General features: G+C 42.3%; 1 protein-coding gene across 1 annotated transcript; it reads left to right on the forward strand.

Annotated features, from left to right (window-relative positions):
• The first annotated feature begins 16636 nt into the window (after window positions 1-16636).
• Window positions 16637-19207, forward strand: LOC140120538 (uncharacterized). The gene is made up of 3 exons (XM_072139544.1): window positions 16637-16881; window positions 17414-17567; window positions 18505-19207. Exons 1-3 carry the CDS (start codon window positions 16701-16703, stop codon window positions 19142-19144), a joined length of 975 nt encoding a protein of 324 aa, XP_071995645.1. The 5' UTR covers window positions 16637-16700; the 3' UTR covers window positions 19145-19207.
• Window positions 19208-72089: the final 52882 nt, after the last annotated feature.

Here is a 72089-nt window from a genome sequence, read left to right on the forward strand (position 1 = left end):
ATAGATCCCATAGCATGATATTGTGTAATAACTAACACCTTACTATAAGATGGAAAAAATGGAATACATTAAAGTTTATCTGGAATTGTGCTGAACAAAATTATCACTATGATTGGACCAATTAATGGAATCATTTTTACCTCTGTATGTGGAATGGTCACAATTAGAGATGAGCGAGCACTAAAATGCTCGGGTACTCGTTATTCGAGACTAACTTTTCCCGATGCTCGAGTGCTCGTCTCGAATAACGAGCCCCATTGAAGTCAATGGGAGACTCGAGCATTTTTCAAGGGGACCAAGGCTCTGCACAGGGAAGCTTGGCCAAACACCTGGGAACCTCAGAAAAGGATGGAAACACCACGGAAATGGACAGGAAACAGCAGGGGCAGCATGCATGGATGCCTCTGAGGCTGCTTAATCGCACCATTATGCCAAAATTATGGGCAACAGCATGGCCATGACAGAGTGACAGAATGAAGCTAGATAGCATGTAAAACATCCAATAATTGACCCTGACACTATAGGGGACGGCATGCAGAGGCAGCGGCAGCAGCGGCAGGCTAGAGAGTGGCATGGCGACATACCCTAAATGGACTCAGGCTTCAAACCAATGGGTGGCAGAGAGGAACCAAAGGAGGTGAGCAAGAAGCGCTCAAATAATATCGGTACATGATAAAAGTTTGCCAGTATATTTTGTGGATTACACAGCAGGGTGGTGACAAAGTTAACATGGAAGCCATGAAAACAACCCAAAATTCTGCCTGACACAGCTCGTTTGATAAGGGGACCATGTATGGAGGCAGTGAACTAGTAGTAGATTAAAGGTGCTGCAGTTAAAACTATGTTAGTTGGATCTTGGCATGGAGCTGGCGCTCCGCTGCCAGGCGAGCTTTCGCCAATCCAAGCCCCTGTCTCTAGGCTACTCCCCAAACAGCACTTCTAAGAACCTTTTGTATAAGATCAAGTGTAGTAGCGTTCTTATAAGTTTAGGATATGGCGGGTGAGGGGAATGTAAACAGATGCGCAAGAAGCGCTGAAATAATATTGGTAAATGATAAAAGTTTGCCAGTATATTTTGTGGATTACACAGCAGGGTGGCGACAAAGTTAACAAGTTTGATGTGGAATGCCCTGTAATAGCTCTTGGGCGGTGTGCCTTTTATCGCCTAGGCTCAGCAGTTTGAGCACCGCCTGCTGTCGCTTAGCGACGGCACTGCTGCTGTGCCTAGAGCTACCGACTGATGGCGCCATGGCCACGGATGGTAATTCGGAGGAGGAGGAGGTGGAGGAGGGGTGGGAGGAGGAGGAGGTACACTAGGCCTTTGAGACCTGGACCGAGGTAGGCCCCGCAATTCTCTGCGTCGGCAGTATATGACCAGCCCCAGGGTCAGACTCGGTCCCAGCCTGCACCAAGTTAAGTGTAGTAGCGTTCTTATAAGTTTGGGATATGGCGGGTGAGGGGAATGTAAACAGATGCGCAAGAAGCGCATGATGCGCATGGAGCTGGCGCTCCGCTGCCAGGCGAGCTTTCGCCAATCCAAGCCCCTGTCTCTAGGCTACTCCCCAAACAGCACTTCTAAGAACCTTTTGTATAAGATCAAGTGTAGTAGCGTTCTTATAAGTTTAGGATATGGCGGGTGAGGGGAATGTAAACAGATGCGCAAGAAGCGCTGAAATAATATTGGTAAATGATAAAAGTTTGCCAGTATATTTTGTGGATAACACAGCAGGGTGGCGACAAAGTTAACAACTTTGAAAACTTTGGAATCCATGAAAACAACCCAAATTTCTGCCTGACACACCTCGTTTGATAAGGGGACGATGTATGGAGGCAGCTATATGGACGACTTTTGGAGGTAGCAATGGAGACAACGTGTGGAGGCTGCTATGGAGACAATTTAATTTGGATAGTGCTTGTATGTGGCAGTCCAAAAAAGTTTTCAAACCAGAGGAGCAGGCAGGTGGCCCTCCAGAAAAATGAAATAGATTGAGTGCCTGTATGTGGCAGTCCAAAAAAGTTTTCAAACCAGAGGAGCAGGTAGGTGGCCCTCCAGAAAAATGAAATAGATTGAGTGCCTGTATGTGGCAGTCCAAAAAAGTTTTCAAACCAGAGGAGCAGGTAGGTGGCCCTCCAGAAAAATGGAATAGATTGAGTGCCTGTATGTGGCAGTCCAAAAAAGTTTTCAAACCAGAGGAGCAGGTAGGTGGCCCTCCAGAAAAATGGAATAGATTGAGTGCCTGTATGTGGCACTCCCAAAAATTGTTTAAAACAGAGGACCGGGTCGGTGGCCCTCCAGAAAAATTAAATGCATAAAGTACTATAGCTAGAGCCAGTGGGCCCTGTCAAAAAATAGCCAGTTTCCTCTGTGTTACTGTACAAAGAGGAGGAGAAGGAGGAAAATGAGGAGGAGGAGGAGTGGATAAATTATTCAGGTTGAGCTTCCTTCACCTGGTGGAGATTGGAAATTATGAGAAATCCAGGCTTTATTCATCTTAATAAGCGTCAGCCTGTCAGCGCTGTCAGTCGACAGGCGTGTACGCTTATCGGGGATGATGCCACCAGCTGCACTGAAAACCCGCTCGGACAAGACGCTAGCGGCAGGGCAGGCAAGAACCTCCAAGGCGTACAGCGCCAGTTCGTGCCACATGTCCAGCTTTGAAACCCAGTAGTTGTAGGGAGCTGTGTGATCATTTAGGATGATGGTATGGTCAGCTACGTACTCCCTTACCATCTTTCTGTAAAGATCAGCCCTACTCTGCCGAGACTGGGGACAGGTGACAGTGTCTTGCTGGGGTGACATAAACCTGGCAAAAGCCTTGTAAAGCGTACCCTTGCCAGTGCTGGACAAGCTGCCTGCTCGCCTACTATCCCTCGCTACTTGTCCCGCAGAACTACGCACTCTGCCGCTAGCGCTGTCAGAAGGGAAATACTGTTTCAGCTTGTGCACCAGGGCCTGCTGGTATTCATGCATTCTCACACTCCTTTCCTCTCCAGGGATGAGAGTGGAAAGATTTTGCTTGTACCGTGGGTCCAGGAGAGTGAACACCCAGTAATCGGTGCTGGAATAAATTCTTTGAACGCGAGGGTCACGGGATAGGCAGCCTAGCATGAAATCTGCCATATGCGCCAGAGTACCAACGCGTAAGAATTCACTCCCCTCACTGGCCTGACTGTCCATTTCCTCCTCCAACTCCTCCAACTCCTCTTCTTCTGCCCATACACGCTCAACAGTGTAGGACTCAACAATGGTCCCCTCTTGTGTCTCGCCAACATTCTCCTCCTCTTCCTCCTCATCCTCCTCCACCTCCACCTCCTCCAATATGCGCTGAGAAACAGACCTAAGGGTGCTTTGGCTATCAACAAGGGAATCTTCTTCCCCTGTCTCTTGTGACGAGCGCAAAGCTTCCGACTTCATGCTGATCAGAGAGTTTTTCAACAGGCCAAGCAGCGGGATGGTGAGGCTGATGATGGCGGCATCGCCACTGACCATCTGTGTTGACTCCTCAAAGTTACTCAGCACCTGACAGATATCAGACATCCACGTCCACTCCTCATTGTAGACTTGAGGAAGCTGACTGACCTGACTACCAGTTCTGGTGGAAGTTGACATCTGGCAGTCTACAATCGCACGGCGCTGCTGGTAAACTCTGGATAACATGGTCAGTGTTGAATTCCACCTCGTGGGCATGTCGCACAACAGTCGGTGAGCGGGCAGTTGGAGGCGGCGCTGCGCTGCCCTGAGAGTGGCAGCATCTGTGCTGGACTTCCTGAAATGCGCACAGATGCGGCGCACCTTCGTGAGCAAATCAGACAGATTGGGGTATGTCTTGAGGAAACGCTGAACTATCAGATTTAACACATGGGCCAGGCATGGCACATGTGTCAGTCTGCTGAGTTGCAGAGCCGCCACCAGGTTACGGCCGTTGTCACACACAACCATGCCTGGCTTCAGGTTCAGCGGTGCCAGCCACAGATCAGTCTGCGCCGTGATGCCCTGTAATAGTTCTTGGGCGGTGTGCCTTTTATCGCCTAGGCTCAGCAGTTTGAGCACCGCCTGCTGTCGCTTAGTGACGGCACTGCTGCTGTGCCTAGAGCTACCGACTGATGGCGCCATGCCCACGGATGGTAGTTCGGAGGAGGAGGTGGAGGAGGCATAGTAGGCCTGAAACACCTGGACCGAGGTAGGCCCCGCAATCCTCGGCGTCGGCAGTATATGACCAGCCGCAGGGTCAGACTCGGTCCCAGCCTCCACCAAGTTAACCCAATGTGCCGTCAGCGATATATAGTGGCCCTGCCCGGCAGCACTCGTCCACGTGTCCGTGGTCAGGTGGACCTTGTCAGAAACGGCGTTGGTCAGGGCACGGATGATGTTGTCTGACACGTGCTGGTGCAGGGCTGGGACGGCACATCGGGAAAAGTAGTGGCGGCTGGGGACCGAATACCGAGGGGCGGCCGCCGCCATGAGGTTGCGAAAGGCCTCGGTCTCTACTAGCCTATAGGGCAGCATCTCCAGGCTAAGCAATCTGGAGATGTGGACATTAAGGGTTTGGGTGTGCGGGTGGGTTGCACTATATTTGCGTTTCCGCTCCAGTGTCTGGGGTATGGAGAGCTGAACGCTGGTGGATGCTGTGGAGGATCGTGGAGGCGACGATGGGGTTTTTGTGGCAGGATCCTGGGCAGGGGGCTGACTCTCAGCTGACACAGGGGAAGGAGCAGTGGTGTGCACGGCCGGAGGTGAACGGGCTTGTTGCCACTGAGTGGGGTGTTTAGCATTCATATGCCTGCGCATACTGGTGGTAGTTAAGCTAGTAGTGGTGGAACCCCTGCTGATCCTGGTTTGGCAAATGTTGCACACCACAGTCCATCGGTCATCCGGTGTTTCCTTAAAGAACCTCCAGACTTCTGAAAATCTAGCCCTCGCCGCAGGAGCCCTCGCCACGGGAGCTTCACTCGTTGACACATTTGGCGCTGATGCACCAGGTCTGGCCCTGCCTCTCCATCTGGCCCCACCACTGCCTCTTCCAACCTGTTCTGGTCGAGGACTCTCCTCCGTCTCAGAAGCACTGTGTTCACCCGGCCTATCAACCCAGCTTGGGTCTGTCACCTCATCATCCTCCGATCCCTCAGTCTGCTCCCCCCTCGGACTTCCTGCCCTGACAACAACTTCCCCACTGTCTGACAACCGTGTCTCCTCATCGTCGGACACCTCTTTACACACTTCTTCCACTACGTCAAGAAGGTCATCATCACCCACAGACTGTGACTGGTGGAAAACCTGGGCATCGGAAAATTGCTCAGCAGCAACCGGACAAGTGGTTTGTGACTGTGGGATGGGTCCAGAAAACAGTTCCTCAGAGTATGTCGGTTCAAATGCCAAATTTTCCTGGGAGGGGGCAGACTGGGGGGGAGGAGGCTGAGGTGCAGGAGCTGGAGGAGTGCCGATTTCGGTGACATGGGTGGACTGCGTGGAAGACTGACTGGTGGACAAATTGCTCGAAGCATTGTCGGCAATCCACGACATCACCTGTTCGCACTGTTCTGGCCTCAACAGTGCTCTACCACGAGTCCCAGTAACTTCAGACATGAACCTAGGGAGTGTAGCTCTGCGGCGTTCCCCTGCTCCCTCATAAGCAGGTGGTGTCTCACCCCGCCCAGGACCACGGCCTCTGACCCCTGCAGTAGTTGGACGCCCACGTCCCCGCCCTCGTCCTCTACCCCTAGCCCTCGGGTTAAACATTTTGAAAATAAAAGTTATAACTTTAATTTTTTTTTAACTTTTTTTTGTGTTTTTTTGTGTTTTTTAGTTTTTTTTTGTTTTTTTTAGTTTTTAAAACCAAACGATGCTATCCTATTGCTATGGCTATTTTCTAGCCAAGTATGAAAGCACACTGCTATGCCAGATGAGATGACGCTGAGTTATTAAAAAAATAAACGTAAAATAAAAAAGGAAATGGCAGACTGTGCCTAATTGAAATCCAACCCCTAATAAATTTTCCCACTTCGGTCTTTGCGATGGATATGTGCGTCACTAAGCGCAAAACACAGCGGTCGCAAGTCTCACTACAAATTGCTCACAATTTGCTAGTAGATGCACTGCAGCAAGGACAGCCACCAGCAGATCAACCAGAAATCAAATATATATATAACGCTACTGTAGGCGTAAGTAAGCCGTTTGGATTCTCCTATGGCTATTTTCTAGCCAAGTATGAAAGCACACTGCTATGCCAGATGAGATGACGCTGAGTTATTAAAAAAATAAACGTAAAATAAAAAAGGAAATGGCAGACTGTGCCTAATTGAAATCCAACCCCTAATAAATTTTCCCACTTCGGTCTTTGCGATGGATATGTGCGTCACTAAGCGCAAAACACAGCGGTCGCAACTCTCACTACAAATTGCTCACAATTTGCTAGTAGATGCACTGCAGCAAGGACAGCCACCAGCAGATCAACCAGAAATCAAATATATATAACGCTACTGTAGGCGTAAGTAAGCCGTTTGGATTCTCCTATGGCTATTTTCTAGCCAAGTATGAAAGCACACTGCTATGCCAGATGAGATGACGCTGAGTTATGAAAAAATAAACGTAAAATAAAAAAGGAAATGGCAGACTGTGCCTAATTGAAATCCAACCCCTAATAAATTTTCCCACTTCGGTCTTTGCGATGGATATGTGCGTCACTAAGCGCAAAACACAGCGGTCGCAAGTCTCACTACAAATTGCTCACAATTTGCTAGTAGATGCACTGCAGCAAGGACAGCCACCAGCAGATCAACCAGAAATCAAATATATATAACGCCACTGTAGGCGTAAGTAAGCCGTTTGGATTCTCCTATGGCTATTTTCTAGCCAAGTATGAAAGCACACTGCTATGCCAGATGAGATGACGCTGAGTTATTAAAAAAATAAACGTAAAATAAAAAAGGAAATGGCAGACTGTGCCTAATTGAAATCCAACCCCTAATAAATTTTCCCACTTCGGTCTTTGCGATGGATATGTGCGTCACTAAGCGCAAAACACAGCGGTCGCAACTCTCACTACAAATTGCTCACAATTTGCTAGTAGATGCACTGCTGCAAGGACAGCCACCAGCAGATCAACCAGAAATCAAATATATATAACGCTACTGTAGGCGTAAGTAAGCCGTTTTGATTCTCCTATGGCTATTTTCTAGCCAAGTATGAAAGCACACTGATGAGATGACGCTGAGTTATGAAAAAATAAACGTAAAATAAAAAGAAACTGGCAGACTGTGCCTAATTGAAATCAAACCCCTAATAAATTGTCCCACTTTGGTGTTTGAGGTGGATATGTGTGTCACTAAGAGCTAAACACAACGGTAGCAAGTCCCCCTGCAAATTCGTCACAATATGGTACTAGCTGCCAGCAAGCCCAGCCACAAGCAAACAAAAAAAAAAAAAAGTATAACGCTATTGTAGCCCTAAGAAGGGCTGTTGGGTTCTTGTTGAATCACTCCTGCCTAACACTATTCTAATAGAACACCCTAACGCTTTCCCTGACCAGCAGCAGCTCTCTCCCTAGCGGCATCCAGACACAGAATGATCCGAGCAGCGCGGGCAGCGGCTAGTCTATCCCAGGGTCACCTGATCTGGCCAGCCAACCACTGCTATCGACGTGTAAGGGTACCACGTCATGCTGGGTGGAGTGCAGAGTCTCCTGGCTTGTGATTGGCTCTGTTTCTGGCCGCCAAAAAGCAAAACGGCGGGAGCTGCCATTTTCTCGAGCGGGCGAAGTATTCGTCCGAGCAACGAGCAGTTTCGAGTACGCTAATGCTCGAACGAGCATCAAGCTCGGACGAGTATGTTCGCTCATCTCTAGTCACAATGTATTTTAAAGCCCACTCTGCAGCAAGTTATACAACAGAAGGAGCTGATCAGATTGATATATAAATGTGTGTGGGAAAATATTCAGGAAAAGATTTTATACCCTTATAGGGGGACACTTCTCAAAGATGCAATCTTCATCCATTGTATGGGCACTCTAGCTATGAAGTACACATATAACCACAAGGGAGGTGATTATTATCGATATATATACATTTTTGAATATTCTTTTTAAAATGATCTGAAACAACATAACCCCCATAACCAATGAAAACTTTGTTCTATGCTAAAAAAAACATCCACAATGTCAGCTGATAGAACTACATTGGCAGGTGGTGTTTGAGCTTTTAAAGAAAGCTGCATGTATGGCAGAAGCTCATAAATCCGTCTACTGCCAAATGTTCGTACTCTTGGAATAGATTTTACAACAAGCAAATCATTACTGGTGTAATTGATATTTCCTATAAGAATTTATTGAGTCTAGCAGACACAGCAATAATGCACATTTACCCATTCATCTCAACTAGTTAACATTAGCCCAGTTAGACATGACTTATGTTAAAGGAAATCTTCCACTCCTATAGTTTCATATTCACTATTAATGCTGCTGGGTAGCCCTATGTTTATTATATGATGTGGTGCTGTACTTTTATTAAAAATCAATATATTTATATAAATCAAGCACAAGTGCTCCCTCTCCCCCGCCTCCCTGCTCTTTTACCACCCCTCCCCTCCCATAGCCTACTAAAATCTTGCATCAGCACTTCTGCTTCGAGATTGGGGAAGGGGAACGCAGAGCGATCAGGGAGGAGGAAGATAAGTGCTCTGGGGGTATGTAATCGCTGGAGCCCAGACGGCCTTTGGTGGCGCCCCCCAGAGTACTTGTGCTTGATTTAAATATCAATGTTCATTTTTACTAAAAGTACCATACTAAATACTCTAGCCAGCAGCGTTAATGGTGAATACAGGTATAAACCAGAGCTAGATTTCCTTTAATGTTTCATTTGGTCCTCCTACATATGAAACAAAGAAAAAAAGCAACACATACAGAATAGGTAAAACATTCTATATATGCACTCTAGAACTAGATGGGTATACAATGGAGTAGAATCCATCAACCAGCAAACTACCAAATAATAATCTTACTATTCAGAAGTTTATTATTTTCTTGCAAGGAAAAACATGCTTATATTTTCCCTTTGCAAAAACATATTGAAGGCAATTTCCTGACAATAGGCAGGAATTTATCTGGAACAACTCTGCACAACAACCATGGAGTTTTATTTACAGTATTGAAATGTATTGTTACTGTAAATGGATTTGTGATATAGAACAATTTTGCAGTACTTCATAGCTTGAGTTTATAAACATCTGCCGTTGGTATGAAGAGTTTGGAGAAAAAACATTATCAGTTCTTCCTACAAATCTCAGAGAAAAACAAAGGGAAAACAAACATATTTCTTGATAAGGAAATGGAACATGATAGAAAAAGCATTTTCTTCGTTTTCAAAAATCTTGCCCACAGCAAAAACAAAGTCTGCCTTTGAAAACAATTTGTCAGATGCAATCCTGGCTGAGTGTATCTAAGATACCAATGTCCTTGGAGGCTGAGCAACTCAACAATTCAAATTCCAGCTCAGTATTACATTTACATTTGTTGTTAGATGGAATAAGTGATATGATAAAGGATTCCAAATTGTGAACGTCTGTTAGATGATGTTTTTCAGGATCACCAGACCAGGCAATTTTCATGACCAGGCTTTATAAGAAAGCATACCATGACTAGCCTTACAGTTATGTTATGTCCCACATAGAATTTAGTTTTCCAAGTACCATTACAGAATCTTGATTTGCTGATTCATAGATTCGGTACAAATCTGCCAATTTTTATATCCTCAGTTCACCCCTTGAGGCGTGTAATTTTTATGATGGGCTCACATTGCAAGAAATCCACTTTATAGGACCTTTTCAATGCTCTACAAAACCGGCCAAAAGCAAAACCATTAAACCCCTTCTGGTCTAAACCATTTCAGGGCCTTTGACCAGGCCTAATTTTTAAAATTTCACCCTTGGGTACCACTTGTCTTAAGGGTAACATTGTTGGATGTTATAAATCTAGTCGCTTTATAGCATGCCCCACCTTACAAGTGGGGAAATGGTTCACATCACAGGTCACCGGGAAGAAGTACATTATTAGATCATTCTTTAACTGCAAGTTAAAAGGGCCAAAGTGAGGCGATTTCCTTTAGTTGTTATGCTTGATATCCACCTACTTCCCAGTTATCCACTACTGCATACATGGTCAGGGCCGCATCTGCCATGAGGCGGGATGAAAATTTCGCCTCAGGCGGCAGATGCGGAGCCCTGAGGCAGGCGGCGAAACAGCTGTAGGTGATTTGGGCACTCGCCCGAATCACCCACAAGCAGTGCGGACCTGCCGCTGCCTCGATTCCTCACAGTAGCGCTGATGGAGGACGCTGGCGGCATGACATCATCAAACGCCGCCTGTGTCCTCCATCAGCGCTACTGTGAGGAATCGAGGCAGCGGCAGGTCCGCACATGAACAGCAGCACTGCTGGCAGGAGGAGGGGGAAGGCTGGCTCCCGGTGGGCTGATGAAGGAGAAGGGTCAGACGGGGAAGCCTGTGCAGAGGCTTCACTGGCTGGTGGAGCAGCAGTCAGCTGGAGAGTTATCACTTTGCTGCTGCTCCACCACAGCCAGAAAGTATCCTCCGCTGAGCTCTCTGCTCCTGCTGTAGAAGCTCCGATGAGCAAGCTCCGCCCACCAGCTCAGAGCTCCTGAACTGCATCAGCAGCTATGTGTGCTGCTGTGTGTAAGCTACAGGTATGTTGCTGGGTGTATGCTGGGTGTATGCTGGGTGTATGCTAGGTGTATGTTGGGTGTATGTTGGGTGTATGCTGTGCATGTTGTTGTGCATGTTGCTGTGCATGTTGCTGTGCGTGTTGCTGGGCATGTTGCTGGGCATGTTGCTGTGCATGTTGCTGTGCACGTTGCTGTGTGTAAGCTACAGGTATGCTGCATGTTGCTGTGTGTATGCTGCTGCCTGCTGTGTATGCTGTTTTGTATGTATGCTGTATATAGTGCTGTGTATATGCTGCTGTGTGTATGTTGCATGCATGTTGCTGTGTGTATGATGCTGTGCATGTTGCTCTGTGTATGATGCTGTGCATGTTGCTGTGTGTATGATGCTGTGTATGCTGTTGCCTACTGTATGTGATGCTGCATGTATATGCTGTGTGTATATGATGCTGTGTATGCTGCTTCCTCATGTTTGTGATGCTGTGTATGCTGCTGCCTGCTGTATGTGATGCTGTGTATGCTGCATGTATATGCTGTGTATGCTGCTGTCTGCTGTGTGTATGACGCGGAGTGTATGCTGCGGCCTGCTGTATATGATGCTGCATGTATATGCTGTGTGTATGATGCTGTATCTGATGCTGTGTATGCTGCTGTCTGCTGTGTGTATGCTGCATGTATATTCAGTGTGTGTATGATGCGGTGTGTATGCTGCTGCCTGCGGTATGTGATGCTGTGTATGGTCCTCCTGCTTACTTATTTTTGACCCCCTCAGTTACTCTTTTGACCCCTCCATCTACCACCTGCTGATGTACCAGCAAGATCCTCTGAAGAAAAATGGGTAAGTCATGATTCATTATAGGAGTAGTGGTTTATTATATACATATGGCTGATGTATGTATAGATTAAACATGTGTATTAATGTGGAATGTTAATGTAGTAAGTTGTATGTACATATATATATATATATATATGTACAGATAGAATGTTTCGCGTATTTATGTACTTTTAGTGTAAATACTATTTAATTTCTATTACTATTTAAATTAATTTAGTTTTGTATTGTTTTATTGCAAGATACCGGGTTCTGGTTACCGATCACATTCCATAGAAACGTATACGTGATACGCCAAGACCCACCTCTGTACACTAGTGCTATGTTAGTAAACACAGCGCTAGTGTTAAGTTGCGTATGTACATTCAGTGGGCGGTATATAGAAGGAGATCAGGGCTGGGATTTTTTATTTTTTTTTAAAGAGGGGGAGGGGGCAGCATTTCAGTTTTCGCCTCAGGCAGCAAAAAAGCTAGAATCGGCCCTGTACATGGTCCACCATCCTTTGTTTGGTACATTATGGACAATTTAATCCATATATATATTTTTTTTATTCCTTTATCTTTCTTATACTTCTTTCTTAAACATTATTGCCCAAGACCCACCTCTTTTTATTCTTTTTTTTGGGGTCTGGGTTTACACGTAGTAGGGGTATTCTCGTCTGGGCATTCACATTCAGATTCATTAATCTGCAATATATATATATATATATATATATATATATATATATATATATATATATACATTTCTTCAATTAGACGTTATTAAAAAATTTTTTACCTGTGTGAAGAATATTTCTCATAAATGTAGTCATGTTGTCCCTTAGAAACGAGATAGCTTCCTCTGATATGGCCACCTCTGCTGGAGGGATTGCACAAAGACACAAAGGGTGTTTATATATGAAATGTCCTGGAGTTACTCTATATACTACAGCCGTTCTGTGGTAATGAATGGTGAAGCCACAAAGTGAGGCAGGATTCAATAGTGCATGTCTGGCCACCGCTGCCAAAATGTGAGGTGGTCGTATTTGAGGAAGCCATCTTGTTTCTAAGGGACCATATGACTACATTTATGAGAAATTATCTTCACACAGGAACATTTTTTTAAATAACATCCAATTGAAGAAATGTTTGCACGTGGCAAACAAATTAAATTAAATGTAAATGCCCATATGGGAATACCCCTTTAAGCATGAAATTATTTATTCATCTCCTCTATATGAGCATGAGGTATCCTATGCTGAAGAGTACACTACTGCCTTGAATAGATGTCTGCAGTCTCTCTTTCTTTAACTGTATCTCTGTGCTCACCCTTATTGGCCATATACTAATGGGCTTCGGGATTCATCTCTGTCACTATTAGGACAGGTTTCCTTCACTTCATTACTACTAAAGTACCCACTTGCCCCAGTTGGATAGGGTTTACAAGACCCCCCATTAACCTCCAATGGTGTAATTATACAGATGAGGATTTTTAATCCCCTGTATAATAAAAGAGTTACCATGACTACCATTGCAGAGCAGAGTTCTGCCCACCCCACCCTAATGGCATGACACTGTCCTCCATAAGTGACGCCATGGGGATCTCCGAAATAAGAGCTAGGCTGCATCTTGCAATTTCAACATGCTGGTACATAAATGTGGGGCATTGCAGTATGCATGTACTTGAGTAAAACTGTTGGAAATAACACAGTCTCATAGTAGAGCTAGGGCAACTGCCTGTCTCTATTTGTTGCAGGGTCAGACAGTAGTTGTTGTCCTTAAGGAGAGATTGCCAATTAAGGCCACCTTAAAGGCATGTGGAGACTTTAAGCCATTGATGCTCCACTAGGGAATTCTGGGAAGAATGCAAATATGTTTTCCAAGGTGTTAAATGGAAAACAATGCCTCCTTTTGCTACCTTAACACCTAGTATGACCTACAAGAAGTCTATAAACATGTTGTGGGATTAAGCCAAATTGGTATATCTATTCCAGAAGGAACAGGCTTCCAGCTGTAGACAGCACTGTTTCCACCTGGTTGGGTCTCCTCAGTACAGTGTAGGGAACTGGTTTGGCTGTGTGAGAGGCTTTGACTAGGGTCAGACTAGGGTGTTCTCCTTAAGGAGAGATTGCCAATTAGGCCCACCTTAAAGGCTTGTGGAGACTTAAAGCCATAGATTCTCCACTAGGGAATTCTGGGAGGAATGAAAATATGTTTTCCAAGGTGTTAAATGGAAAACAATACCTCCTTTTGCTACCTTGAAAGGCAGCCAGCAATAGCCGTGTATGAGGTTTTGGCAACCTGATCCCCTTATATCCTCTGAAGACAGCATCACATCTTTTTGACAGTAGAAACCTTTTGGAATAAGGATGAGGGTTTCTTTTGTAGCACTCACCTTTTTAGTGTCATGGGTCAGTTTGGGAGAGTCCTTGTAACATTAGGGACACTAAATGGGTGTTATCGCGTAATAGAGTGCCCAGCTTCATTGTGAGCATAGGGTGTATAATCTGGAAGGGTACCCACCTCTGCTTCCTTTTGTGTGGACCATGTGATAAGACACACCTATGTGTGTCTTGTTCAGATATAAAAACGGGCTGTCGGAAAGGTGCAAAAAAGCCATGTTGTTAGAACCACATCTGTTTATATTATTTAAATGCAGCCCTTAATGACCGCTGTAACAGCTTTTTACGGTGGTCTTTAAGAGTAATTTTTATATTATACCAGATTTCTATGAAGGCGCAAGAGAAGAAGTTTGCAGGACATTGCCCAACACCAGCAGTAACAGTGAGATTGGAAAACTTCTGTCCCCAAGTTTTTTACCAGTTAGATACCCTGGTCAAACATGGACTGCCACACTGCAACAAGAGATCCTCTGAATGATTGGTTTCTGGTCACCAATCTACATGGTCATGCCAGAGGCCTTATAGATTATATGTTTGTGACTGACATTATGATACACTACACTAAGTCAGTATATTATGTAAGAGATCAGTTGATTGTAAGTACATAATGTAAAACAAAACACATTTTTTTTAGGAAAAGAAAAACAATAGAGTCTGTAAAAAGTAAGGAAAAAAACACAAAAACACTCTGGCTAGAAAACTGTAATAGCATTTATCTTGTATGACAAATTTAAAAGAAAAACAATGCCCAAATTGAAATTTTGAAATCATCCATCACACATAAAATTATATTTAAGTGATCAATCAGGTTAATGAACCACAAGGTTGTACAATTGAAGACTACAGTTCTTTACAAAAAAATAAGCCCTCACACAACTAGATTCATAAAGAAATTCAAAAGGTATGACTCTTAATACAATAATGCAAAAAGGTCTTTTTGTCCTCCAAAATAATTACATTTTACATAAATGCATTTGGTATTGTAATATTCCTATTGAACCTCACAAAAAAGTTTCTATGTTATTCCTATGAGAAATGCAGAAAATTTTAATTAGGAAGAAAACATCATTTTTTAATATAGGTTCACCAATAGGGTATATTTAACCCCAAATTAAAAACTACAATTTGTCCACCAATAAAACAAGACCTGATACAGGCGGTCCCCTACTTAAGGACACTCAACTTACATATGACCCCTAGTTAAAGACGGAACTCTCTGCCCACTGTGACTTCTGGTGAAGCTTTCTGGAAGCTTTACTATAGTCCCAGGCTGCAATGATAAGCTGTAAGGTGCCTGTAATGAAACTTTATTGATAATCATTGGTCCAATTACAGCAAAAAATGTTTAAACTCCAATTGTCATTGTCAATTCAACGTAAGAACAAACTTATGGAACCTATCTTGTATGTAACCCAGTGACTGCCTGTACAGTTATAGTGACAGTAAAATACATATGTTTAAGCTTGCAGAAGACAATAAAAAAGTCAAAGACAAATAGCCTATGCATTAAGGTAGAAAACAATTGGAGTAGTAAGGGGTTAACCAGTCCTTTTGCTACAATCTTCTATGATACAAGTATGTCTATACACATTTAATCCATATATTCAGATCAATCTAGTTATCACTAATTTTAAATTGTACATCACTATTTTGTGCACACGAATTGGTCACTTAATGGTTCAAACATATTCAGCACTTAAATTGTTGAGACTGGGAAGCTGTTTGCACTATGACTCACACATATTATTGTAAAGTTCAGTGAAATAATGCAAAGGATGAGAATCAATATTGCCATGGAAACTAAGCCATAAAATGCTTAAAAATAATCGAGTAAATAAAATGATAGAGCACGGTATGTGTCTAGTGCCATCTATTTGATGCTAAGCAGTATTTTCACACTGTGATCCAGCATTTAATATACTCCAACCATTCACATAAATCATTAAAACATGGAACATGAGTGTTCCTTTACATGCCCCTTTTATATGATATTAATTCTATAAAATGACATTCTACGTAGGTCACTGGGTAAATATAAAGGCATCAAGATTGATTCTTATGAGTGAATCCCTTTAACAAAGGTGTAGTAGGATTGGGATTACGAAGTGAAGAAAGTGTTTAACCCTTAAGAATGATTTAGCATCTTCAGAAATGTCTTTTTCTTAACTTTTTAATTAATGCCAAAGCCAAAACTTTATTTTTATTTTCCTGTTGAAACGAGTCGAGTTGTAGGTTTTATTGAGATGATTTAACATAATATAATTTATTGATTGACATTTATTAATTTGAGGTGGTTATGGAAAACTTTTTACTACACTGTGTTGTGTAAATAGGTGTAAAATCAGTGTAGGGTACATTCACACGGCACGGAGGGGGACAGTGATCTGGTCGCATGATTTGCGACCAGATCACGGTCCCCCATAGACTCCTATTGTTCCCGGTCGCGATGCGGTGAGCATGCGGTGTCTCACCGCATCGCGACCTGACCGGGCGGCCGCATCGCAAAATATAGAACATGTCCTATATTTGGCCAGATTCGCGATGCGGCCGCCCCTATAGAAATGAATGGGCAAGTAAAAAATCTGTGCTGCTCACGTTTGCAGAACAGATGCGGAGCTGTTGCTGTGGAGACTGCTGTGCTGTGGAGACCCGGTCACGTGACTTCAGCAGACAGTGACCTCAGCGGTGCCCTCGGCTGTCTGCAGACTGTCTGAAGTGTGTCATCTGAAACAGTGAGTTTTTGAGCAGTGTGCAAAGTGTGTGCAAAGTGTGTGCAAAGTGTGTGCAAAGTGTGTGCAAAGTGTGTGGATCCTGCAGTGAAAATGGCACACATTGCAATGGAACGATTAATTTCGCTGGTGGAAGAGCGTCCTCTGATCTGGGACAAGCGGGTGGAAGAATATGCGGACCGTGGAGCAAAGTACAGAACCTGGCAGGAGATCACCTCGCTCATGGTCCCTGATGAGTGGAAAAATGCGAATCCAAGGCGGCGTGAAGAACTTGGTAAGTAACCTCTCTACACCCTTCTCAAAATGTACCTTTTCATACTTCGGTGTATGGAGCTGTGTGAGGTGTCATTTTTTGCAAAATAAGCTAAGTTTTTGTGATATAAAATGTTGTAAAAGTTGCATTTTAGACATTTGGTTGCGATTTTCTGTTATTGGGTTCACCGCCAGTAATAATAGTTTTTATACCTAGATAGATCGGGCATTTTGGGATGTGGCGATATCTATCGTGATTTTTACATTTTCAGTTGTAAGGAAAGTGTGGTGATTTGAATTTTTAGGGTTGTTTTATAGTTTATATTTTTTAAATTTTTATTATTATTATAACCTGGATTGTCTGTTGACTCCGAGCATATAAAGCAATACTACTGTGGTATTTTTACACAATATTCATTATAATGAATGGTTAATAACTGCGGTTGCTGCTTGCAGGTATTAGAGGCGAGTGTTTGCTGCAGGGTGGGAAGGCAATAATAATAATAATTAATGCATTGCTATTTTGCTTAAATTTTTTTTTTTTTTTTTTACAGTTGAAAGCATTAACAAGCGGTGGTGCTCTGCCCGGGACCAATACCGTCGAGAGAAAAATGCTAAGGCCAAAAGTGGTTCCGGCAGTTTGGGGAAGAGACCCTACATGTACAGCCGAAGTTTGGGCTTCCTCGACAGTGTCATGGAAGTGGGCACGTAAGTATTTTATTTTAAATTTTCAAGATCAATGCATGTTGTTATGTGGGGTCAAAGTGAATTACCTTTCTACCCCGCATAACTGCATGTATGCAGAACAGCAATGCATACCTTTATGCGGGTAGAAGTGAACGCCTTTCTACCCGCATAACTGCATGTATGCAGAACAGCAATGCATACCTTTATGCGGGTAGAAGTGAACGCCTTTCTACCCGCATAACTGTATGTATGCAGAACAACAATGCATACCTTTATGCGGGTAGAAGTGAACGCCTTTCTACCCGCATAACTGCATGTATGCAGAACAACAATGCATACCTTTATGCGGGTAGAAGTGAACGCCTTTCTACCCACATAACTGCATGTATGCAGAACAGCAATGCATACCTTTATGCGGGTAGAAGTGAACGGCTTTCTACCCGCATAACTGCATGTATGCAGAACAGCAATGCATACCTTTATGCGGGTAGAAGTGAACGCCTTTCTACCCGCATAACTGCATGTATGCAGAAAAACAATGCATACCTTTATGCGGGTAGAAGTGAACGCCTTTCTACCCGCATAACTGCATGTATGCAGAACAACAATGCATACCTTTATGCGGGTAGAAGTGAACGCCTTTCTACCCGCATAACTGCATGTATGCAGAACAGCAATGCATACCTTTATGCGGGTAGAAGTGAACGCCTTTCTACCCGCATAACTGCACGTATGCAGAACAGCAATCCATTGCATGAATGTTTTATCATTCAAGTCTATGGGAGAGTGAAAATCTTCATTAAATGTGCATCAACGTCCGGTTTTTATGCAGAAGTAATGCAAAAATTGGATGCATAATTTCATATTGATTTTCAGCATTAATATCCAGAATGTATGCAAATGGGCAAAATCCAGTTTTTAATACCCAAAAATAATGCAGAAATTTTATTAAACATAGGACTACCGACAATCTGGAGGAAAGCCTTGAAACCAGGAGCAGTGAGGACCCAACCTCTCAAACTGTGGATCAAGTTCCAAGAACGGAGGAACAAGTGCCAACTGTGCCGGCTGACACAGATCAACCAGCTGCCGAAACGATATTTCGTATTCCAACAAGGCGGAACAGACGGAGGAGGGATCCTGAATCCGATCTTCGCAACATGTGTTCTCAAGAAATTTTTGAGCAGTTGAGGCAGAGAAGGGAGGAGACCCCAGATGATGTGTTCTGCCGGGCACTGGTTGCAGATCTACAATCAGTACCGCCTGAGATGAAAATGAGCTGCAAGTCGGCTCTACTTGGCGTTGTACAGGTCTGCAATAATGTGGGTTGCAACATTCAGGATATGTGCCAAAACATAGAGCACCATCGCCAGCGAGTTGCAGGGTTTCAACCACCGGCTCCGCTTCCTGCATCTGTTCGGCCATCTATGCCTGCTCCACCAGCTCCAGCTGCTCCAGCTGCTCCACCTGCTCCTCATGCACACCATTATGCTTGGCCAAGCACATATGGCTACGAGAGTGGCCATTACACAAATGTGCCAAGCCACAGCCAGGGATCCTCCTCTGGTCCATTTACAAGAGATTTGATGGATATTTAAAGTTTATGTTCGCAGTTAATTTAAAATACAGAGTTTTAAAGTTGTATTTTCAGGAAAGTTTTTTGCATGTTAAAATTTATATTTTTCTAATACAGTTTTAAAGTTGTTTTTTCTTGAAAGTTTTTGGCATGTTAAAATTTATATTTTTCTAATACAGAGTTTTAAAAGTTGCAAAGTTGTCAGTGTCGTCATTTGTTTTGAATAATTGAGTAAAAAGCACTTAAAATTACTGTGAATGTGTGTGTATATGTGTGTGGGTGTGTGTGTGTATATATATATATGTGTGTGTGTGTGCTTCCCCCTTGGCAACGAGCATGTCCCCCCTAGGCAACGAGCATGTCTCCCCTAGGCAACGAGCATGTCTCCCCTAGGCAACGAGCATGTCCCCCCTAGGCAACGAGCATGTCCCTCCTAGGCAACGAGCATGTCCCCCCTAGGCAACGAGCATGTCCCCCCTAGGCAACGAGCATGTCCCCCCTTGGCAACGAGCATGTCCCCCCTTGGCAACGAGCATGTCCCCCCTTGGCAACGAGCATGTCCCCCCTAGGCAACGAGCATGTCCCCCCTAGGCAACGAGCATGTCCCCCCTTGGCAACGAGCATGTCCCCCCTAGGCAACGAGCATGTCCCCCCTAGGCAACGAGCATGTCCCCCCTAGGCAACGAGCATGTCCCCCCTTGGCAACGAGCATGTCCCCCCTTGGCAACGAGCATGTCCCCCCTTGGCAACGAGCATGTCCCCCCTAGGCAACGAGCATGTCCCCCCTAGGCAACGAGCATGTCCCCCCTTGGCAACGAGCATGTCCCCCCTAGGCAACGAGCATGTCCCCCCTAGGCAACGAGCATGTCCCCCCTAGGCAACGAGCATGTCCCCCCTTGGCAACGAGCATGGTCCCCACTCCCCTTGGCAACGACCATGTCCGCCTCCCCCCATGGCAACAATCCCTTTTTGTGTGTGTGTGTTTGTATTTTTTGTCTTCCAGGACCGTGCATGCTGTGGACTACTATTTTTTTTTCATTTTTTGGCCAATAAATGAAAATAAATGATAGGGTGGACCCCACATAATTAAAAAAAATAACAATTCTGACCCAAAAAATTATGTAGGGTTCCCCCTATTAATAGAGTAGACCCCACATCTTCTTTTTTTACCAAATTTTCGGACAAAAAATGAAAAAAAAAATTGACGTGAGTTCCTCCCCTATTGTCCAAATCAGCCAGCTACAAAAAAGCAACAGCAGCCTGCCATTACTGAGCTGGGATAGCCCACTGTTAGGGGGCTATTCCAGCTCAACAATAACAGCCTGCGGCCGCCCCACTACCTGACCATCTATAGACGGTCAGGTACTGGTTTGTACCTGGCTCTTCCCGGCACCCCTGGTGGCGGTGGGTACCGGGGTAATGGTATGGGCGTTAGTGTGAATTTGCCAAAATAAAAAGATGGCAAATACTAAGGCCAACCCTTAATAATGAGCACCGTCAAGTAGACAGCACCACTATTATGGCTGATTATAGAGTCTCGCGAAGAAATAAAAAACACTTTTAATTACAAAAAGAAGGTTTTATTGAAAGAAAATGCGGACACACCCTCGTTGACCAATTTATTTAAAAAAAAAATTTCCAGTCATCGACGGAATCCTACGAATCCGAAGTAGTCCACAGCATGCACGGTCCTGGAAGACAAAAAATACAAACACACACACACAAAAAGGGATTGTTGCCATGGGGGGAGGCGGACATGCTCGTTGCCAAGGGGAGTGGGGACCATGCTCGTTGCCAAGGGGGGACATGCTCGTTGCCTAGGGGGGACATGCTCGTTGCCTAGGGGGGACATGCTCGTTGCCTAGGGGGGACATGCTCGTTGCCTAGGGGGGACATGCTCGTTGCCTAGGGGGGACATGCTCGTTGCCTAGGGGGGACATGCTTGTTGCCTAGGGGGGACATGCTCGTTGCCTAGGGGGGACATGCTCGTTGTCTAGGGGAGACATGCTCGTTGTATAGGGGGGACATGCTCGTTGCCTAGGGGGAATGGGGACATGCCCGTTGCCAAGTGGGAGGGTTTAACGAGGTTTGGGTATAGAACCCGGACTCGCACAGATTTTTAAAATTCTGGATCAACCAAACCAAAATTTAAAGGGTCCACTCATCACCATTTTTGACATAATGCATAATAGTGGAACATGCTCACTATATTCAAATTATGGTAAAGATAAGTGATTGCTAGGTCACAAAAGGAAAAATGGATAAATGAGAGAATTAAAGAGATGGTCATGAGATGGTTTTATGAATTAATACAGGCAAGTTTGTACTTTAGTGGAATTTGTATGTAAGTCAAAACTGTATCTTTTAACATTGAAACTCCAGACAATTTTTTTTTTTTTTTGCCTCAGTGACATTTGGAATTTTTTGGACCAAGAATTAGAAATAAAACCTTATTACAGACACTTTACAGCTGATCATTGTAATTTGGGACTATAGTAAAGCATCCAGAGAGCTTCACCAGAGGTCACAGTGGCCAGTGAGGTCTGTCTTTAACTAGGGGTCATCTGTAAGTCGGGAGTCCTTAAGTAGTAGACCACCTGTATTGCACAGCTTTTATTCATTAGTTTAGGAAGTTAATGGTGTAGCGGAACATCTTTATTCCTCACATAATGCTGCTCTATTTTGGCCTATTATTTTCATTACCATATCATTTATTGTTTTACAGTTATTTTTTATGGACAAATAAACTAATATAACTAATGTATTATCTTGTTTGTGTTATTTGTATTTTTTATTCTTGAGGTGACTGCCTTACTTTTATTATTGTAAATAATTATATATACCGTATTTTCCGGGCCATTAGGCGCACCGAAATATAAGGCGCAACAGTCCGATGCGCCTTATATATGTAATAATTCCATATATAAGGCGCATCGGACTATAAGGCGCAGGGTCGGGGGCGTGGCGGAGGTCCGGGGGCGGAGCGGAGACCCGACGGGACGCGACGCCGAGAAGAGACGCGGCGACGCGGGGAAGGTGAGTGGGGAAGGTGAGGGGGGGGGTGGAGGAGGGCAGCGGACCATACTTACATAGGTCCCCGCTACCGGAGACAGCAGATCTCCAGCGGGAACTGCAGACCACGCGGCAGAAGTTGTTCGTGCCGCGTGGTCTGCAGTTCCCGCTGGAGATCTGCTGTCTCCGGTAGCGGGGACCTATGTAAGTAGGGTCCGCTGCCCTAATATAGGGCGCACCGGACTATAAGGCGCACTTTGGATTTCCAAGGAAATCCAAGGCTTTTAAGTGCGCCTTATAGTCCGGAAAATACGGTAATTGAAATAATTGATTTTTACTACTTCTCATTATTGGATGAAAAGCTGTGTTAAAGGGTGCTGACCATTTGACAGTGAGATTATAATAACGTTTTATTACCTCTCCTCAATAAAGACATATTTTATGGCGACATTCATTTGTTGCAAGTGGGTAAAGAGGACCCAAAATAAATGTATTACATAAGATTGGTCCAGCTTTTTTAGTACTCCTACTATTTGGGGCTATGTACCTATACACATTAAGATTATCCATTAAGTGCTGACAGTCCCTAATTGTGCAAAGACACACCTATTTGACAAAGGAATGGGTAAAACCTATTTACCAATATTGGAGATTGGAGAGTTTTAAGAAAATATGCTGTTCCATTATTGCGGTTTCATAGAGAATACAACTATTTACTGATACAGGCGGTAGACGTGACAGGACCCCTATAAATAAATAAATCTTCATTTATATAGTGGCTTCATATTCCACAGAGCTTTAATACGTACAAGCTACTAGTAAATTATAGTAAAGTCTTGTTTGTATGGCTGTACTCGTGGTCTCCATTAAGATCTGTTATTTTGTTGGCCAACAACTGGATGTAATCCAATGAGGGGGAAGAAGACAAACAAAGGGAATGGGAAAAAAAAGGAACAACTACCCACAAATATGTACCATAATTTGTTTAGTAGCCACAATTATAACCTTAGAGTAAGCTAGAATATCACATAAAGACCTGTGACACATACATTATATGCAAACGCTCTTCTACAGAGTAACATGTAATTATTAATTTTTAACTAAAAAAATAAAAGCTTATTGAAAATATTGCATAGATAACAAGAAATTAGAGTTAAAATTCAAGTCCTCCAATGAACACTTGCGCTCTTTTTCCACTCCACATGAGAACTTGGGACACACCAATAATCTAACTTTAATCCAAAATTGAGGGTATTGAAACAACTGTAAAATAAGTAAACAGTATGAAAGCAAGTTACAGGTTGCATGGCTACACCAAAGGTACAGATAAAATGTGAGGTTTTTTATGGAGTGGTAAGATTGATTTATTGTACATTATAAGCTACAGTTTATGTTAACCTTTAATTACTTTAAGGGTATTTCAAGTTTCAGCAAATAAATGTTATTGTTTGTATCCATGACTTCTCCTGTGCATCCCCCGTACTTGGGAACTCTCTTCCGAAATATGCCAGACTGTCCCCAGCCTTCCTCTTCTTCAAACATAACCTGAAAACCCACCTTTTCAGGATCATCTACAGCACACAATAACTGCACTTACCTTGTCTCATCTTCCCTCCCATATAGATTGTGAGCCCTATCCATGAATCCATTATCGCTTGTACAGCACCATGGAATTAATGGTGCTCTATAAATAAATATTAATGAAAAGTTATACAATTTTAAAATGTTATTTTTGTATCAATCCTGAATGGATTTATAGATCTCTGCTTGCTTTTATTTTATAGAAAGCTTCTATGTTTACTTAGAATGTCCATTGATATGTGATGTCACACAGGTGCATGGCTCATTATAACACAGAAAGTAATCAGAGCCCTGTGATATAATGTGTGACATCACATGACCAGAGACAGATTTCTATGCTTTGGAAATAAACAATAAAGCTTCCTAGATAATGACAGCAAGCAGAGACATAGCAAAAGTATATAAAAAAATTGTATTACTTTTTATTATGCAAACAACATTAATTTCCTGAAACTTGAAAACTTTTTTAAGCTTTACGGCCTATTGGTTGATTGCATTGCACTAATTGGCATCCACATTAAGGATGTTTTCAAAGAACAGTATAATCTGCAAAATAAATTATTCTGGTCATCCTGACATGTGGATTTAAGGTGTCATTCATTTGGCTTACTCTGAACTAAATTTGATTGTGATGTCTATCTCTTTATACAATTTTTTGTACCAGATATAGCTTAGCATATGGTCACATGTAAATATTTTATTTACCTTATTCCATTTTTACATACTTTCAGAGTAGATATCTCTAAGGAAATGCACAATGCCATGCACTGCAACCTGTGCTATACTAAACATATATGACAGTAATGCAGGCACCATAAGGTGCTGAGGTTACAACACATTGGTTGCCAGACCTAAGGTATTAACTTATACTATGAATTTTCATATTGGGGACTGAATGAGTATGTGCTGAGTAGGAGGAATGCAATATTTTTTCCCAGTTGTACTTCTTTAAGGCCCTACGGTCCTTTCTAGCGCATAAGAAAACAGCAGAGTAACAATTGAACAGTGCACTGTGCAGAGATGACTTGGCATCAGATTCTACGATAAACACCATCAGTAGTGAATTCAAAACAATAATACTCACATGTTTCATGGTAATGTCACAGTGAAAGGATAGTCTAACCAAATGAGTAACCCGGTGTCTTTAAATTGATGCTGATGAAATCTGGCTCATGTACAGCCAGTACACGATGAAACACAAGATTAATTAATGTATTTAAAGGGGTATTCCAGGAATCAGCATAATTCATATACAAAGGGTTCCTTAAAATATAAGCTAATATGTAATTAGTTGTTATTAAAATTTTGCTGTGCTGTGGACATACATTATAATGAAGAATTAAAATGCTACTGGTCCTTTAATTAGTCCGTTGATTTCCTCCCCGCGGAGCAGACACAGGACAGAAGATGGCCGCTGGTCACATGTCCACATCACATGTCCTACACCTACTTGGGCAGATCATGTGATCACCACTATGTTTGGCTGTAGTCGGTTGGCTGCAGCGCATCCAGTATGGCCAGTGTTGTGGTGAGAATCATCTCCACAAAGATGCCAAAAAATAATTATAAAACTATTAGGAGTTGACTGTATCATGTACAAAATTATTATTTTGTAATGTTTATCATAAAAATTCACTCTATGGACGTGTTATATATTTACACCCTTAAAGTTTCTGTAATCGTGCAGCTCTGCTATAGACAATACATTGCAATGAGCCAGTGCATTGTAACAGTAAGGTACATGTCAGCACATGAGTCAGAAGGCAGCACATAATTTTTCTCTGTGTCATAGTTAGGTTTGCCTGAGAGTAGGAGACAAGAAAGAAATTTGCAATAATTCTGTAACTGTTAAAATGGAGTCCAGCCATTATGATTCCTTGTGAATTTTGCATGAGACTGTGGTCCCCACACGGCCAGCTGCAGCTTCAAAGCATCCCATTGACCTAGATTCAGCAGCAGATTAGTGTCTGCTCTGGTCTGTGCTGCCATCCTTACATTGGGAACCTGATTTTGTCTCCTATGACTGAACTTGCACACTGTTCTGACCCACATTACCATCCGGGGTTGAAAGAGAAGAGCACACATATGATTTACAAATATTCCCAGATTATAGCTGCTGCCTCTGTATTTCTTACATAATTATTTGTGATTACAGGAGAAACATTGAACTTTTGTCTGTTTTTTACCTTAGCTTCTATGTACCAGCCAATACTTTTTCCTTGGGAACATTCCCAATATTACAATGTAGCAAATAACACCTTAGTATCTGCAGTCAGAAGTTTACACAACCATGATCTTTTTATATAGTGGTAACTTCCTGTAGATATGGAGACATTTGACATGTCAGATTGAGTCGACTCTTACCATGACATATATCTTAGTTTATCCAGCTATGTTTATTGTGTTAACTTAATATGTATGTTTATGTTTACATAAAAATGTACATGAATTTATGAAACTTTGTAAAGTATTATCACAGGGACAATTACACTGTTCTTTCTTTTTATACTCCCTGCAGGTCCAGTGTAAATGTTTAGCAGTTTAAAATATTTTGTAGAGTTTTTGAACGCCAGAACACCCTTTACCACAATCAATTGTCATATAACAATTATGCACATGCTGTAGAAAAGCACTGACTGAAACACAGTAGTGTACATATCCACATACATTCTAATTAGCACAGGAACACAATTTACAGACACGGAAAGTTTCCACCTCCTGTCAAAGGACTACTAACCACATTGACATTTCAATAAAGCTTCACAAGTCAATCAATAAGCAGCAGACATGCTATAAGGTATGGAGGAGAAAGACAAGAACAGTGAATAGAAGGCATAGCCATTGCTCTTACAAGAGTGCTTCCTAAAGTCTACTCAGACACATATGGTAGGGGCCCATAAAAGATTTTACATTGGGGCAGTTATGTCACAAGTCTTCTTAAAGTTGAGCATAGTATTTTAGGGAAATTCACAATTATTCACAAATTAGAGGGAGAGGGAGGTGACATCATGTGACATCTTGTCCCCGCGCTCCGGCCTGCTTTTAATAAGACTTTTCTTGCAGGCGATCGGGGTGTGGCAACATTAAAAAAGAACACCACTGGGATCGGGATGAAGAGAAGTGTAGGGGAGTATGCATAGTTTGTTTTGTGTTATCCTTACTGGTAGTTGTCCTTTAAGTCTCATGCGTGTGGCTCTGAGTCTTCTGAGGCTTTTTGTAAGAAAGGATTGCTTGAACCTTCTCATACCTAAATTATATCTGATTTCCTTTTACTTATTGATTGACTTATATGAATAAACCTTCAAAGAGGTGGTGCTAATGATACCATTTTCTTTTCTTCATCTAGAAAATCTCATTTGCATTTTCACATCTCCACTGTCCTGTTGAAAAACTTTTTTCAATTATTGTCAACTGAAGCAAGGTAACACAATCATCCAGTTATGACCCTCATCATCCACTTGCATTTCCTTTTCCAGACTTTTGAAGCAAAGAATGGCCCATAAAGCTTCACATACCTGCAAAGCCTGGTCATGAAGACAAATCTCCTCTCCTGACCAAACATATTTTCAATAAACAGAAGAATGCTGATCTATAGATAAAGCTAGCAATGCAAAAAACTAACACTACAGTGGAATTAGAATTTATCCGTGTATAAATGAATGGTGATTTGCTTTATGATCATTTAATGAAAATAAAAGGGGGCATTTATCACGGCTTGTATGCCAATTTTAAGGCGTAAAGGCTATGAAAAATGTGCAATTCCTCCCGTGCAACTTTAAATCTCCTTATACAATCTCAACACCAAGTTTTGGGGAGGGGGCATAGAGCAACAGGTAGTGAGCCAGGCCATGACAGGGATGCTATGGTCTGGCACAATTTCTATAGCTTACACATCCTGCATGACTGGCATATGATGTGCCCAGCTGAGATAAATCCCCCACAGTGAGTAAAGTTCTTGACTAAAGTTCTTGAGGTTATACTCTAGGTATCTTAAAATTGGCTGCAACATGGATTCTCACAGCCATGCAAATGGATTGCAACAATGTGTGTGCCTGATTCCTAAGCTCTGGGGGTTTGTCAGCTAAAAGTAGAGCTATGGGGCTCAGTCCTTTGTGTGAAGCACCGCTATGAGATCAGCAAAGCAATTTTTTTCCAGAAAGTCTGGATCCTAGGATATGTCCACCAAATATGTAATGTTGATCGCCCATTGTCACAGCCTCTCAAACAGAGGGGCGAAGAGGACAAAGGTCTTTAGTGACCAGAGGGATTGCTAGGCATCTAAAAAGACATATAGGGGCACATTTACTAAGGGTCCACAGCCGCGAATCCGGCGGGTTTTTCCCGAATATTTCCGCTTTGCGCTGTATTTCATGGGATTGTGGCGCACGCGATCGATTTTTGGCGCAATCGCGCCGACTTTCGCGCGACAGAAATCGGGGGGCGTGGCCACCGCACAACCCGAAGGATTCGGAAAAACCGCAGAATTTAAAAAGCCATTTGTGTCGCAAGATCAAGCACTCACATACACCAGAAAAAAGCAGGTGAACTTCGGCGGACCTCGGCGCAGCAGCGACACCTGGTGAATATCGGCGCATGGACCTTAGTGAATCCCGGCAGAACCCGAATCAGCGTCGGAGAACCCGCCGCTGGATCGCGACTGGACCGGGTAAGTAAATGTGCCCCATAATTTTTGGAAGCATGTTCACCAAATCTATTATATCCTCCCAGGAAAGCACATGATCTTTCCATGCAGTGAGGTCGGATCTAAGCTGTTTGTATAGAAGAGTATAATTAGTTGAGTATAAAGTATCAAAAGAGGGCATAAACTTGACCATGAGATCATTTATATATTTATCTTGTTGGCAAATCCACTGTTAAGATCAATTAGCTTTTTTGTGTGGTAGGGAACACTGCAGTAATGGGCTTCAGTCTTATTATAATTAACTTTCAAACCCTTAGAGGCCATAATATTAAGTAGGGTTGTTAACAGTTCTGTAACAGATCATCAGCTCATAACCTCCAGTAACTCCACCGATATTGGGATCACTTCTTATTATTCTAGCTAGAGGATCAATTGCGAGCACAAAGAGGGCTGGGGAGTAGCCCTCTTTGAGCCGAAGAAGTAGAGTAGAGGCATTTAATTGAAAAGTCGCTGAATCCCACTTCTCTCCCGGACTGAAAAATGGTGGTCTCAGGAAAGGCTATCAAAAACCTTCTCTGTCAAAGGCCTTGAGCACCATTGGTGTCCAGGTTGCATTAGAAACCTGTATGAGATTCAGGACTTTTCTGGCATAGTCATGGGACTGGGCAGGAGGGAATAAAACCTACCTGATCTTTATGTATGATAGTGAGCAAGACCGAGTTCATCCATTTAGCTAAAAAAACAGTAAGGAGTTTGAAATCAATATTTAGTAGGGAAATTGGCCCATAATTTTTTGGAGTTGTATGATTTTCATTGGGTTTGGGTATTACTGTTATGTTTGCTCCTAAAAAGTTTGGTGGCGGGGTGCTCCTTTTTGTGATTTCCTGAAAAAAGGCCTGGAGTGCTTGAGGGTATCCTCAGAGGATATTGGAGTATTTAGGATTTGAAACGGGGCCTCTATCACTCTAGGGGGAACAGCCTGGGTTAAAAAGGAATATGTTGTATATCTCACAGGATTAAACTTTTTGGTATAGAGTTTGTTATAGTACTCAGTGAAGATGTGTAGCATTGCAAATTCACATAGTGCTGCCTGTAGCAGTGCCCTCTTAGTGATATAGATAGCCTATCTGGGCACGAACTTGACGTGTTTAATGCTGGGAACTTGGTCAAATTAAAATCACCTATCCAGAATACCCTGTCAAAATTCAAGCTAGCAAGATGTCTGATTAGAAGTTGAAACCTTCAAGCAGGGTCCTCTGGAGGGACGTAAAAAGATTATAAGGACTACATTGTGATCAAACTATTTTTCTGTAAGAATAAGAATGCGGCCATGGGGATCTGTTACCACCGACTGCACTGGTAGTGAGTTACGCCATAAAAGGAGCATCCCTCTATCTGGACGAAAAATTTTGGCATGTCCACTCATCACTACTCTCTATAGCTTCAAGCTATTAATTATTTACACTGATGTTTTAAAGATAGAATTGATTACTCTTTGTAATTACTCGAAAGTACTATTACTGATTTTGGCAGGGTCTATCATGGGGTAAGTGCCCTGGCCATGTGTAAGTGACACGGAGCTTAAAATCTTTGACCTTTAAAGCAATAATGATGCTTGCCTATCAGCATCACTCCTATAAAAAGTGATAGTGTGAATGTTTTGTTGGATAGGCAATAACTTGTTAAAGGAATACACCTTGAAATAATTCATTTGAGCTATGCAGTCTTTTTCAAGTCCCATCACTATAGACACATCCTTAGAACGCTAGCTCTTATGGATGAGTCCTCTTTCTTTAGTCTCATTGTTCTGAATGTGAAGGCCGTGGAATGCTTTAGTATCATGTAAATAAAAGGGAACTCTATTCTTATGTTTAGAGATAAGAGATTAGACTGTTCCCTACTTACTTTACTGCTACTGATTTTCCTATTATATTGATTAAATCTACAAAATCTATTTAGGTTTAGTTTTATAAAGTTGGTTATGTGTTTTGTATTTATCTAAACTGAAAACCTTGACTAGAATTCCAGACATGATAATTTGTCTTCTGGCACGCAGACAGACTGCCATCTGGCTCAATATCCGCTCGCCAAATCATCCCATAACTGTATATGTATGCAGTTACCTAATCAATAATTTCCAGAGGGCTAGTAAGCCAAGACCTCACCTCTATCTGATTTATGATCACTGAGGTGGGATGTCTACAAAGAAAACATAGAATGTCTAGTATCCCTAGAGGTTTCTGCAGGATCTCATGGAATGCTTTAAAGTGGCTTGAAGCCTAAACATAACTATAATTCCCAACACAGATCTGTTTAAAGCAGCAAGAATTATTTGCAATGACACCTTTGTATATTCACAATCATTTCTAGCCACAGCCACCCAGTAGGGACTTAGCTTCACAGTCCTTATATGCTTTTTATTAAAATGTCCAGGCATTCCTAAACTAAAATACTGCATTAGGCATGAGATCATATAGGGGGCCATAACTTTTACAAATACAGTTTTGTGTACTTACCCGTTATCTCCCCCTATATGTCATGCCCTCACATCCTTCAATGGCATGACATATAGGGGGAGATAAATTAAGGGCGTCTACAATTTAGTCAGTGCACAGTTGTGTAGCCATGTTAGACATGTTGTGAGCCAGGCTCAACTGGCTCACTGGTGGTTAGTGGAATCCACCGGGAAGCCTCATTACAGGGCCTGCCAGTAATAGTACTTGATACAGTAGGAACTGATCGTTCGAGTACTATTACTGGAGCAACAGCAGCATCTGGGTCCTTAAGATGAAAAGGGAGAGAGAGAGAGAGAGAGAGAAATGTATAAAAGTAAGAGGGGTCATGTATAATTAATTGGTGGGTTACAACATATCATATAATTTATAAGTGGTACAGTTTTTTTTAATCAGAACCTGGGAACAAGGTGAATGTGCAAGAATGCTACACCCTCCTGCAGTACAAGAATAGAAAAAAAGACAAAAGGACAAAAGGAGTACTCTCCTCATGCATTAAATGACCAGGGAATATCTCTTGTGGTGCCAATTGACTCTCACCTGGTTCCATACAGTTAGTGGCATGTAGTATAATATAGTAAGGATCCCAGCAACCTTTTCAAGAATTCTTGCGTCCTTCATCTTCCAGGGTCACTGGTGGACAGCTCCAACATTAAACTCCAACTAATACTCTTATTCGTGTCCGATTACCGCTCATGGTATATTTAGGACTTAAAGTGACTAATTTATCTTCAGAAATTCCATAAATTGGCTCAACCACAGTCTCTAAGGAGGTCCAAGAGGTGGTCTACAAGAGCAGGATCATAGGAAAGCATATGAATGAATCACGGAGTCCTGATTATCCTTTGAGCGTTGAATGGACATAAATAAGAGTATCAGCTGGAGTTTACAGTATTTTTTATGCAGGGGCTATATTATATATTTTTATATATTGAGTGGTCGCAGTCTAATTTTTTATATATGCAGTCGCAGAGTATGGTTTTGTTATTGTGTACATTTGATGGGTGTGGGAAACACAGAAAAGTCAGTTGTGTTTTGAGGTAAATATTATTTTGGAGCACATTGTGGGATAATTCCAACATAATGGAAATCCAGCTCAAGGACAGACCGGGTTGTTGTAACGGGTTGAGCGTGAGATGTGGCCGCACGTTTCCCTCTGTTTTTGTATATATCTGGATTTTTTTGATGTTTCAATAAAGAAAATACTATGTTTTTATAACAACCCAGTCTGTCCTTGAGCTGTATTTCCTTTATGTTGGAATTGTTGGACCTGGAACAAAGACTATTTGTGCTTGGAATCCCGGCATCACGCTGCTAAGCCCTCCGGTGAGCTGACTCATTCAGGTAAAACTGCACTGTTACTTTGGTATTTTTAGGGGTACAGTGTGTAGATGTAGTTCCAGCCATTAGTCTGTAGTTCCAGCCATTAGCACACCACTTCTGTAAGTCATACCATTTTATAAGTTTTATAGAAATCCCAACATTATTGCCCTAACATAACTTCACCTATGTCGCCTCTGTGTACAAACCAAGAGCTGTGCAGTGGACGTGAGAGACGGAGAATGGCATTATTTTATTATTTCACTGCTTTCTCCACCAATGCATAGAAATTATAGAATCCCCTGAATCCCGTGATGTGGGTAATATTTCTATGTAGCAGTAGTTGGGTCCCTAGGAAATAACTTCACTGCGCCCTCAGCACCACAGTATGACAATGCTTGTACCTAGTTAGCCATCAGACAATACCTTTTTTAGACTAACTGGGGGATATTTGTCATACGCTGGCGCTTGCGCTTGATAGCCCCGCCGCTGCATATTCGCAGCAGGATACATCTAGAGACGGAAGCCTCTTGATGTATTGAGGTAGAAGGCTGCACCGCGTTTATTCTACACCTTTATTATTCAACTTAAAAGTTGCCGGCGGCAGCGAGTGCTCTGGCGCAGGGACAGTAACGCCACACGCCGGCCCACTCCCGGCCAGCCGCCCCCCCACGCCCCTTCATTCCCCACTGGCGTGAAGATGGCGGAGGGGTCCTGATGAATATGGACCACTTGAGTATATTTGATGGTGAGCTTTCAAGAAAACAAGTTCTTTATGTAAGACATTTTAAGAACCTTTGATGATCACTGCCTAGTGTGTATAAAATGCTGTGAATGTTCTGTTTCATGCACAACATCTTGTCTGAAGAAGGGAACTAGTATTCTCTAAAAGCTCACCCTCAAATATACTGATTTCTTCACTCTTCCAGTTTTACACCATGGAAGAGTTTAAAACTGTGTAGTGTAACTTTCAATATTCTATTAGTTGGCTTATTTTTTATACCAGCAACTTAGGGAATAATCACTTTTGATTTAACTAGGCATTCCTTTTTGTACGAATTGTAAAAAAGTGTCTTATGCCAGATGCATATAAATATGCCACTTCTGACATTTTCTTCTGTTTTTGTCATATGCATCTAGCATGAAGCGCTTTAGACAGGTTTTTTTTGGGTCAAATTATGCCTGGAGGATTTTTCTACTCTGTTTATGTGTGTGCTATATAAGGTTGTAGTGGAAATCAATGATCTAAAATAAGTCAGTTTTTTTAGTAAAACCATTTCTTACAGCTTAGACCCCATAAATAAAAACAGAATTGTGTAGGGTTTGCAGTCTGAAAGAGATGACTGGAGCAGCAGCAAAGCAATGGGTGCTGATCCACAATAGCAGAGCTTGGCCACCACACAGTAGATGGAGCTATTCTATAGGCTCTGTTTTCTATGTCCATCCTGGTGCCATATTTGTGTCTATATGCTTTTGATAATAAAGTGTATGTTATATAATGGAAAGTGTTTTCTATTTTTAGCTAAAGCAACTACAGTTGCCCTAAAAAGTATTTGACAACAGGCTTACTGTGTGTACAGTGGATAGCAGCATGACTATAATGAAGCACAAATAGATTATAGAAACTCTGTTTATTTACTTCTTTTTTCACTATGAATATCACATCAAAAGGCATTGGCTTAGATCACTTTTTGAAAGTCAGTTTTTTTAACTTTAATAAAATTACCTTAGAATTTTTTCTTCTAATTTAACTTTTTCTAAAAAATCTAAAAAATCACCATTCCTATGTAAAATAAGATTAAATATTTACCCTAATTTGTTACCTTTCTTTAAGGTCCTAGATGAATACCAAATCTCCAAAAGGGTGCCTATATGCAGCATGTACCATTATTTATGACTTGGGCCCTTTCAAGCACCAGGATCCATGTGAGAAAGCTATACATACCTGCTGTAACTTCTGTACTGTAGCTCCCCCTTTACATATGTGGCAATGTTTATTTTTCCATATTTTATCTTTTATGTCCGAGACAGACTGAACACAGATGTAATGTGGGCTGTCTATGCTTTGCACTAACCTATTAGCTTAAATTAGTGTAGGACAAATGTAATGCTTCCTTCTATTTCTTTTGATTAATGGTCTACAGTAAGAAAAACAACCTCTGAACAGGACCCATGTGCTGTCTGTGGAAGACATAATGATGGTCAAAAAAAAAAACCTAAACTGTTCTGACTGCATTTGTCAAGAGAAACCAATCAAATGTTATTATTTTGCAAGCCTCTCTAAAAATAAGAACTGAAATTTACTGTGGTCAACTCCTTTTGGCCTCATATTGTGGGTTAGATCAATTAACACAAATAGAAGCTCGCTCAGCCACACGTGTCACACCAAAGCTTTAAGTAACCAATACCCCATACGGAGAAAATTTCCAGATCCTAAACCTGAGTTGTAGAAGGAAGGATAAAGAGCCAGATCCACTATTACACTGAATTACTTATTCCCACCCAAAACGTGACTATCCAAGATCCAAGGCAGCTTTTATTGTGGCTTATCTGTGGAGTGCATGCCTTGTAAATGGCACACTAAGAAATTCCAAAATCCTGAAACTCTAAACTTCTGAAACATTTGCTAAATAAAGCACATTATTCATGGGATTGATTTAGAAAAATCTTTGTTGCTGCAACTTGGTTTAACTTCTTTCTTTGCTTAATGCCTGAATAAGAAAAATAGTTTCTCGTCTGAACCAACAGACTTTGCTAAATTCTTCTTTCTCTGTGCTTTCTTATGATAATTGGTTGGCACCATGGCAACATTTGAAACATAAAGGCCTTACAACAAAAGCTGCACTGGGAGAGGATCAGTACACTTTCACAGTATCTATAGGCATGGCAGCCAGCGTCAGCTTTTTGAGAAAGTTATTTGATGGATGTGTCTCAGAAATCATTGTGTTGGCTCAAGCAGCCAGCAAATAATTAATGCAAGGATTTCCAATAAGAATCTACCTGATTCATGTTGCCATGTTGTATAGATGACTAGGGAGAATGTGTCAAGGGTGGCCAGTGAGCCAGCATTTTTTGCAGAGAGAACGGTATGTATAAGTTGTTTACAGCTGGGTTCATATTGTATTTTAGCCCCTACATGATAAGAAGAAAGAGGATTGGTGTGAATGTGTACAGCTTGTGAAACGCACATACTACAGTATCAGAGATATCACAGGCAAACTGTTTGGTGGGGATCCTTCACAGTTTAACCTCTTAACACTTTTTCTTTTTTGTGTTTCCATTTTTTGCTCGCCGCCTTCAAAAATCTATAAATTCTTTATTTTTCTATGTACATAGCTGTGTGTGGGCTTAAATTGTACTTTCCAGTGATTGTATCTAATATTTCATGCTGTGCACTGTAAAGCAGGAAAAAAATTCCAAATGTGGTGAAATTGGGAAAAATACACATTTGTGCCACTGTCATGTAGGCTCTGTATTTATGACTTTCACTTTTTGTTCCAATTGACATCTCCACTTTATTCCTTGAGTTGGTATGATCACTGAATACCAAATTTATATAGATTTTAATATGTTTTAATAGATTTAAAAAAATAAAAATCATTAGTATAAAAAAAATTCTAAAATTTTCCATCTTCTGGTGCGCATATGTGTATGGTCTAATTTTTTGCGGGATGAGATGAGTTTTCATTGCTTCTATTTTGGGGACTTTTTGATCACTTTTTATTACATTTACTATGAGTTTAAAAATGGTAAAATAGTGGCCGTATTGCAGTATATGGAATGTTTGCTAGTGATCTCTAAGCATCTGCCTCCTGCCTCCAAGCTGAATGACAGGCCTTGGCGGTTAGTATAAACTCCTGGCTGTCAGAGTAACTGATCGTCACCTCCAATGACCTCACAGGGGGTGTCAATCGAATCCAATGAGGGGAAGGAATTTACATGGTTAACACCAGAGATTGGTGCACCATCCCAGGGTGTTACTGGTGGGTGTTTGCTGCAATATGCAACAAACACCCACCTCAGCCCAAGAGCCCTCTTTATCCTCCTGCAATGTACTATTAAGGCATGCTTTAGTAAGGGACTAATAGGAGCTGGTATGGCCTATGGCTAAATGATGTCAGGGAAATATCTATAGGGATTGCAGAGGCCGTTGCATTCCTAGATTTGCAATTGGGCCCTATGCAGTAAGAAAGATTAGATGTATATAAGGTTCTTTAGATTAAAGCAGTATTGTAACTTTATCATTGTACAGTTTCTGTTATACTGGATTTATAGTTTGGTGGGTGAGTATTATTTTTCAATGGCATCATTTTTTGTAAACTATAATTATTGATCATTTATCAAGAAAATACACACTCTGTAGCATACTCCCTAATTACATAAAATGTCACTGCTGATAAAAATGAAATGGTGAAAAGATATGTACCTCTTCCTCTTCCAAGGGTTACATCATCTCCACTTGAGAAAACCTGTTAGGTGCCATGTTTTAAAGGGAACATGGCTCCTAAATAGTAGTGGAGCATGGGCACAATGTCATTCGAGGTTCTGAGGCTCCCTAGGGTATCATTTGCCACTTTTCCTTACAGCCCATAGGATACAGGTTGTAAAAGTAGAGCAGTAGTATTACAGGATATTGTATTTAATGCTCAGACTTACTGCGGTGCATGAAAAAGGGGTTACTTTAAAAAAGTACTTTACAAAGTATATATAAATTAATTAACAAAGTAATCCATAAACAGGCATTAATAGGCATCCCTACACTCCAGAATGTTCATTGTACTAAAAATGTAAAATAATTATGGTGAATGCTGTTGTCACGGGTGTTCCCGCTACCCATATCGCGGGTCGCGGGCTCACCCGTGCCCCGCGCTCCCCGCAGGCGCAGTGCCAGCGCCACATACCTGTCCCCGCTCCGGAGTCCCGGCCTCGCTCCATGTGCGCGCATCCTGGCACGCGCGCGGCAGCCTCAGAAAATTTAAAGGGCCAGCGCGTCATTAATTGGCTCTGGCCATTTCCCATAAGGCTATTTAAACCTGCCTCTCCCACACCTAGCTGGATCTTTGTGCCTCACAGCCTATTGCAATTTTCCTGTATTCCACTGTCTCCTGCGTTCTCGTGTCTCCTACGTTCCTTTGTCTCCTGCGTTCCTGAGTCCCTCCGTGTACCAGTGTTCCTCCGTGCTGCTGTTCCTGTGTACCAGTGTTCCTCCCTGCTGTCCTGTGTGCTGTGTTCCCGTACCAATCTGCTTGGACCTCCTGTTGCTGACCCCGGATAGACGTTGCATCTCTGCCACCTGCCCTGACCCTGTACCGTAACCTGACCACAATATTGTCTGCTGTTCCTGTACCTCAACCTTGGCCGCCACTGCAGACAAGTCACGCCTGAGGAATGAACTGGTGGTACCACACCGCAGCTTGTTTAACCCGCTTTGCAGCGGGCTCTGGTGAAAACCGAGTACCACTTAGACTCCAGTCCCAGGTAGTGGCTTGTGTCATTGTCTGCAGTGGTCCAGAGGATCCACAAGCCTGACAGCTGTTAGAGAAAAAAGGGTGACCTTTCAGAAGCTTCCAGCTCGTCTGGGGCTGGGACATATGTCCACTCATAGGAGACAGCTGCAGCCACAGAGTACTCACGGGACCCGGTAGAAATGGCTGATGGAGAGGTGGCAGGGGTGCTCCCCTGAAGCACACAAGGCCTGTGGGTGGCGATATGAGCCACACCACAAGTCCTCCTCATCGGTTCAGAGTAAAGAGGCTTCTTTGGGTCCGGAATCCTGGTAACCACGGCAGCTCAAGGTCCTAGAGGTCCCTCCTGAAAACTAAATTCAATATATTCTCCCACCTTCGCGCCAATCCACAGAGTGGTGTGGGAGGAATACTTCCCACCACATATGGTCTTCGATGGCAAACCCAAAGCTGGTTTGGGCTCCACATGGGAGCTGACAAAGGCCGCTGCAGGTGTGATCACAGTGGGGGCCTGGGCCGGGACCACAGAGGGAGTCATCACTTCCAGAGCAGCCTTAGCTCCAGAACGGGAGAGACAGCAGGCCTCGGGGCCTCTTCTTGGGACACCCCTGGGGGAACACCAGCCCGAATTCACAGCATGGTGGCCAGGAGGGGCAACAGGTACTGCCCGGGTAGGGAACCTCGTTCTCAAAGGCCTCCAGAAACTCTGGTCCCTCATGAAGGAAAAGAAGTCATGGTCTCGCCATGATGGAGTTGTCTTCCTGCGTTGAGGTGGAGCAGAAATTCTTCATGCCAGAGGGCAGGGTATAAGTCCTTTCCACCGGGAGTTGTGGCAGGCTGAATTTTCTCCTCCACTACAGAGTCTTGGTGCAGGGTTTGGACCCTTCGTGCATGGACAGTGCTTGGTGCAAGCAGACTGGGTTTCCTACCAGTAGGTTTTGGCCAGTTTGATTTTCTTGCTATGTAACACAGTCTTTTAGAGGGTTAGCCCCTTCAGTACTGGAGCAGAGCTTTGCAGTATGGCACAGCAGAGCAGAGACAGTCCCAGCTGCAATTACAAAGTATCCCACTTTTGGAAACCTCCTAGAGAGTTGAGCAGTCTCCCTAGACAGCTCCTAGTGACAATTAAGCTTGTCCTACAAACTATTTACACAATATTTAACATTTAAAAACTACATAAATTTGGTACCACCATTGATCGTACTGACCATAATAAATACGTTTCAGCATGTAACTAGCATAAGTAGGGGCCCATAGCAAAATTGGGTTCTAGGAGTACCTGCACATGTTGCATATTACCTGAGGATTTTCAGCTCAGAATAAATACAGTGTTATATAGTATAAATGAAGTGTATGGTATATATGATAATCCCATCATTGAGAAAAGCAAATGCATACACACAAAATATACCGTATATACTCGAGTATAAGCCGACCTGAGACCCCTAATTTTACCAACAAAAACTGGGAAAAACTACTGACTCGAGTATAAGCCGAGGGTGGGAAATGCATTGGTCAACCCCCCCCCCCCAGTAGTATTCAGCCTGCCAGCCCCCAGTAGTATACAGCCTGCCAGCCCCCAGTAGTATACAGCCTGCCAGCCCCCAGTAGTATACAGCCTGCCAGAGTATAGTCTGGATTGGGGGTATACCATGGCTTTTTTATGCAGTTTATGATTTTAGATGTCAATCTGCTTTCCTACAAACTTTCAATTAAGCAGATTTAACACTGTAACCATGAGGAGCTCATTGCTAATATTATCAAGAGCTTCTGCCAGGGAGACAATGCCTTTCCTGCCAGCCTCCACACTGTACATGTCTGATATAAGTTTGGCACATACAGGACATTTTATTAGAAGGACTAAAAAGTTCCATAATGTATAACTGCACTGGAATCCTCTAGTTTCTACTAAAGCTTCCCTTTAAGAGGGAACAAATAAACACAATGTATTCCAATATACAAAATATTTTTGCTTATTTATATTTAGCTCATGCCCTATGGTGCCTTAGCATCTTAACCACAGATAAATTCAGCTTACTGAGCACTTAAGACACAACTTCCTCATAACACTTCCTTATTTTAAGAGCAGAAAAAAGCCCCAATTGGTAAATATTCAGCAGTTTTCTTTAGTTTCATAAAATAAGTAATTGCATCTTTTCCTGGTATCTATACGCCAGTATGTATATGGAAAGGATAAGCTGCAGTTTCTTATATAGCCCTTAGTTCACCAGTATCTACTTTTGGAGCAGGGTCTTGTGGATCCTGGTCTATTCAAAAAGTCACAAGAGCAAAGGTCTGACTTGCATGCCGGGGGCCTTCTTGTAATGCACAAGAAATACATTTCACAAAATTGGAAACTCTCTAGAATGTCATTGCATATTGCCATAATAGGAAGGTTAGCCTTTCTTAACCCATAAACGACCTGGCACTTTTTTGTTTTTTCATTTCCATTTTTCACTCCCCACCTTCAAAAATCTATAACTTTTTTATTTTTACACGTAAAGTGCTCTGTGATGGCTTGATTTCCACTTAACAAATTGCCCTTCATAGTGACAGTATTTAATATTCCATGCCATGTACTGGGAAGTGGGAAACAAATTCCAAATGCAGTGAAAATGGTGAAAAACCGTATCTGTGCCTTATTGTTGTGGGCTTGGATTTATGGCTTTCACTGTGCTCCCCAAATGACATGATTACTTTATTCTTTGGGTCACTGTGATCACAGGGATAACAAATTTGTATAGGTTTTATAGTGTTTTTAAACAAAAATTAAAACCTCCTGTACAAATGGTTTTTTTTTATTTTGCCATCTTTGGCACTAATAACTTTTTTATACTTTGGTGTACAGAGCTGTGAGTGTTGTCATTTGATGTGACTTTTGATGAAGTTTTCAATGCTACCATTTTTAGGATTGTACGACCTTTTGATCACTTTTAATTGAATTATTAATATTTGTGACGTCATAGAGAGTGACGATCTTCGGATAACACTTGCAATATGCAGCAAAGACAGCCTGGGAGCCCTTTCCAAGCACCTGCACCCAAAGCGTCGTATTATTGCGGCACATGTCTGAAAAAGGGTTATCCAACCTGGAAGAGTTTAACTGGTAGAAAAACCTTAAACTGTAAACATTTAAAACACTCAACACAATTTTTAAAAGGATAATTTTTACGGATGATTACTGTACAGTATATTTAGCTGGTAACAGGTTCCAATTGCCTATGCTATTCTGATTTTAAAAATGCCTCTGTCAGCATGTTGAATCATTATAGAACTCTATAAAACTTTTTTTTCACATTGCCTGGATCACTGTCATCAGGAGTCATAGGAGGGAAATGCGGGAGCTCCTATGTGCCTGTGTCTCAGTCTCCTCATACATTTTTCCTCTACTCCACACCATTCCCCTCTTACCGATGTCTGCTTTATTCACATGACAGAAAGTGGGGAGGTGCAAGAGAGCTGGATTAGTGTGGAGGAGAGGAGACTTGGATGAATGCAGCACCATTAGGGGACTCACCACATGCTACTGGCAGGGAGCCATGTAAAGTGAAATAAAGTTTTATTAGGTACTGATTTAGAATGCTGATAAAAGTATTTTTAAATCAGCAGCGCATAGGCTATTGGAAACTATCACCAGCTAAAAATTACTGCTGAAAGGTTCACTTTAATAAATTCTCTGATTTACATCCAAAACAAAACAGACATGGTTCAAATATAAGATAAAATCTCTTCAGAAAATTGTATAATCTTTTAGACTATGTTCAGAACATCTGGGATAATATATCAAGGATAAGTTTTTCCAATGGCAAGGTAGTTATATGGCATGTAAAATTGAATTGCCTTTATATACATTTGCAATTTCTCTTGTTGTTCATAAGTTATCAACACAGAGATTTTCCATAGATTCTCTGGCAGGTTCATAAAGATTTTACTACTTGTCAAATAGCTGTGCATCACAGCTTGTTATTACAACTTTCTGGCCCACATTTGTTAACGGCCCTGCACCAGTTTTGTCTGACTTTTGCATGTTCTTTTCAGTGCAAAGTGTCTACACATGTATTTATAAAGTTTTGTGTCGCGGCTACTCTATAACCGACGCAATATAAAATTCTGCAATTAAAGGGGCATTCCAGTGCACAAAATTGTGTCATTAGCCCTATGTTAAAGGTGCACCATGAAAAGTTGCAGTGTAGGGGCGCCAGATTCATGAAGAACCTGTGACACATTTCGTAAACCCTGCACACTGCACCGACAATTGCACGCGCATTTTGAACTGTTCTTGATAAATGGGCCTATGTTTTGATAACTTTTGAACCACAAGGCATATTAAAAATCTTATTGAAATTGCTTTTCAGTCAATTATATGATGACCTTCCATTTACAAATCCTTCCCCTGGATCCAATAGGGTGGCTTTAAAGATGATGGCCGTGTTACAGATTTATAAAAAGTGATGCAAACTACCTTTGTGCAGTTTAGTTCACTCCTGTGCATGTAGCGCCAGATAATTCAATAGGGACGCATGGTGTTCAATTATCTGGCCAAATCGGCAATGCTATGGGAATTGTGGACACAGTTGCACCTTTTTACTTTTGGTGCACTTTCATTATGCAGCATGCGACATGATAGTACCACAAACTCAGACTAAGCACTAACACGCCCCTATAGATGCAGAGATTTCAAAAGTGTTGGACAAAGCGCAGCCCACATTAGTGACGCAAAAACATTATAAAAACATGCACAAGCTCTAAAGGCGTTCTTTTAAGTGCAAAGGTGGAGAAAAAAAGATGGCCCCCTCATCCATTACTTTCTAGGGTATTCAAATATGTTTTCAATTTTCTTCTGAAATGAAAAGATGACCTGGGACTTTTGAACCTGTGGTTTAGTTGCAGTTACTAAACAGAACATGTTCTTCTGAAGGGCATAAACAGTAGAATCTTTTATATCTTTATAATTTCTTTGTGACTTGACAGAACAAAATCATTATGGTCACATGCAGATTGTGCACATTGAAAAAAAAAAAAGTTTGTAAATGCATTTTATACAACCCCTACAAGAAAGTATGGGGATCCAACCTTCTCTGCTGTGAAGAGAATGGAATACAATTATTAATGAAAACATTAACAACACATCATAAAAATGTAATAGACAACAAGATGAAACAATCTAGCCGTGGCATAAGACTATTATTGTTGGTTTCAGGTGTGTTTAAATGTATGCATCCAGGTGACCCCTTATTTAAGGGGTGACCAAATTTATTATAACATCACTGCCTTCTTTTGTATTTTTACTTAGATTGTTTATCCAACATCCTCCACAAGGGCCTGATCCTTTTCGGTAGCTGGAGTGAGCCAGGGTCCTGGGTACTGAAGTGGCTGGCTAGTGTGGCCTACCACATGACAATGATGGTATCAGGAGCAGAGGCCTCGTCCACAGCCTAGCAGGTCTTGAGCAGGTGGGGTGTCCAAGAAAATAGAGAGAGAGGCTGACAAAGTAAGTTTCTCCCCAGGGGAACCCTGGTGTGTAGATATAGATCCCTGGTGATGAAGGATGGGGTGCCCTTGGTGTTATATAGCCTGATTCAGGAATCACTAAAGGCACGTTGATGAAGTATAACTTACAGTTCTTTATTGGAACAGGCAACAGCCTTAACAGCAGCAAAACTTTAGCTGCATGGAGGTAGTTGGTTGGAGCTCAGGTCCTCAAGAAGGTGTGCACACAGCCTGGTAAATAGCTTCAGGCTGTGCTAGGAATGTTTTGGATCTGGTCTCCCATAGGAGAAGGTGTCAGGGCAGTTTATCTCAGACAACTGTTTCTTGGGGTGACTTCCTGGATTGAGTTAGCTTGACCTCCTGGTCAGAGAACTCACTGGACTGACCTGGAACTTTCCAGCCACAAGGGGCTTTATAACCTCCCCTTGTGAGTTGGCATCTCCCTTGTTAAACCAGCTGAATGCAGGGTGGTCATATCCGAAGAAGTTATCTTGTTTCTAAGGGACAACATGGCTACATTTATAAAAATAGTCTTCACTCAGGAACATTTTTTAAATAACATCCAATTGAAGAGATGTTAACTTATGTGAAAATTAAGTTGTGAATACCCCTTTAAATATACTTAAAAGTATCCTGTTCACAATCAATTTACAATTCATTCTGTTGACAGCATGTTACCATGAACCAGCAAGAGCTGAATAGTTACATATATTTTTGGAGTAAAAATTCTGTATAACTAGTCAATTATTCAATTATAGAACAAATTGTATAATTCATTATTATATTAGTTCTCTAAGTATCTGTAAATGAAACAGAAATATTAAATCATTCATTCGTAACCATTATTAGTAAACCATCTCCTTAATTAGAACGCCTTTTGAGCATCAGGGCTACTATCCATAACTGCAAATGTTCACAAGTGAAATACATTCCTCTCTATGACCTAAATACACCCATACTGCATGTTGGACAACCTGTACCATTGGATTATATGTGGGCGTTGGTGCTGTTCACTAATAAAAGTCAATTCAAGCTGATGGGCGGTTTTGTTAGAGTTTTACAATTGTGTTATCAGTAAAGTTCTTAGTAGGGAAAAATATGTGTTTTTTATATAATTTTCTAATCATTACAGAAAAGGTAATTGCAAATTTTAAAATACAGCATTACATTATTTACTAATTGCTGTAACTTACAGTAAATTTAGACACAAATCAATTACAGGATTTTAAACTGGTTGTTTCCAATATTGAGACATTTACAAAACTGCAATACTTCCTGTAAAGTCTTATAATAACTGATGTAACACACAATAATTTAAAAGATTGTAATGAATACTTAGTGTAAATAAAAGTAGAACTGAGACGGGCATCACTTTACTTTGTATAAGAGTTTATTAAAAAACTGAATATTTTACAGATTTGACATTTTAAGGAAAACAATTGTTGAAATTTCAAGCACAGGCACCTCAATATCACCACCATGAACTATTCACCTGTCATCTTTTCTTCCAAACGTCATGTTTGACCGGAGGCTGCTCCTAAATGTATAGGTTATTTAAGTCAGTTTCGACTTTTGTCATTTGTGAAAGCTTTGTAACAAAACTTCCTGGTTTTAAACTTATACAGCAAAGACATCTGTTTTTAAGGAACTGTAACAGAATTAGGTAATCATGTAAAGTTATTTTAATTGCAGAGGAAATGGAAACGTTTTCCACATTTTTGAAATTATTTATGTATCTTTACACAACATAAATCAACCAATAAACTAAAAAGCACGATGAAGTAAAGTATGTGCAAAAATCATAAATACTTCCAGCTTTCTAAATAAGGCTCAAACTTTTTCTTAATGTAGTTTTATCATAGTGAATATAAAAATTTGTCCATATAGTATAATTTGTCTGACAAGAGATAAAAATCTTTCAATTGGCATGCAAATTAGACAACCCATAAATGGGTTTTCTAGTTTTAAAAAATTGATCATATATTACCTGCTGTTTAACTGTTCTGCAAGTGATGCATTGCGGTAAAGTTTATTAATTTTGCAAGTCTTGGATAATGCCTTAATCTCAGATTGAATTTGGTAAAAGACTCCAAATTTTCATGAAAAATTGTCATATAACAAATGAAGATTATGGGGCACATTTACTTACCCGTCCCTGCGCGAGCCGCGAGGTGCGTTCCCCGACTCCAATGCACAGCTGCCACGATTCACTGAGATTGTGCTCCATAAAATATCCTGTATCTGTCACTTCCCCGAACAGGTGCACCGGAGTTCACCTTCTTCTTCCCGGTGCATATAAGTGTTTGATCTTGCGACACAAATTCAAAGTTAAATCCAGTGGTCTTGTCCAAATCCGTTGGATCGTCCACCCCCCCCCCCCGATTTCTGTTGCATGAAAGCCGGTGCTGATACGCCAAAATCCGATCATGTGCGACACAATCCCCCGAATAGTCGGAAAACCCAACGAAAATACGGCCCCTTTGTAAATAAGTCCCTATGAGCATCTAATGCCACTGTATAACGTACAGCTACAATAGTTTGTTTGTTCTAGGTTCGGAACATTTCCTGTTGTATAATCTACATTGAACAGTTGATACAAAATTACAATATTGACAATATTCAATAATAATCATTATGTTTAGGTTACAAAAATACATTTATGAACAATGTAAAAGCAGAAAAATTGGTACCAGAACAAGAACAATGACGTGATGAGTTACGGACAAAAGTTTCTTTTTCTCATAAATCACTATTGTCTGTGAATACAGAGATCAAGAGAGAATGTTTAGAAAGTTTAGAAAGAGAAAGTTTATAGAGCAAGTATCATCTTCCTCACTTCCCATAAACCTAAGTTTACACACACTGCTGTGATGTGTATGAACTACATATTATATAGTATCCTCTCAGCTAAAGCCATATTACAGGTCTCATTTAAAAAATGTTTGCATATCAGACCAACCTGTGTCCTCCAATGACTTTTCAAGTGATAGATAGCTCTATGATTGGTGGAGATTTGCTTTGATGAAGCTTCACAAGCTTATTAATGTTCGGTTTGGGTCCGAATCCGTGCAATTTGAACCAATGTTGGCTTCATTTTCCTGGAAATTGGTATTTCACACACATTTTTTCATGTTTCTTTTAAAGAAAAAGTTTTTTTGTTAATATTTATCTAAATTTCACTGAAACAATAATGGATGCTTAAAGGGGTATTCCCATCTGGCCATTTACATTTAATTAAATTCATTTGCCATATGTAAACATTTCTTCAATTGGATGTTAATAAAAAAATGTTCCTGTGTGAAGATAATTTCTCATAAATGGAGTCATGTTGTCCCTTAGAAACCAGATAGCTTCCTCGGATACGACCACGTCACACTCTGGCAGCGGTGGCCAGAGATGCAATATTGAGCCCTGCCGGACCACCTTGATTCAGTAATCATTACCACAGGACGGCTGTATGACATGTAGTAACTCCCAAACATTTTATATACAATAACCTTTTGTTTCTTTGTGCACTCACTCCAGCAGAGGTGGCCGTATCCGAGGAAGCTATCTCGTTTCTAAGGGACCATATGACTACATGTATGAGAAATTATCTTCACACAGGAACATTTTTTTTTAATAACATCCAGTTGAAGAAATGTTTACATATGGCAGATTAATGAAACTGAATGTAAGTGCGCAGACGAGAATACCCCTTTAACAGATATGGTGTAAACAGACAATAAAGCAAACTATCAAAGGACCCTTGACATCATTGTACAGTTTATCAGACTTGTTTGATTTGTTATTATCCTATATTCAAGGTCTGACATGAATCAGAGAATATTCAGATTATTTTCAGTCCTTGAAAATCACATGATTTGAACTGAATTTAAAAATCCCGAAACAGACTCCCTCATCTGTAATACTTAGCATTTCTGCTTTGGTATTCTAGTGAAAGCAATGTTGTATGACTAACTTAAAATTTATTAACATTGGGCCACATTTACAAGAATATTACAGTTATATACAAGACTGAACCTATAGGTGCATTTCTGTGTTTTCGAAAAAATTAAAATGTAAGTTACAAAAGTTACAAAAGAAAATAAAACTTCTTTAAAAGCCATAGATCAGTGGTGGCAAACCTATGGCACTGGTGCCAGAGGCGACACTAGGAGCCCTCTCTGTGGGCACCCAGGCCATCACCCCAGCATGAAGTTCACCAGACAGGACTCAAAGAATCTTCTTACAGAATCTTCCTACAATGATAGATGAATTTGCCCTCTTCCTTCCAACTGTGTTGGTGTCCTTGGGAGGCTGAAGGATTGAAAGTTGTCAAAAAACAAGGAGAAATAAATTACTGCTTAAATTGCTGTGCTAGCACTTTGCAATAAATAAGTGTCTTTTGGTTGAAGTTTGGGCACTCAGGCTCTAAACGGTGCGCCATCACTGCCATAGATGATGAAGAAGCAAATTAACATGTGTTCCAAATGTATCCACGTCCTTAAAATGACTCCAATCATCTCTATGGGACAGCCTTAAAGGGGTATTCTCGTCTGGGCATTTACATTCTGTTTCATTAATCTGCCATATAAAACATTTCTTCAATTAGATGTTATTGAAGAAATGTACCTGGGTGAAGATAATTTCTCATAAATGTAGTCTTATGGTCCCTTAGAAACCAGGCTGACTCCCTGGATACGGCCATCTCTGCTGGAGGGATTGCACAAAGAAACAAAAAGTTTTTGGTACATGACATGTCCAGGAGTTACTGTATATACTACAGCCATCCTGTGGTAATAATTGCTGAATCCAGGTGCTCAGGCAGGGCTCAATAGCTCATGTCTGGCCACTGCTGCCAAAATGTTAGGTGGTTGTATCCCAGGAAGCTATCTAGTTTCTAAGGGACAACATTACTACATTTATGAGAAATTATATTCATACAGGAAATTTTTTTTTAATAACATCCAATTGAAGAAATGTTTACACGTGGCAAATAAATTAAATGTAAATGCCCAGATGGGAATACCCCTTTAAGCAGTGGTGTCTATGGGTCCCCCTCTCACCATACCTTGAAAACATTAGCCATTAGTTTTATTCCCCCCGCCCCCGACACCAGTAGCCATTAGTAGTATTCCCCCCACCCACACAAGTAGCCATTAGTAATAATACCCCAAAGAAGCCATTAGTAATAATCCCCCCACAGCAGTAGCCATCGGTAATATACCCCAAACAAGCAGCCATTAGCAGCAATCCCCCCCAGTAGCCATTAGTAATAACCCCCCCAGTAGCCCTTAGTAATAATCCCCCCCAAGTAGCCAATAGTAATATCCCCTCACCCCCCACCAGTAGCCATTAGAAATATCGCACCCCTATTGTAACAGGGCAATCATATATTATACAAAAATATACAAAATAATAAACTTACCTTATTACCTCCTCTTTGTTCTCTCTCTTCTCTGTTGCTCCGGCCCAGGCAACTTCTGACGCGTGGGCTGGGTCACATACCGGTCATAGACAGACCCAGTGCGGGCAACGTCTGATGATGCATCTGCCGGGTCACGTGCCAGGTCAAAGCCAGACCCGGCGCAGATGGAAGTAACACGCGCCAACAATAATTCAATAGGGAGGGTGGGAGGAGCGGGTTCTGCTTTTGAATTGTGACAGCTGTGGGTCTCCCTGATTCTGCGAACGGACCAAATGCACAGTCCGTGTTCTGGATCAGGGGGCCCGCGGCTGTCACAATTCAAAGTGTAGAAGATCTGCCCGCTGTGCTGGGCCGAATTATCAGGTAGGATGCGTGCCCTGTTGTGGTCACACCCCCCTGTGACCACAATCGTTATGCCCCTGGCCTTAAGTAAGCAGCCCCACCATACCAACACTCGATTTACATGAGGCACTTCAAGACCGCAGTAATCAAACACTTATCCCCTATCCTGAATATTGGGGAGAAATTCAATTTGTGGGACAATTCCTCTAACATTGAAGTGAAGAAAAGTTAAGATAGTTTTTTAAATGTAAAAAATAAATTACAATATTGTTGATTTGATTATCCAAGTGACAAGTGGGGTAACTGACTCCCCCGTCAACAGCTAGTAACATTCTGTGAGCCTGTCCTGCCTGGCCCAGTCCAATTTTCTTTGTGATTATTTCTATCCACTATCATTATTGTACACATTTCTCACACACTAAAAGGTATGAGTAAGTGTGAGTTACTTTCTGACTGTATCAATTATTTGCCTGCAAAGGAATAATTTAAGGTACACTACAGGCATCGGATGCTGAAATTCAGTCATATTAATTTACCTATAAAAGGGAGTCTATGCCATTTTTGACCATACAAAGCTGAAGAAGTTTTAGGTTGCAGCCCTTGAGAGTTGTGTAACCATACAAATATTAGTAGTTGTATGGCGCCCTCAACTTGTGATGTTTCCTACACTGAATATTGTGAGGCATAGGAAGAAGGTCAAAATGGTCAAAATGATAGTCAAGAGAATAGCAGAGGTATACAACTCTAGACTTGAGTAGAAGCAACACATATATATATACCTAACTGGAGATAACAGCAGTCAGCTGTGGAAGAGAATTTAAACTCAAATATAAAAATAGAAGGAAAAACACAAATTATACTGATTACACCGAAAATTACATAATATATACGGTAATCTTTATTACTTTAAAATCAGATAAAAAGCATTTCGAAGAACAAGAACATGCCACGCTTTAAACAAGCTGATCTATCCCACAGATCTCATATACTCAAAGATTATTGCAAACTGCCCCTGAAATAATCTGAAATAGAAATTACTAGTCACAGATGATACTAGTCACAGATGATGCAAGAGAACATACAGAACAAAAAGAGCATAAACATAAGCAAGGAGCTAAAACCAACCAGGGGGTGCCCTACCCTGACAAATGTTTTGAAGATGTTTCCTCCAGGACTAAAAGCTGATTAAAACACACTTGTATAAAAAGTAATAGGAAGCATTATATGTATCTGAAAACCCCCACCGTGTTGGACCTCAGTTAGTACATAGCTAAACACCTGACATCAGAAGGAAGAGCCCTCATGTAGAACCTGTCATGGCATAATTCCCCTTGTGTATTGCTGCGATCATGGCCATGTCACAAATCAGGCCCAGTGGTCATATGACTGCCGGCTATAACTTAGACATGTCACCATGGACATCTGAATTTTGGTGTGAGGCTCTATGTACTGAGGTGAACACATTTGTTTGTTACCGGAGTTGTATAAAGAGTTTGCAATGCATATAGTTACACTACTGTAAGTGACAGCATGTATTCTACTCAAGTCTCAAAAAATGTTTCTTTAAAAGACACATATGTATGAAATTAGCCTGTGATTCCAATCCCTACTTGACAAGTATGCACAGACAGTACATCTGAGCAGCTCACAAACAGTATAGCAAAACTTTTGCCCTTTTGATATCTGAGGCTGGAAATCCAAAGCATACAAAACCAGGAAACTTGAATCTTTTTCTAAACACATCCTGGTGTGACTGTAATATAAATACAGTGCTCTCATGTCCAAACAGGAAAGCTCATTCCATCTATTCAGAATGTAAAGAATCTAGATAACAGTAGACAGAAGTTTCCAGCTTTAGTGATAACACTGATGAATATCAAACCTTCTTTTAAACATTGAACTAGTAACCTGTCCTCACAAAGTATGTGTACACATCTTCTCTTTATCTTTATTTATCTATCAGTTTTATTTAGGTTTTGTAACCCAAAAAATTGAGCACAAATGTAAATCAATATGACTCTTTTATCGTATATAAACTGGAGTATAAACTGATAATAATAATTCCCCACTCCGATTATACTGGGATATATAAAAACAAATGAACTGAGTACTCATCTTTCCGATGCCCTGGGCAGCTCCTCTTCCTTCTTCATGTGCATGTCTGTTGACATCATAGTGTGTGCTGTACGCATGGACCTGTCGCTGACCTGGAGCCGGCACCAGTGCAAATGAAGAAAGAAGAGCAGCTGCCCGGGGCAGTTCTGGGGAGTACTCAGTTTATTTTTTTATGTGCTGGGCAATTTGGAACTGACAAGCTATATTCTCCAGCCTACTAGCTATATACTAAAGGGGGCTGGCTATATACTACAGGGGGCTGGCTATATACTACAGCGGGCTAGTTATATACTACAGGGGGCAGGCTATATGGTAAAGGGAGCTGGCTGGCTATATACTAAGTTGTGAACTGGCTGGCTGTATACTCCAGGGGGGTGGCTATATACCACAGGGGGCTAGCTATATACTAAAAGGGATGGATATATACTACAGGGCACTGGCTAAATACTACAGGGGATGGTTATATAATAAAGGAGTCTCGATGGCTATATACTACTAGGGGCTGGCTATAAACCAGTGGGGGCTTGTAGGGACAATGCATTTCCCACCCTAAGCTTATACTCAAGTCAATAGAGTATAGACAGTACATTGACATAGAACTGGTAGATGTAAAATATACTTTAAATACAATTTAGCAATTTATACATAAATATAAATCATAGGAGATGCAGATCCCCACTGTAAGCACACATATTGCTTATGTTGTACTGGTTTTGAGAAACTGCCTTTGCCACACAATGTTCAGTTGCTCATACATTAAATTTTAGTACCCTAACCCTAGGCTTGGACTGGCCCACTGGTGGATGGGTGAATCCACGGGTGGGCTCCGAAACCTGGTGCTATTGAAGGGTCCTCCATCCCATCGTAGTAGTAATAATATTGAATGCAGCCAGAACCTGCAGTTCCAGTACTATTACCATAGTTTTCTGTTTGTAATACATTTGTAAATTTGCGCTTATTTTACCGACTTTTCCACTTACCTAGCAAAGTCTTGCAACAGTTTTTCATTGTTGTGCCTGATATATATTTTAAAAAAAGTGAAGTTACAAGATAAACTCACAATTTTTGCACAAACTGTGGGGAAAAGGTTGCAAATATTCTTTAGTACTGATCAGGCGTAGGAAAAACTTTAGAAGGGGTTGCACAAGAGGTTGCGATTTGTGTGACTTTATCGGACTGTGACTGTCTCTGATGGTCACTTTGTCTATGGGTTAACCACGACAATAGGCAGAACAGCCTACCTGAGAAATAACAGCTTTCACCCAAAACATACCAGACAGTCTATCATATATAGCCAGGCTACATGCTACAACTGTATCTGTTCAGACAATACAGATCTGGAAACACCTCCTGGAGCTCAGGTCTGAATTTCTCCAGTTGGGCTACAGATCAAAAGTGACTAACAACCAAGTAAGAAAAGCAGCAGCCATCAACAAAGACCATTTACTCACATATAAGGAGACCCAAAAGGAGGTCAGAGTACCCCTAGTAGTCACTTACAGACGGCAACTGGAGATCCTACGTCATATTGCCAAGGAACTCCAACCAATTCTGCATAAAGATACAAGACTAAAAGAAATATTCCCAGTCCCTCCTCAACTGTCCTTCTGGCAACCACCAAACCTGAAACAACTAGTTGTCCCGAGTGCCCTGAGACCTCCATCAGAAAATGGCACCTCACCCTGCCTGCAAAGCAGTTGTAAAATGTGCCATTACATTAGCACAGGTGACCATGTGTGTGATATATTGAGTAGCTATAATAATAATCTTTATTTTTATAGAGCCATCATATTAGCATTTTACAAATCATATACAAATAAAATAATACATTACAGAGTACAAACAGAACAATAGGAGTGAGGGGTGACACAAGAGGTATCTAATCCAGAATAAAATAATTTAAGAAATAAAAATACTGCTGCATGAACTAGCCGTCACCCACCATCTCATGTAAAGGACATTCCAGAGAATTGGTGCAGTTTGGGAGAAGTCTTGGAGACCTGAGAGGTTAGAATTAAAGTAAAGATTAATCTACGATCACTGGCAGAGCATGGGTTGAATGCTAGACCAATAGCTGCATTGCAATTTTTTATTATATATGATAATAAATTATTGTTATACAAATAGGGCACAGTGTGGCTTTTTATGGGGGTATATTTTATATGTGAGGGGGCATAGCGTGACTAGTTGTAATGTGAGGGGTAAATGTTACTTAGGAGAACCTTGTCAGCCACTTTCCTCCAGTTGCACAATGTGTAGATGTGGTGACTTAAACTGAAGACATCTGGCAGAAAAGTCTGCACGGATAAGTAACAGCAGTTTTGGAATGTGAAGACATGTCGTCCATGAGTTACAAGATGTTACTTCTGATTAAGTTAGTTCGGTGCTTTACAAAGATGCGATTGAACCGTTGCATTTGGTTGAAATAAAGCACTCTTGCTGAGTTCATCCATGTGCTGTGCTGTGGTCTTCTTACTATTATTGGATCCATAAGGGAAACCCTGGCTGGGGCTGACAGACTGCTGGCGCCCTTCACAACTATCAGTCTTTCTTTGACCTTGGGTACGCTGTCTACTATTTCTGTATGAATAAGTTAGTTCTGTAGTCACTGACTAACCTACTGGTATGTGATGTGCCCAGGTGAGGGGTTATTGTTATCAGCTATTGTAATGGTCGTTAGAATGTTTCAATTGGTAACATTGATAATGAACACTGACTTACATCCCTTAACAAAACCAACAGCAAAAGGCCCATTAACCCCTTAAGGACGCAGGGATTTTCGGCTCATTTCTCGCTCTCCAACTTCAAAAATCCATAACTTTTTCATTTTTACGTGTACAGACCTGTGTGAGGGCTTATTTTGTGCATAACAAATTTTACTTTCCCATAATGTTATTTATTTTAACATGCCGTGTACTGCGAAGCTGAAAAAAAATTCCAAATGTGGACAAATTGAAAAAAAACGCGTCACGTCACGTTCTTGTGGGCTCAGTTTTTTCGACTTTGACTGTGCACTCAAAATAACACCTCAGCTTTATTCTTTGATTCGGTGCGATCGCGGTGATACCAAATTTATATAGGTTTTATTGTGTTTTAATTAGAGATGAGCGAGCACTAAAATGCTCGGGTACTCGTTATTCGAGACGAACTTTTCCCGATGCTCGAGTGCTCGTCTCGAATAACGAGCCCCATTGAAGTCAATGGGAGACTCGAGCATTTTTCAAGGGGACCAAGGCTCTGCACAGGGAAGCTTGGCCAAACACCTGGGAACCTCAGAAAAGGATGGAAACACCACGGAAATGGACAGGAAACAGCAGGGGCAGCATGCATGGATGCCTCTGAGACTGCTTAAATGCACCATTATGCCAAAATTATGGGCAACAGCATGGCCATGACAGAGTGACAGAATGAAGCTAGATAGCATCTAAAATATCCAATAATTGACCCTGACACTATAGGGGACGGCATGCAGAGGCAGCGCCAGCAGCGGCAGGCTAGAGAGTGGCATGGCGACATACCCTAAATGGACTCAGGCTTCAAACCAATGGGTGGCAGAGAGGAACCAAAGGAGGTGAGCAAGAAGCGCTCAAATAATATCGGTACATGATAAAAGTTTGCCAGTATATTTTGTGGATTACACAGCAGGGTGGCAACAAAGTTAACATGGAAGCCATGAAAACAACCCAAAATTCTGCCTGACACAGCTCGTTTGATAAGTGGACCATGTATGGAGGCAGTGAACTAGTAGTAGATTAAAGGTGCTGCAGTTAAAACTATGTTAGTTGGATCTTGGCATGGAGCTGGCGCTCCGCTGCCAGGCGAGCTTTCGCCAATCCAAGCCCCTGTCTCTAGGCTACTCCCCAAACAGCACTTCTAAGAACCTTTTGTATAAGATCAAGTGTAGTAGCGTTCTTATAAGTTTAGGATATGGCGGGTGAGGGGAATGTAAACAGATGCGCAAGAAGCGCTGAAATAATATTGGTAAATGATAAAAGTTTGCCAGTATATTTTGTGGATTACACAGCAGGGTGGCGACAAAGTTAACAAGTTTGTTGTGGAAGCCATAAAAACAACCCAAAATTCTGCCTGACACAGCTCGTTTGATAAGGGGACCATGTATGCCTACAGTTCATGCCAGTCGCTGCACTGGCTGCCAGTCTCCTTTCGAATACAGTTTAAAATAATAACCCTCATCCATAAAGCTCTGTATAATGCTGCACCCCCCTACCTCTCCTCTCTTATCTCAGTCTATCGCCCAACCCGTGCTCTTAGATCCGCCAGTGATCTTAGATTAACCTCTACCCTAGTGCGGATCTCCCACTCGCGTCTCCAAGACTTCTCTAGAGCTGCACCAATTCTATGGAATGCTCTGCCCCGGACTATCAGACTAATACCTAACCTCCAAAGTTTCAAACGTGCTCTTAAAACCCATTTCTTTAGGCAAGCCTATAACACTCATTAACTGCATGAAGTTTTAACTCTTCTACTAACCCGTCCTGTGTCGTCCTCCCATCTGTTATCCAGCAACCAACAGGCACCAGACTTCTCTGCAGTCCCATTCACCCTGGACCTGGTATATAAGATGACGGCTGAGTGGTTCAAGCGACAGCAATTCCATTTATTATATTTTGTTCTATTCCCTAAGAAGAATGGCTTGACCATTAAATATTCTTTTACCTCGTGTTACCCCATCATCTTCATAAACCGTAAGCTCTGGCGAGCAGGGACCTCACTCCTGTTGTTCCATACAAATGTTGTGCTCTGTTACATTACATTTGTATTTGTTTCCTATGATTTGTAAAGCGCTACGGAATATGATGGCGCTATATAAATAAAGATTATTATTATTATTATGGAGGCAGTGAACTAGTAGTAGATTAAAGGTGCTGCAGTTAAAACTATGTTAGTTGGATCTTGGGATGGAGCTGGCGCTCCGCTTCCAGGCGAGCTTTCGCCAATCCAAGCCCCTGTCTCTAGGCTACTTCCCAAACAGCACTTCTAAGAACCTTTTGTATAAGATCAAGTGTATCAGCGTTCTTATAAGTTTGGGATATGGCGGGTGAGGGGAATGTAAACAGATGCGCAAGAAGCGCTGAAATAATATCGGTAAATGATAAAAGTTTGCCAGTATATTTTGTGGATTACACAGCAGGGTGGCGACAAAGTTAACAAGTTTGATGTGGAATGCCCTGTAATAGCTCTTGGGCGGTGTGCCTTTTATCGCCTAGGCTCAGCAGTTTGAGCACCGCCTGCTGTCGCTTAGCGACGGCACTGCTGCTGTGCCTAGAGCTACCGACTGATGGCGCCATGGCCATGGATGGTAATTCGGAGGAGGAGGAGGTGGAGGAGGGGTGGGAGGAGGAGGAGGTATAGTAGGCCTTTGAGACCTGGACCGAGGTAGGCCCCGCAATCCTCTGCGTCGGCAGTATATGACCAGCCCCAGGGTCAGACTCGGTCCCAGCCTGCACCAAGTTAAGTGTAGTAGCGTTCTTATAAGTTTGGGATATGGCGGGTGAGGGGAATGTAAACAGATGCGCAAGAAGCGCTGAAATAATATCCGTAAATGGTAAAAGTTTGCCAGTATATTTTGTGGATAACACAGCAGGGTGGCGACAAAGTTAACAACTTTGATGTGGAATCCATGAAAACAACCCAAATTTCTGCCTCACACACCTCGTTTGATAAGGGGACGATGTATGGAGGCAGCTATATGGACGACTTTTGGAGGTAGCAATGGAGACAATGTGTGGAGGCTGCTATGGAGACAATTTAATTTGGATAGTGCCTGTATGTGGCAGTCCAAAAAAGTTTTCAAACCAGAGGAGCAGGTAGGTGGCCCTCCAGAAAAATGAAATAGATTGAGTGCCTGTATGTGGCAGTCCAAAAAAGTTTTCAAACCAGAGGAGCAGGTAGGTGGCCCTCCAGAAAAATGAAATAGATTGAGTGCCTGTATGTGGCAGTCCAAAAAAGTTTTCAAACCAGAGGAGCAGGTAGGTGGCCCTCCAGAAAAATGAAATAGATTGAGTGCCTGTATGTGGCAGTCCAAAAAAGTTTTCAAACCAGAGGAGCAGGTAGGTGGCCCTCCAGAAAAATTAAATAGATTGAGTGCCTGTATGTGGCAGTCCAAAAAAGTTTTCAAACCAGAGGAGCAGGTAGGTGGCCCTCCAGAAAAATTGAATAGATTGAGTGCCTGTATGTGGCACTCCTAAAAATTGTTTAAAACAGAGGACCGGGTAGGTGGCCCTCCAGAAAAATTAAATGCATAAAGTACTATAGCAAGAGCCAGTGGGTCAAAAAATAGCCAGTTTCCTCTGCTTCAGTGTACAAAGAGGAGGAGAAGGAGGAAAATGAGGAGGAGGAGTGCATAAATTATTCAGGTTGAGCTTCCTTCACCTGGTGGAGATTGGAAATTATGAGAAATCCATGCTTTATTCATCTTGATAAGCGTCAGCCTGTCAGCGCTGTCAGTCGACAGGCGTTTACGCTTATCGGTGATGATGCCACCAGCTGCACTGAAAACCCGCTCGGACAAGACGCTAGCGGCAGGGCAGGCAAGAACCTCCAAGGCGTACAGCGCCAGTTTGTGCCACATGTCCAGCTTTGAAACCCAGTAGTTGTAGGGAGCTGTGTGATCATTTAGGACGATGGTATGGTCAGCTACGTACTCCCTCACCATCTTTCTGTAAAGATCAGCCCTATTCTGCCGAGACTGGGGACAGGTGACAGTGTCTTGCTGGGGTGACATAAAGCTGGCAAAAGCCTTGTAAAGCGTACCCTTGCCAGTGCTGGACAAGCTGCCTGCTCGCCTACTCTCCCTCGCTACTTGTCCCACAGAACTACGCACTCTGCCGCTAGCGCTGTCAGAAGGGAAATAGTGTTTCAGCTTGTGCACCAGGGCCTGCTGGTATTCATACATTCTCACACTCCTTTCCTCTCCAGGGATGAGAGTGGAAAGATTTTGCTTGTACCGTGGGTCCAGGAGAGTGAATACCCAGTAATCGGTGCTGGAATAAATTCTTTGAACGCGAGGGTCACGGGATAGGCAGCCTAGCATGAAATCTGCCATATATGCCAGAGTACCAACGCGTAAGAATTCACTCCCCTCACTGGCCTGACTGTCCATTTCCTCCTCCTCCAACTCCTCGATCCCCTCTTGTGTCTCGCCAACATTCTCCTCCTCTTCCTCCTCATCCTCCTCCACCTCCTCCGATATGCGCTGAGAGACAGACCTAAGGGTGTTTTGGCTATCAACAAGGGAATCTTCTTCCCCCGTCTCTTGTGACGAGCGCAAAGCTTCCGACTTCATGCTGATCAGAGAGTTTTTCAACAGGCCAAGCAGCGGGATGGTGAGGCTGATGATGGTGGCATCGCCACTGACCATCTGTGTTGACTCCTCGAAGTTACTCAGCACCTGACAGATATCAGACATCCACGTCCACTCCTCATTGTAGATTTGAGGAAGCTGACTGACCTGACTACCAGTTCTGGTGGAAGTTGACATCTGGCAGTCTACAATCGCTCTGCGCTGCTGGTAAACTCTGGATAACATGGTTAATGTTGAATTCCACCTCGTGGGCACGTCGCACAACAGTCGGTGAGCGGGCAGTTGGAGGCGGCGCTGCGCTGCCCTGAGAGTGGCAACATCTGTGCTGGACTTCCTGAAATGCGCACAGATGCAGCGCACCTTCGTGAGCAAATCAGACAGTTTGGGGTATGTCTTGAGGAAACGCTGAACTATCAAATTTAACACATGGGCCAGGCATGGCACATGTGTCAGTCTGCCGAGTTGCAGAGCCGCCACCAGGTTACGGCCGTTGTCACACACAACCATGCCTGGCTTCAGGTTCAGCGGTGCCAGCCACAGATCAGTCTGCGCCGTGATACCCTGTAATAGTTCTTGGGCGGTGTGCCTTTTATCGCCTAGGCTCAGCAGTTTGAGCACCGCCTGCTGTCGCTTAGCGACGGCACTGCTGCTGTGCCTAGAGCTAGCGACTGATGGCGCCATGCCCACGGATGGTAGTTCGGAGGAGGAGGTGGAGGAGGGGTGGGAGGAGGAGGAGGCATAGTATGCCTGAAAGACCTGGACCGAGGTAGGCCCCGCAATCCTCGGCGTCGGCAGTATATGACCAGACGCAGGGTCAGACTCGGTCCCAGCCTCCACCAAGTTAACCCAATGTGCCGTCAGCGATATATAGTGGCCCTGCCCGGCAGCACTCGTCCACGTGTCCGTGGTCAGGTGGACCTTGTCAGAAACGGCGTTGGTCAGGGCACGGATGATGTTGTCTGACACGTGCTGGTGCAGGGCTGGGACGGCACATCGGGAAAAGTAGTGGCGGCTGGGGACCGAATACCGAGGGGCGGCCACCGCCATGAGGTTGCGAAAGGCCTCGGTCTCTACTAGCCTATAGGGCAGCATCTCCAGGCTAAGCAATCTGGAGATGTGGACATTAAGGGCTTGGGCGTGCGGGTGGGTTGCACTATATTTCCGTTTCCGCTCCAGCGTCTGGGGTATGGAGAGCTGAACGCTGGTGGATGCTGTGGAGGATCGTGGAGGCGACGATGGGGTTTTTGTGCCAGGGTCCTGGGCAGGGGGCTGACTATCAGCTGACACAGGGGAAGGAGCAGTGGTGTGCACGGCCGGAGGTGAACGGGCTTGGTGCCACTGAGTGGGGTGTTTAGCATTCATATGCCTGCGCATACTGGTGGTAGTTAAGCTAGTAGTGGTGGAACCCCTGCTGATCCTGGTTTGGCAAAGGTTGCACACCACAGTCCGTCGGTCATCCGGTGTTTCCTTAAAGAACCTCCAGACATCTGAAAATCTAGCCCTCGCCGCGGGAGCCCTCGCCACGGGAGCTTCACTACGTGACACATTTGGCGCTGATGCACCTGCTCTGGCCCTGCCTCTCCGTCTGGCCCCACTACTGCCTCTTCCAACCTGTTCTGGTCGAGGACTCTCCTCCGTCTCAGAAGCACTGTGTTCACCCGGCCTCTCAACCCAGCTTGGGTCTGTCACCTCATCATCCTCCGATCCCTCAGTCTGCTCCCCCCTCGGACTTCCTGCCCTGACAACAACTTCACCACTGTCTGACAACCGTGTCTCCTCATCGTCGGACACCTGTTTACACACTTCTTCCACTACGTCAAGAAGGTCATCATCACCCACAGACTGCGACTGGTGGAAAACCTGGGCATCGGAAAATTGCTCAGCAGCAACCGGACAAGTGGTTTGTGACTGTGGGAAGGGTCCAGAAAAAAGTTCCTCAGAGTATGCCGGTTCAAATGCCAAATTTTCCTGGGAGGGGGCAGACTGGGGGGGAGGAGGCTGAGGTGCAGGAGCTGGAGGAGTGCCGATTTCGGTGACATGGGTGGACTGCGTGGAAGACTGACTGGTGGACAAATTGCTCGAAGCATTGTCGGCAATCCACGACATCACCTGTTCGCACTGTTCTGGCCTCAACAGTGCTCTACCACGAGTCCCAGTAACTTCAGACATGAACCTAGGGAGTGTAGCTCTGCGGCGTTCCCCTGCTCCCTCATCAGCAGGTGGTGTCTCACCCCGCCCAGGACCACGGCCTCTGACCCCTGCAGTAGTTGGATGCCCACGTCCCCGCCCTCGTCCTCTACCCCTAGCCCTCGGGTTAAACATTTTGAAAATGAAAGTTATAACTTTAATTTTTTTTTTTTTTTTTGTGTTTTTTAGTTTTTAAAACCAAACGATGCTATCCTATTGCTATGGCTATTTTCTAGCCAAGTATGAAAGCACACTGCTATGCCAGATGAGATGACGGTGAGTTATGAAAAAATAAACGTAAAATAAAAAGGAAATGGCAGACTGTGCCTAATTGAAATCCAACCCCTAATAAATTTTCCCACTTCGGTCTTTGCGATGGATATGTGCGTCACTAAGCGCTAAACACAGCGGTCGCAAGTCTCACTACAAATTCCTCACAATTTGGTAGTAGATGCTCTGCAGCAAGGACAGCCACCAGCAGATCAACCAGAAATAAAATATATATAACGCTATTGTAGGCGTAAGTAAGCCGTTTGGATTCTCCTTTGGCTATTTTCTAGCCAAGTATGAAAGTACACTGATGAGATGACGCTGAGTTATAAAAAAATAAACGTAAAATAAAAAGAAACTGGCAGACTGTGCCTAATTGAAATCCAACCCCTAATAAATTTTCCCACTTCGGTCTTTGCGATGGATATGTGCGTCACTAAGCGCTAAACACAACGGTCGCAAGTCTCACTACAAATTCCTCACAATTTGGTAGTAGATGCACTGCAGCAAGGACAGCCACCAGCAGATCAACCAGAAATAAAATATATATAACGCTATTGTAGGCGTAAGTAAGCCGTTTGGATTCTCCTTTGGCTATTTTCTAGCCAAGTATGAAAGCACACTGATGAGATGACGCTGAGTTATGAAAAAATAAACGTAAAATAAACAGGAAATGGCAGACTGTGCCTAATTGAAATCCAACCCCTAATAAATTTTCCCACTTCGGTCTTTGCGATGGATATGTGCGTCACTAAGCGCTAAACACAGCGGTCGCAAGTCTCACTACAAATTCCTCACAATTTGGTAGTAGATGCACTGCAGCAAGGACAGCCACCAGCAGATCAACCAGAAATAAAATATATATAACGCTATTGTAGGCGTAAGTAAGCCGTTTGGATTCTCCGTTGGCTATTTTCTAGCCAAGTATGAAAGCACACTGCTATGCCAGATGAGATGACGCTGAGTTATGAAAAAATAAACGCAAAATAAAAAGTAAATGGCAGACTGTGCCTAATTGAAATCAAACCCCTAATAAATTTTCCCACTTTGGTGTTTGAGGTGGATATGTGTGTCACTAAGAGCTAAACACAACGGTAGCAAGTCCCCCTGCAAATTCCTCACAATATGGTACTAGCTGCAAATAAAAAAAAAAAAAGTATAACGTTATTGTAGCCCTAAGAAGGGCTGTTGGGTTCTTGTAGACTCACTCCTGCCTAACAGTAAGCTAATAGAACACCCTAACGCTATCCCTGCAGCAGCAGCAGCTCTCTCCCTAGCGGCATCCAGACACAGAATGATCCGAGCAGCGCAGGCAGGGGCTAGTCTATTCCAGGGTCACCTGATCTGGCCAGTCAACCACTGCTATCGACGTGTAAGGGTACCACGTCATGCTGGGTGGAGTGCAGAGTCTCCTGGCTTGTGATTGGCTCTGTTTCTGGCCGGCAAAAAGCAAAACGGCGGGAGCTGCCATTTTCTCGAGCGGGCGAAGTATTCGTCCGAGCAACGAGCAGTTTCGAGTACGCTAATGCTCGAACGAGCATCAAGCTCGGACGAGTATGTTCGCTCATCTCTAGTTTTAATACATTTTCAAAAATTAAACGAATGTGTACAAAAAAGAAAAAAAAATTTTTGCCATTTTCTGACGCTAATAACTTTTTCATACTTTGGTGCACGGAGATGTGTGAGGGGTCATTTTTTTGCAAAATGAGGCGACGTTTTTATTGCTACCAATTTGAGGTCTGTGCGACATTTTGATAATTTTTTATTTAATTTTTTATGTTATGTAAAAAGGTGTAAAAGTCGCATTTTGGACATTTGGGCGCCATTTCCCGCCCCGGAGGTCACCGCCGCCCGTAACCATTTTTATATTTTGATAGATCGGGCATTTTGGGACGCGGCGATACCTAATATGTTTGTGAATTTTACTGTTTATTATGTTTTATATCCGTTCTAGGGAAAGGGGGGTGATTTGAATTTTTAATATTTTATAAAATTTTTTTATTGTTTAAACATTTTTTTTCTTTTTTTTTCACTATTTTTTAGACCCTAGAAGGTCAGATCGCTCCTACCATATACTGCAATACTTCTGTATTGCAATATATGGCATTTTTGCAGCACATTCATTACAATGAGCCACTGGCTCATTGTAACGAAACTGCAGAAGCCATGTAGCCTCGTGTCAAAAGAAGACCCAAGGCTACCATGGCAACCAATCGCCGCCCTCCGATGACGTTTTTTAAACGCTGCCGGCGACTTTGCAAAAATGCAAAAACCCCCACCTTTGTATGAAGAGGACTCAGCCCGTGAGCCCTCTTCATACATCCCTTATACCTCTGCACCGTAGAGGGGGATAATTCAGGAATAATTCCTATAAACATCCGTCACATTTATTCCCTGACATAACATTACTTCCCTTCTGTGTCCATACCAAGAGCTGTGCACTGGAAGAAAGATTTGGGATAGGTACTTTATTGTTCACCTCACTGCCTCCCCCGCCAATGCCTACAAATGTATTGGCTTCTAAGGGAGTTGTGAATAGAGTGAGACTCACTGGTTATTTTGTATATTGGCACCACATTTGCTATGCGCCAGTCCTGGGGAACAGAACTAGTCTTTAAGGAATCTTCAAATATTAAAAATAATGGACTTTCTATCAAGGTACATTCGGTATATGCAATCGGGGCCCCGTGATTTGTCTACTTTAGTGGCTGTGAGGTGGCGCTTTACCTCTTCCTGGGTAAAACTGTTGACAATACAAAGAGAATTTACATTATTTCTTTGTCTTTTACCATGGGATTTTCTTGGGCAAAAACAGTTGAGAAGGAAAGTGGGAACATTAATGGCCACAGCAGATAACATAGAAAAACGGCTATACCGCAATAACATTCACATAATAGATAATAGGTGTACTGGAAATGGTGGTAATGACCCTGAAGAGTTCTTTGAGTCAAAGCTCCTCTATACTTCTTGCCACTGGAAAACTGACCAACACATGTTCTGGTGAAGGTACTACACTTAAAAGATAGAGACTGTATCATCATACTAGCCAGGGCAAGGTCCCAACTGCGCATAGAGGGGTAAAAGGTGTCCCTCTTACCAGATTTTACTGCAGAAGCAAAAATGAGCTTAGTTCCAGAATGTGAAGAGGAGACTCCATGAGCTCTGAATGCTATATGCTAAGTTGAATATGATTGTCAGTTATATGTACAAATAACTTCAGCAAAGGATTCCTCTTCATGGCTTTGTATGAATGAAATAGTAATAGAAATAGCAAATATGTACCTATCATGCCGAGGCTGATCATTGAATCCAGGGAGGATCACTATTACTACAGTATGCACTGAGCAGATGATTCTTGGATAAGGTTACAGGCATACTGTTTGTGTTCAATGCTTTTTTTTAAATAGTTTTGCCACAGGATCTTTTGGTGTGACAGCTCAATGATAACCCCATGAGCTACTACTGGGGTTTTTGGGCTAGTTGTTTTGTTATCTTGTCCGTCAATTGGCAGCTTTACTATTATGTGATATATGCTCATACAGGATCTCATAATTTGTGATTCAATTATCTATCTAATTAATGGAATTTCTTGGAAATGTGGAGGTAGGAAGAGGCAAATAAACATTGTTAAGTTATGCGCTTACTGGCGACCGGTACTAAACAATGCCCAGGTATGATAGAGCATTTTGCTGGTAATGTAGACTCTGTTCCTATGGCGACTTTATCGGAAACTGCAAAATTGCATTTACGGGGTTTAGTTCTATGGTCAAAAAAAAGAGCTCAGCTCTTACTGTGAACTTACACAAAAGGTAGATCCAGATGAGGTTCTCTTTATTAGATCATCTTCTGAAATATTATTTACACCAAGCAGCAAATAAGCACAATATTATTTTATTGAGGGTGAAAAATTCAAATCACCTGTTGGCCACTGTGGTCATTGCCAAAATGGAGTCCCACATATTTCTTGCCTACAATTTCTAGAGGGTATCTTTCTTGTAAAATCAGTGGAAATTGTCACTGAAATACAGGGATTTTATGAGGATGTATTGATCGTCTTGATCCCATCGCTAGTGTTGACATGCTGGGATCACCTAGAAAAGAAAGCTATAATTAGCAGCATTGAGTGTGGGGACAAGATGTGTGGCGCTCCGGGCTGCTAATTATGCATGCTGTGAGAAGGAGGTAACATCACACAATAGGTGTGAATTCATATCTCTCTCAGCATGGGAGAGGGAGGTGTTAATGGCATGTATAATTAGCTGCCTGGAAAGCCAGACTTCTTGTCCCTGCGCTCCGTGCTGCTAATTATAACTTTCTGTTCTAGGGGATTCCAGGATTTCCTTTAAGGCACTATGGACAATTTATGTAAAAGAGTGGCCAACTCCTTTAATGAAGGTAAGTGGGTGTCAAAAAATGGAAAAACGTAAAATACAAGCATGTATACATTTTAAAACAGGGTACAATGACCTACACGTTTCGGACAAATGGTATATCTGTGTCTTTACTCATGGTCTAAAATGTGAAAAAAACCCTATATATACTTACCCCACCCCCTGCTAGGGAGGTGGATCCCATTGTGCATGCATAGTAAAACCACCAGAAACAATGCCTTATACTGCTCTCTGCAAACCTTGCACATGCTGTCGGCTGTGCATGGAATATAATTATTGTGCATTGTGTGAAATTTACAGAGTGGTGCAGATTTACTTACCCGGTCCCGTCGCGATCCTGCAGTGCGTTGTCCGACGAGGATTCGGGTCCAGCACAATTCACTAAGATTGTGTGTCCGAGTTCCTGCATGTGTCACTTCTGCGCTGAGGACCGCTGGAGTTCACCTGCTTCTTCCTAGTGCATGTGAGTGCTTGATCTTGCAACACTTCCTTTTGTAAATTATGCGGTTTGTCCGAATCCTCGGGTTGTCCGATGGCCACGCCCCCGACTTCTCTTGCACGCAAGCCGGCACCGTGGATTATTTGTTTATATACAAGTGTAGGGAAAGCTGAGGGAGAGATGAGAGTGTAGTTGTTTTGTTATTACATTAGTTAGCGCTTCTGTCAGCACTGGAGTACTGATGGAGTACTGAGCCATGAAGTAAACAGATGAGAGCAGGGAGAGGAGAGAGAGGAGAGAGGGGGGGGGTGTCTCCCTCCATAGTTAGCTCCTCAGTGAAGAAGGGATATGCCTAGCAACAGCTATGTGAGAGATCACCGACAACAGGGGGAAGTCTGCAGAATACAAGAGGAAAGAGCAAGATTCAGTTAACTTATCCAATTGCAAAAGGGCTTAAAATTACCTGCCCTACAACATATCAAAAGTTTTTTGAAATGAGGGTTACTCTTTAAGGTTAAATACGTGTTGAATAGGAATTAGGAGTCAGATGACACTTGCCCTAGATGTCCATTAGACCCTTGAACCTTGAACTGTCTCTCTGCAGGTTTTGGAGTAGGGTCCTGACACATAGCAAAGAAATTTCTAATATAAATGTACCCATTACTTCAATACATTGTGTCCTGGTGTACATGGATACAATTCTGGGAGATAAATGTTTCTGATTTGAGTCAAGCCAAGGGCTCAAAACGTATCAGTCATACATGCTATGTTTTTGTAAAACTGGATTCAAACTGGAAGAATAAAGCTTGAAAAACCTTTTAACACAGTGCTGGATTTTCCTTGTCCTTTTGTGTATTTATGCGTTGAGTCCTGAAGTCTAGCCAGTATTTGAACCTTGCACTATGGCGCATCATCTCTCACAAGCACATAGATCCAAACTATGGAGAAGAGGGGTAAGGTGTAGTGGTTTTTCTCTCTCAATGGATTAAAATTGGCAAGTCATATATTGGTTGCCGAAATATTTACTTCTCATAGAGCATACACAAAGGTGTCTCCACAAATAATTCTCATACCATATACAGGATCCAAAATATGAATTAGTCCATGCATTGAGTGTAGAGTCTTACAAAATCTTAAAGATCAGACTGACAGTGTCTGCTCTCAGCACAGCTAGCAGATTGCTCATCACAGAAATGTTTCTGACAAGCAAGAAAATTAAGAAAAGATTAACCCAGTCTGACAATGCTGGAAATGTTCTCCAGCGTTCAAAATAGATTTTGGTTGCACAGCTGTAAGAGGATTTCTTTTCCCAATGAAATAAACTCAGCATTCAGAAATAACAGTTTTTTAATGTGGAGACTTTGATATGTGCCTTTTGACAACATTCTGACGAAACTCTTGGAATGTAATGAGGTGAAGACTACATTCTTGTTCACTTTTTTTACAGTAAATTGCTGGAATAGTATAAAATATGACCACATAAAAGGGTCAAGTGTAGAAAAAAGGTAAGTATGCTGCTGGCTTTTCTTCAGGCTCGTTGCCAAGCTGACCCTGATTCTTCAAGTGCTTTTCATGTATAAAAGCAACAAAACCTGAAGCTCAAGTAGACATATTACAACCAATATATGTAGTCACTGCAGACATTGGAAGTACACTGTTCTGAAAGGTGAAGTTCCTCTAATGAGCATGTGGGTTCATTTCTCATATTTTTATTTCCTTGGAAGGGTATACTTCTTTTAAGAGCGAAGGTCTCTGACTATGGCTCTAAAAATGTAGTTGTACTGTTATACAGATATTTAGATTACTATGAAGGCATGTTGGAAGCAGAAGTTACTGAACACCTAGAGAATGACTGGATTCCATGGAGGCAGACTGCAGGACTGCTATAAGGCAGGTGGGTGATAGTGAACTACAGCTTCTCAGCTCAGTCCTGTGATTCCTGTAGCTTTCACTAGTGAGGATCACTACATATTGAGTTCAATAGTGGCTGTATAAATTTACATGTGCTGAGCTCCACCTAGTGGTATCTGCTGAAAGCCAAAGCTTTATTATTTCCTACAGTAGGGAAAGAAAATGGTGAACTTATATCATCAGCTTTATTATAAGTACATCAGAAAAACTGTCCAACTGCCTATTCAAGGTCTTGGAACTACTGACTCTGCCAGAGGTCAAGGCTTTTACTGGATTTTACTTTACTTATACAGTGTCATGAATGACTTTATTGAATTTGGGCACTTTTAGTTCCAGACTTTAACACCTTAAGGACACTGCCTAAAATGGCCTTCAGGACATAGACCTTTTTTAATGTTCTTCCCTGCTCAAATTCCAAAAGACAGAACTTTTTTAATTGTTATATGACATGGACATGGGTTTTTTGTGGTAACTCTTTCCTGCAACAGAACAGAATAAAACAGTAGTTTTGTGACTTGTTTTTTAATTAAAACTTTAACACAGTATAATAAACATGATAAAATTACTGTATAGGATTGTACAATTAAGAAGACATCAAACATGTACAGGTTTTTCATGTCTTTAGCAAATAAAAACTCCTTAGGAAATCGCATTTGCTTATGTTCACCATATTTTGAGAGCTATATCTTTTTTATAGCAAGGTAAGTAGATGATCCAGTACTGGCAGACATAAAAAGCAATCCTTTATTTCATTGCTTAAAATAAGTTCATGGCAAAAAATGGAAAAACATAAAATACAAGCATGTATACATTTTAAAACAGGGTACAATGACCTACACGTTTCGGACAAATGGTATATCTTTGTCCTTACTCATGGTCTAAAATGTCAAAAAAACCCTATATATACATACCCCACCCCCCGCTAGGGAGGTGGATCCCATTGTGTATGTATAGTAAAACCCCTAGAAACAATGCCTTATACTGCTCTCTGCAAACCTTGCACATGCCGTCGGCTGTGCATGGAATATAATTATTGTGCATTGTGTGAAATTTACAGAGTGGGGCAGATTTACTTACCCGGTCCCATCGCGATCCTGCGGTGCGTTGTCCGATGAGGATTTGGGTCCAGCGCAATTCACTAAGATTGTGCATCCGAGTTCCTGCATGTGTCACTTCTGCGCCGAGGACCACTGTAGTTCACCTGCTTCTTCCTGGTGCATGTGAGTGCTTGATCTTGCAACACTTCCTTTTTTAAATTCTGCGGTTTTTCTGAATCCGTTGGGTTGTCTGACGGCCACGCCCCCGATTTCTCTTGCATGCAAGCCGGCACTGTGTGTGCCAAAAACCTGGGGCAATTCAGGGCAAAAGAGAAATATTCGGGAAACCCAACAAAAGTGCGGCATTTGGGCCCTTAGTAAATGAGCCCCAGTGAACTGATAAAATCACTGGCTCTCTAAATGCTCTGTAGGACTGCCAGATAGTCGGAGGCATGAACATTTATGAGAAAGTGATCTTGATGTTTGATGTATAACTATGGACATACAGGGGCAGATTATTATGTCTTATATATGTCAGGATCGAAGGTAGTGGATCTTCTGGACCACTGCAAGCCGACACCTGGGAACGGAGTCTAAGTGGTACCCGGTTTTCACCAGAGCCCACCGCAAAGCGACTTGGACTTGCTGTGGTGTGGTACCACCAGGTCATTCCACAGGTGCGACTTTGTCCGCAGTGGCAGCCAATCATAGTACAGAATCGGCAGGCAAACTCGTGGTCAGGAACAGGCAGGATGTCCAGACAGGCAGCACAGGATCGGAGTCGGGGACGTAGCAGAAGGTCAAGACAGCCAGTCTTAATAAATCCCCATCACACTGACCATGTAAATTTGAAATAGGAATTAGGATTAGAAAAGGGGGCTAGTGCTTTCAGTGGTACATTGAAACCCAGGTGTACTGTGGGTCCCCCCGGCGGGAGGGGTTGGGACACTGTGCCTTCTATGCCCTGGTGGTGAAAGTTGTCGGTCCTCTAAGCTGCCATGTCCCAGCTGCCACTATTACTTGAGTTTGCCAGGGTCCATTGTGCATTTTGGTGTTTTGTGGTATCCGACAGGTGCTCTAAGCAGCCTGGTGCCAGCTCTTTTATTGTGCCTAGTGGAGCATTAAAGAGCTGCCTTGCGTCGATGAGTTGTCAGATGCCACCTGTATTGGTGGCTCTAGTCTTATTGGTTTTACCTGTGTTGGTGATGTCGCTTTCGTTACTGGCTGTGCGGAGGTTAGGGGAGTAGATGCCTCTTGGGGAGCTGAAGCCACAGACCAGATGATGGTGTCCATTGCTTATGCCACATACTTGCTTTGGGTTAGAGAGGTGCCAGTGAGATATGGGTGCTCAAAGAGCTGGAGCCATAGGCTAGGTGCTTGTGTCCATTGTCTATGCCACATGCTGGTGGTGTCTGTGCCAGTGATATGTGCACTCCCTGAGCACCCAATGATAGCAACGGGAGCTGGATGGAACATTACCTGCACCGCACCCAGATCCTCAACGACCACACTACACCAGCTGTTTGGTGGGAAGCCTTGTGGTTACCCACCAGCCATCCCCTTTGGTGTACTTAAGAGATCAGCGACGGCTGTGGTCTGGCGACCATGCCTTATGGAGAACAGTCTTTGTGGAGGTTCGACAATCCTTGTCTTTACTGGGGGCTGGGATCCTGTGAATAGGAGCTGGCAAGAATAGCCACAGCGAGGTCCGATGATCAGGTGATGGAAGAAACTGGAGAGATCAGCTGCAGGTGAGGTAATCATACTCTGGAGAAGTTAGCTGCAATGGGGGTCCAGTAATTGGTGGTGCTGGGGTCTGAGGTGACCTTCCTGTAGCTACCTGGAGCCATGTTACTGAGCAGTGTTGGCGATTGGAGGGTAGCATAGTGACTAGCACCAGTAGCTAGAGAAAAGCACATAAAACAAAGACATAGCCTGGAGCAGACGTACAGTCTGTCGTCTTGTGTGGCACAATCTTGACAGCCCACTACTTGAGGTAATCTGCATACAAATGTATACTTTCCCCTCAGAGTCCAAAACAAGCTTTAACAAGCTACACCTTCCTTTCTGATGTCCTAGTAGAGCTTTCATCTGCTGATAAAACTTCTCTTACCAGCATAAGAAAGAGAAGAATACCCCTTTAATGCACAGACCTACTTTTCTGTTTCACTTTATATGGTTATAACTTTTGAACACTTAACTTACCAAAGTGATTTTGAGACTGTTTTTGTGTGACATGTTGTACCTTATATTAGGGGTCAATTTTAGTTCATATGTTTTGCGTTTATTTAAATCTAAAATTTGGCGAAAACTTTGAAAAAGTCACCATTTTCAAAATACTAAATATACAAATATATTTAGCACCCCAATTTGTTACTTACTTAGATTTCCCAAATGTCTGTTTTATGTTTTCATAATTTTTAAGATGTCTTTATAATACTTTACAGCGTTGTACAACTTACAAAATTGAACATTTACCAGATTTTCAAGGACATTTCTGAATTGACCTATTTTGAAATTTATTTTTGTTTTCAATGAGCTGTGAAATATATAATGCTAGAAATCCCTGTTTTCAAATCTGCACCCCTCAAATAATTAAAAATGGCTTTTAGGAAGATTGTTATCCTTTTGAGAACTTAATAATAATTTAAACAAAATTAAGTTGAATGGTCTTTTTTGTCAGTAATACATTCATTTAGCCCTAAAAACACAGTTAGTTGCAGAAGTGAAGGAAAGCCATGCAGCATCTAATTTTCACCTACAGTATCTAGCGTTTTTATTTTTTGTGGGATGAGATGCACTTTTCAGTGATACTATTTTGTGGCTCATGAAAATGTATTAACCATTTAGGTGGGGAAGGAGTAGAAAAAAACATAAATTCTGTATAGATCTCAATTTTTTGGTGTTCACCCTCTGGCCCAATAAACGTGTTACTTTTATTGTATGGGTCAGCATGATTTAATGCAATAACATATTTTGTTATGTTTTGCTAAATTAAACATAATGGGGCAGATTTACTTACCCGGTCCATTCGCGATCCAGCGGCGCTTTCTCTGCGGTGGATTCGGGTCCGGGTGATTCACTAAGGTAGTTCATCCGCCGTCCACCAGCTGGTGCTGCTGCGCTGAAAAGCATCCGTATTGCCCTGAAATTCACCAAGCCGGACCAAGTGAAGGTAAGCGCGTCCCAAGCGACACATTTTCCGTTTTTAAATGCGGCGGTTTTTCCAAATCCGTCGGGTTTTCGTTCGGCCACGCCCCCGATTTCCGTCGCGTGCATGCCAGCGCCGATGCGCTACAATCCGATCGCTTGCGCCAAAAACCCGGGGCAATTCAGGGGAAATCGTCGCAAAAAGGAAATATTCGGGTAACACGGCAGGAAAACGCGAATCGGGCCCTTAGTAAATGACCCCCAATGTGGCAAAATATGCATAGTTTTTGCATTGCTGTCTTCCAAGATTTTTGTCTACAGAGCTGGTTGAGTACTTGTTTTTTGCAGAATATCTGTACCATTCTGGA

Source organism: Engystomops pustulosus, chromosome 3 (genome assembly GCF_040894005.1).
Source record: "Engystomops pustulosus chromosome 3, aEngPut4.maternal, whole genome shotgun sequence".
NCBI classification, from domain to species: domain Eukaryota; kingdom Metazoa; phylum Chordata; class Amphibia; order Anura; family Leptodactylidae; genus Engystomops; species Engystomops pustulosus.

Coding starts and splice junctions, on each gene's coding strand:
- LOC140120538 (XM_072139544.1), top strand. CDS start 16,701: ATGGCACACATTGCAATGGAACGATTAATTTCGCTGGTGGAAGAGCGT. Junction 16,882..17,413: donor AAGGCGGCGTGAAGAACTTG/GTAAGTAACCTC, acceptor TTTTTTTTACAG/TTGAAAGCATTAACAAGCGG. Junction 17,568..18,504: donor AGTGTCATGGAAGTGGGCAC/GTAAGTATTTTA, acceptor TATTAAACATAG/GACTACCGACAATCTGGAGG.